At 39.0% G+C, this 72,089-nt stretch overlaps 1 long non-coding RNA gene across 1 annotated transcript; it reads left to right on the top strand.

Annotated features, from left to right (window-relative positions):
• Nucleotides 1–23,339: 23,339 nt before the first annotated feature.
• On the top strand, nt 23,340–60,971 carry LOC145538891 (uncharacterized). Its single transcript, XR_014077316.1, has 3 exons — nt 23,340–23,446; nt 31,277–31,532; nt 59,729–60,971. It is a non-coding gene; the product is annotated as an uncharacterized LOC145538891 (long non-coding RNA).
• Nucleotides 60,972–72,089: the final 11,118 nt, after the last annotated feature.

The following is a 72,089-nucleotide window of genomic DNA, read 5'->3' as shown; positions in this document are numbered from 1 at the left end:
TTTCCCAGCATCAAAGTCTTTTCCAAAGAGTCGGCTGTTCGCATCAGGTGGCCAGAGTATTGGAGCTTTAGGTTTAGCATCAGCCCTTCCAGTGAATATTCAGGGTTGATTTCCTTTAGGATTGACTGGTTTGGTTTCCTTGCTGTCCAAGAGACTCACAAATGTCTTCTCCATTACCACAATTTGAAAGCATCCGTTCTTTGGTGCTCAGACTTCTTTATGGTCTAACTCTCACATCCGTACATAACTGTTGGAAAAATCATTGCTTTGACTATATGGACCTCTGTTAACAAAGTGATATCTCTGCTTTTCAATACACTGTCTAGGTTTGTCATGGCTTTTCTGTAGTCTGTACTAAACCCTAAACCAGTGATTCTTAACCTATAACAGGATTCATATGGTTTCCCATCTCAAAAAGGATCATCTTATATTCTAAGTGTTTTTATTTCCCCCTTGAGGAATTTTTTGGGTTCCTGAACTCAGTGCCAGTGTGTGTGAGGGAGGCTTGCCCACACCCACAAGCAGTTCTCTGACCAAGCTGAGTGTCCTACAATCCAACTCTATTCTGACACTATCTACCCATTGACAGCATCAGATTCTGCAAGATTAAAGTTCAGTCCTCCAAAATTTCCCACCTCCCTCTTCAGATGCTGGTTATCATCTGTGCTTCTGACCAACCAGTTATGGATTAGAGGTTCCAACAATCCCCTCCTTGGACTTCAGACCCTAGGCTGTTACCTGTGCACATGTGCTCACTTGTGTCCAAATCTTTTCGACCCCCTGGACTGTAGCCTACCGGGCTCCTCTGTCCATGGAATTTTCCAGTCACAGATACTGGTGTGGGTTGCCATTTCCTAATCCAGTGGATTGAACGACATCTCCCCAACCCAGGGACTGAACCCACATGTCTGGCATCTCTGGCATTGGCAGGCAGATTGTTTACCACTAGCACCATCTGGGAAGCCCCTTGTTACCTATACTTCTGACCTAATGGTTGTAAACCAGATATTTCCACAACTTCCTTATTAGGCTTTATTAATTTACTAGAGTGGCTCACATAATTCAGAGAAGCATTTTATTTACTAAATCCTTGGTTGGTTTTACAAGATACAGATCAGAAGCGGTCAGGTAGAAGAGATGCATAGGGCATCTTTTACAGGAGGGAGCACGAGCTCCTGTGCCCTCCCCAGGGTCTTCACTCTCCTCAAATCCCCCTGTGCTTACCAATTCAAAAACTCCCTGAAACCCACTCTTTTGAGTTTTGTGGAGGCTCCATTACATAGACATAGTTGATCAAATCATCAACCATTGGCAGTTGATTTAACTTACAACCCCTCCCCTCTTCTCAGAGTTTGGCAGTGGTGAGACTGAAAGTTTCAGTCCCTGTGGTTGGCTCCATGGGCAACCAACCTCCGCGGGTAGGTCCTTTACGAAAGTAACTCATTAACATAAGAAGCGTCTTTAAATGTTATCACCTAGGAAATTCCACTGAAAGTTGCATACCATGAAATATGAAGGAAAACCAAATATATATGAGAAATAAGTATTTGATCATCTGAATAACCCAATTCGCCATTTTATCTCCAGTTCCCAAGTAAGTATCTGTCACCTAATAGATTCTCAGTAATATCTGTTGAAATGTCAAGTAGGGTCCTCAAGTACTCCCATTTGGATCTCTTATCCCAAGCCAAAGCCAAAACCAATACCAAAAAAAAAAAAAAAGGAAGAACCACCGTATTCTTCCAATGAAGAAGCATAATTGCAATGGACTGAATGCATTTCCCCCAAATTCATAGGTTGAAATCCTGGGCCCCAGTGAGATGGTCCTTTGGAGATTGGTCCTTTGGAAGGTGATTAGGTCATGGGGGGTGGAGCCTTCATTAGTGAGATCAGTGCCCTTGTAAAAGACACCTCGGAAAACTCTCTCATCCTCCTCCTGCCATGTGAAGGGACAGCAAGAACCAGGAATCATGACACCAAATAGGTCACACACAGAAGACACCAAATCTACCAGCACCTTGAGCTTAGACATGCCATCCTCAGAACTGTAGAGAAATAAACATTTGTTATTGAAGTCATGCAGTCTATTGCATTTTGTTATAGCAGTATGAACTGATTAAGACCATAATTGAAAACTAAGGCTATAATTCCCCAGTACTCTTTCCCCAGGGTCTGGAATGGAACATAAAAGAGGCTTAATAAATATGTGTTCCATGAATCAATTAAGTAACAATGTTTCGTAGGAACAACAACAAAAATATACCATTAAAATGTCATCACTAAAATAACTCAGTTCAACATTTCTTGCAGAGAAGCACTTGTTCCTCTCTCATTCTTACTTATCTGCTTCTAGTGAGGTTCCTCTCACAAGACCCAGAATATACAAAATCTGACATACCACCCTCTGCTTTTCTGATACTACATTTTATCTCAATTTCAACTATATTTTTATTTTCTAATTGCCACAGGTATTAGTCACTTGTAAATTCCCATCTCAAACTCATCCTCTTCGTAACATTTATCTTTCAATATTCATTGAGCTGGAGCACTCTCCCAGAAAAGCCTGCCTGCAAATGACTTAAATAAGGATAGTCATCAACATTTACCCAGTGGACATCCTGAGTCCTCCTCCACCTGTCTACACCCTGTTGGGTCTCCTGTTCATGCTCTCCTTACATTTTTTTCTCCTTCAGCATTAAATGTATTTGCAGTTTAAGTATCCATGGCTTGCTCCCTTTTTTCGTCTTCCTGCACAAATCTATGCATAAAACCTCTCTGAGAAGCAGTGTGATATAAAGTTCACAGGACTCAAATTTACCTTTAAAAGATTTAAAAATACCTATGACCTTGAATAACAATAAATGCGAAAGAGCTGCCAAATGCACCGAAGGGCAAAGACACTTGTTGAAGAAGGCAAATCTATAAACCAAAGTCAGCAAAAATAGCTCCCCAAAGGAGGTGTAATACACAAAGGGCAAATCCAACACTCATTTTTTTTGAACAACTAGAACAGGGTATGCAGACTAGCAGGTTTCCCTGGTAGCTCAGATGGTAAAGAATCTACCTGCAATGCCAGAGACCCAAGTTTGGTCCCTGGGTGGAAATTGAACCAAGGTCTCCCCCATTGCGTGTAGATCACCTGGAGAAGGAAATGGCTACCCATTCCAGTATTCTTGGGGCTTCCCTGGTGGCTCAGATGGTGAAGAATCTGCCTGCAATGGTGGCAGTGGGGTGGTCTGGGTTCGATTCTGGGTCAGGAAGATCTCCTGAAAAAGAGAATGGCTACCCTCTCCAGTATTCTTGCCTGGAGAATCCCCGCAGAGAGAGGGGTCTTGTGGGGGGCTATAACCCATGGGTTTGCAAACAGTTGGACCCGACCAAGCAACTAACACTTTCACTTTTTCATGCAGACCGGCATCCTTAACACCCCTTCCAAAGGACTAAGATGTGTGCAAAATAAGCGGTTTGAGGAAATATTGAAGCAGTTTCTTAGAAAAGGAAGAATCTTGACCTTGGGGCAATCTGGCTACATCAGATCTCTGCTTTCTGGAAAGAGGCAAAGACATACAAAAAATCAGTCATATAACCTTGCCAAACAAGCCACCCCATGCTGTTACATGGGAAAACTCAATGCCTAAACTCATTCTGGCTCCAATAGAACACACATTCTCCTGAAAATAGCTGTCCCGTGAGAACCCACCCGACTCGAAGATGAGAAACCGTTAAGAAAGAAGCAGCGCAGGATCTCCACAAAGATACCATAAGAAATAAGAATAAAAAGAAGAGCAAAATGCAAAAGATGACTAAGCCTCATCAGAAAAAACATTGCCATAGAACATGTAATATATGAGCAAACACACAGTCATAAATAAAATTTTAAAAATACATTTAAAGAAGTGCACTAGTAAGATATACCAAGTTAACCAAAAGTGATGAAGCATGAGCTGGCAGAATTGGGAAATGAGTGAAAAGGGAAATGGAAAAATATAATCTACAAAACAAGTCTGCATTAGAAGGAGCGTAAAGAAAAATAGAAACATTTCAAAGCAGAGTAAGGCCATGAAAGACAGGTAAAAAGTAAGAGAAAAATGAACAGAGGGTTTTAAAAGTTTGTTGATGGCAGATATAAAGCAAAGGAAAGGAAAATGACCTCACACACACACGTAATATGAAAGGTAACTTCAAAGCCTAATAAATATGCTTTTACTAAAAATAGAACTACCATATAACACATTAATCCCCCACTCCTGGGAATATACTTGGAGAAAACTGTAGTTTAAAAAGATATATGCACCCCAGTGTTGATTGCAGCACTATTTACAACAGCTGGGGCATGAAAACAACCTAAATGTCCATTAACAGAGGAGTAGATAAAGATGGTGTAGTACATGTATACAGCGAAATATTACTCATCCACATAAAGGGACAAAATAGTACCATATGCAGAGTCGTGGATGGACCTAAAGACTGCCATACAGAGTAAAGCAAGTCAGAAAGAGAAAAACAAGCATCATATAATATCATTTATATATGGAATCTAGAAAAATAGTACAGATGAACTTATTTGCAGGGCAGAAATAGAGAACAAACTTATGGTTACCAAGAGGGGGATGAAGTGGGAGATTGGGATTGACAAATATACACTACAGTGTATCAAATCCTTCCCTGGTGGCTCAGACTGTGAAGAACCCACCTGCAATGTGGGATACTCAGATTCGATCCCTGCATCAGGAAGACCCTCTAGAGAAGGGAATGGCAAACCACTCTAGTATTCTTGCCTGGAAAATTCTATGGACAGAGGAGCCTAGCAGACTACAGTCCATGGGGTCCCAAAAGATTTGGGCATGACTTAGTGACTAAACAACAGCAGCAGCATGGCTGATTCACTTTTCTGTACAGCAGAAACTGACACAGCGTTGCAAAGCAGCTATACTCCAATATAAATGAAAAAGAAAAAAAAATTGAATACATAGGCATTTAAAGCTATGGCTTAGTAAATCTTTTAAGATGTACAAAAAAGAGCTAACTATATATGTTGAAAGGGTAATCTGTAACCCAAGACTTTTTGAAAAGAGAGAAGTTAAAGTTACTGCTCTTCTAAGATAAAGAAAGAACACTTTGGGGATCTAGGTATATGATTAGATTATCTATGTGAGAAACTAACTGGGCTGGATTTAAAATGATTCACAGCAACCTTTGCTGTTAAAAGACTGAAGAGCATGTGTTTCCAACATCTCAAGGAAACATGAATTTTAGCCAGAAGAAATTTTGGTCTATTTATGAAGTCAGCATTCATTCATTTGTCCTGAAATACTTATTGAGCATCTAGTATTGTCAAGCATTCTAGATGCAGGGGATACAGTGTCAGCAACAATAATAACAACTAACAGACAAAAACTGACTCATAGAGCTTGCATTCTAATTGGAGGTAAAAAAAAAAATAGACCATTGAATGAAATAAAGTCATATATAGGTGTAATGGGAGGAGGTGAAACTTGTGGTTACTGGGAGGTAAAGGAGGGGAAGGATAAACTGGAAGATTGGGATTCATATATACATACTACTATACATAAAACAGATAACTAAAAAGGACCTACTGTATAGCATAGAGAATTCTACTCAATACTCTGTATATGGCCTAAATGGGAAAAGAATCTATAAAGAGAGCAAGTATATGTACTTTAACGGTATAACTGTATAACTGCTTTACTTTGCTGTACAGCTGGTACTAACAGAATATTGTAAATCAACTGTACTTTAAGAAATTTTTTAAAAACTGAGTTATATAAAAGAAGCATTTAAAGAAAATAAAGATTGACGAAAGCATTGCTATTTTAGACAGGACACCCAGGAAAGTGTTAATGAGATGTGACGTGAATAAAAATAAGAAGGAGTACAGGAGCAAGCCTTGCATATATCCAGGGAAGGAACATTCTAAAAAAAGAGAACAGATAGTGCTAAAGCCCTGAAGCATGGCTGAAATGTTTGGGAAACAAGAAGGTCAGTGTGGCTGGAACAGAGTGAGTCTGAAGCAATAGGAAGATGAGATCAGGAAGTTAATGTGGAAAAGTTATTTTTAAATTAGTTATTTTAAGGATTTGAGGTTTTACTCTGAAATGGGACGTCGTTGGAGGATTTTAAGATGAGTGACATGATCTCTCGCAAATTTTAAGTCACTTGCTCTGTCTTCTGCATTATACAATGACTAAAGATAGCAGGCAAACATAGGGAGTCTATTTAGAAATCTATTAAATAATGTGAGTTAAAGCTGATGGTAGCTTGAACCTAAGTGGGTTTAAGTGAGAAGCAGAAGGATTTGTTTATGAAGTGAATGTAGGATTCAAAAATAAGCGAGAAACTCTAATTCGTTGCTGGTGGAATACGAAATGGCAAGCTACTTGGGAGGACTCATTGGCACTTTCTTACAAAGCTAAACATTCTCTTATCGTAAGATGCAAAGATGCAGCAATTATGCTCTGATACTTGCCTAAAGGTATTAAAAATTTATGTCTATATAAAAACTGGCAGATGTATGCTTAGGACAGTTCTATTTATAATTGCCAAAACCTGGAAGCAATTGAGATGTCCTTAAGTAGACAGGTGAATAAATAATTTGTGGTATGGGATGTTAGAGCCAAAAACCAATGAGCTTCGAAACCATGAAAAGATATGGAGAAAACTAAAGTGTATATTACAAAGTGAAGAGAGTCAATCTGAACAGGCTAAATACTGAGTAATTTCAACTATATGACATTCTGGAAAAGGCAAAACTATTGAATAGTAAAAAATAAATAAATAAGTAAAAGTGATTGGCAAGGATTAAGGGAGAGAGAGGGATGAATAGGCAGAGCACAGAGGATTTTAGAGCAGAAGAACTATTCTGAATGACGATATAGTGGTAGATACATGGCAATATACATTTGCCCAAACTCACTGAATATACAGCACCAACAGTGAACCTTAATGTAAACTACAGGCTTTGAGTAACAATGACGTGTCAATGTAGGTTCATCAGTTATAACACATACATCATTCTGATGGGGGACGATGATGATACTGGGGGAGGCTTTGAATGCCTAGAGGCAGGAGCATCTTTGTACATTCTGCTCAATTATGCTGTGAGTCTAAAACTGCTCCAAAAATAAAATTTATATGGAAAGTAAATAAAAAAGAGAAGAGTAAAAAAAACAACTCCAGGTCTGTTGATAATCCAATGTTTTCTTTTTGTTCTAAACCACTGGAGGAAAAATGAAATTATCATTTACTAGGAAAATGCTGGAAGGAACAGTTTTAAGATCTGATAGGGGGAAGGTAAGAAGCCCACTTTGAAAAACGTAACACTGGCATTCCAGGTAGGGAAGCTGAATAAATGGTTTCATTTATAATAAAATATTTGGAGCATACAAGAAATCACATATTGTGAACAAGACTTTTAAGTATTATAAGACAAACTTTAGCAAAACTTAAGATGAATAGAAAATCATTGAGAAAGGAGCCCACAGTGGACTTTGAACTCATACATCTATAGGGCTAAGATTAAGAACACTGTGATACTAAATATTTAATGAAAAGAATAAAGATGTTATAAACCTAGAAAGAGAAAAATGGCAAATAGCAAAGGAAAAAAGTGTTTAAGAATATTAATGTCCTTGTATCTTGCAACCAAGCTCTCAAAATTATATAATTTAAAATGGGTAGATTGAGTTAAAAGGATACCAATACGTTTAAATTTGTAAAGTTAAATAGGGTAATAAGAAAAAAATCATTTTATTATTAAGAAAAAATAATTACAGCAGACACTTTAACATCACACCTGCTTCCTTTCACTCTTACTACTTCAATGCACGTCAGCACAAACTGGAACTGCCAGACTCTGTTTCTTGTTGCTGCTTTTTTTTTTTAACTTCTATTTCTTTGTTTTTTGTTTTGTTTTTGCTTGAGGGTTTGGCTTTCTGCTGCAAAAAAACATTTCACCCACCTAAGTGGCATCAAGAAGTGCCATGAAACTAATATCCCTTCAGATCAGCCCTCAGCCCATACTCTCCATCAGTGGAATAACTCTGATATACAAACACATATTCTACCCTTGCTGCCCAAATATTTTCAGTCACTCACAGCAACAGTAGGCCCTTTTACTGTCTGTCTTCCCTTCCCATCTATATCCCTACCTTTTGTCTCAGAAAAACCTTGCATCTGGGCCTGATTCTGATGGAGAACAAGCTAAAACAGTTGGTATGAGAAGTGGTCCTAGGAAAAAGATACTCATCATGGATTCTGAAAACTGGAAGACAGTAACAATGTTATTTTTGGAGTAATAGGTGCCTGGTGTACTTTAGCTATCATGGGTCTCACAATGTCACTCACCTGTGATGCATTAGAACGTGATAAAAACCGAGGGGGAGGCCCCAACTAATGCACCATTTCTATCATTTGAAAGTTAACAGACAAGAAGTATTGTGGAACTGGTTATTGTTTAGTGCAATTGAAACACTGAAGGAAGAAATGACAGCTCACATCAGCTAATCACCAAAAGAGGGCATCTCTGAAAATCCCTCTTTTCAGTCAAATGTATTTGTTGAAACGTCAAAACCTCCTCGAGGTCACCTACTTTCCCTTTTAGTCAATGGTTTATTCTCTGGATATTCCAGAACATCATGTTGATCCATTATATTTTGAAATCATGGTGAATAGATCTGGAGAGCAGGAAGTGTCGAGGGCGCTGTACTCTGGTTGGATATATGGAGACTAGAGGATATGCGATAGTGTGTGATAAATCCTGTCATGAATGATTTATGCATCAGCTACACTGGTAAAATTTGTCCATTGATCTGAGGAATGCTAGAACATCATTTTAAAAGCAAAATAACAAGTGGTTATATACTTTCCACCATTAAAGGAGAAACAAATACTTGATACGCTCTTCAGATTTTGAAGACAGGATATCACACTTGGGAATCCTGATGTGGCTTATGTATTGGGTGACTCAGAAAGCTGTCAGCTTGTGATACAAAAGTCTTTCCAAGGAGCCTATATGACCTGGCAAATACAAGCATCTGTGTTATATATAGACACTGTGTGAAGTCTCTGGCAGACCTTAAGAGAGTCAGAGCACAAATCTCTAAGGTCAGGAAACAAAGGCATACTTCCTGCAACACAGAACTTAACTGTTTTAAAAGCAATGCCTGACATGCTGTTGGATCCTGGTAAAATTGAGAGCATGATTACAGGACACCAAGAGTTTATGCAAAACTGGGAAGGCTACTGTTGTCGGCCTCACTCGGTCACAAAAACAGGTGGGAACAGCAGTAATTCACTGTGACCCATTTATGTTCAGAGGACACAGGTCACTTATATAAACAGGTGGCATAGATGTCTATGACACCCATTTTTATCATAATTACCTCTTCCTCTCAGCTCACTTCAATGGCCTTGTGGGGGTCATCAAAGAGGAAAACCTCTTTGTTATTGAATGAGCTATCTGGATATGTACACATGAGCTCAGAATGGACCTCTGGTACACTACGTGCGTGCATACTTAGTTGCTTCAGTCGTGTCTGACTCTTTGCGACACTATGGACTGTAGCCCACCAGACTCCTCGTCCATGGGATTCTGCAGGCAAGAATACTGGAGTGGGTTGTCATGCCCTTTTCCAGGGGATTTTCCCAACCCAGGGATCGAACCCATGTCTCCTGTGCCTCCTGCATTGAAAGCAGATTCTTTGCCACTAAGCCACCAGGGAAGCCCCCCGTTATACTATAGCTTCATTCAAAAGTGGTTTTGCAAGATACCAATGAGTAAAATCCTCCCACTGGGCAGAGTCATTAGTATTAAACCTCTAGGTATCAACTTGATGCATAGAGATAATTGGTCTGAGTGAAGAATATATATGGGCTTATAGACAGTGATGAATGCCTTGGTTTTTTTGGCCAGGGAACTCAATGGAGGAAAATTAAAAGATGGAAGAAAAAAATTTTAGAGCAAGAGGCACATGGATGGTCCTTCAAGGTTGTATGCAAAGTGTGCAGATCTTTATCCTCTCTAACCTGAGAAGTCACTGAATAACCAAGGAGACTGCCAACCTTTTTCAGTGAGGATTAGCCAACCTCTCTTCTCAGCTACCCCATGCTATGGTGGCATGAGTGGAGAGAGTGTGTGATTTCACACCTGATTTAGTTACTGTGGCTACTAAGTGCCCAGCCCTTCAGCAGCAGAGACAAACACTGAGCATATGATATGATGCCATCTTTTCTAAAAGGCAAACTAACTAGCCACTTGATGGCAAGTTTATTTCCCTGGACACTCTCTGCCTGTAGGGGGTCTATTTCATAATTGCTGGGATTGGCAATTATTCTGGAAATGGATTCGTACTCCTTTATTCTGAGTGCTTTGACCAGAACCACTATATGATAGGTCCCTAGGTTATTGTCATGGGATTTTGCACAATACTATCTCAGATCAAGGTTTCCCAGATGGTGCTATTGGTAAAGAATTTTTCTCTGCCAATGCAGGAGACATAGGAGACATAGGTTCAGTCTCTGCATCAGGAAGATCCCCTGGAGTAGGAAATAGCGATCCACTGAAGTATTCTTGCCTGGAAAATTTTACGAGCAGAAGATTCTAGTAAGCTGCAGTCCTTGGGGCTGCAAAGAGTTGAACATGACTGAGTGACTGAACGTATTTCAGACCAAGGGATTGACTTAAAGCAACAAGGAAGAGTAACACTTGGCATGTGACCACAGGATCCACTGGTTCTTTCATGCACTTCATCTCTTGCCTCCTGCCATCCATCAGGAACACTAGGATAGATTCTTCAAGATACAGTTAAGATGCCAGCTCAGGTATGATACCCTATGGATCTGAAGGGTATTGATGCCCTTTGATATTTAATGTATGTTTAACCAATAGCTATGATCTGATGTTTATGCTGTGGTAGGTGAATTAGGTCCAGAATCCAAGAAGTAGGAGGTGGGAGTGACCCCCTCATCATTGCTCTCAGTGATCCTCTTGGGGGATGTGTGCTTTCTGCACCTACCTGTTTCCATCTTTAGGTTTTGCTGGACTCTAGAGGTCCAGTCAAGTGGGCAATAGGATGATCTTTCCAGAGATACAGTGAAAATTCTACTGTGTCTCCCATCATGTGACTCTTCATGCAAGTAATCTAACAGGCAAAGAAAACAATGACTATCATTGGTAACATCAATTGACCTCAATAATCACAAGAAGGTAATGTTTCTATTATAAAGATCTATAAGCATGAAACTCAAGGAATTTCTAGGGACACCTCTTGACGCTTCCAAGTTCTGTCTTATAATCTTAGTAAAGAAGCGGTTATAGCAACCATAACCTAATAAAGTGATCAAAACCAATGAGGAGCAGAAATGGTGGTAGAGGCAGGCTTTATAGATAAAGCTTATAGTTTTAATAGAGATCAAGAAATTTTAAATATTTATTTAATAAATAGTTTAGGATATATCGTCAACATTACTGTAGGAAAACTATAGTAAATGACAGGAAAGTAAACAGAAACATATTGTTCATTTAATTTACTTTCCTCAGTGTTTGACATAGAAACATATAAGGAACAACATACAAAACTTGACAGCTATGTAGTTATTTTGATGTTTTAAGTTCTAATCCCTGAAAGGGTGGACTATCCATTCCTTTTTCAAGTTTATAGTATAAAGTTAAATGCATAAGATGCCTTTCAATGAAAATAAAATGCACTCTATACATAAGTAAAAATGAAAAATATCCAGGAGTTAGGAAATTAAATGATCTTAAAAAGATAAAAACTAAAGATTATTTTCATAAATATTTTTTGAAAATACGTGTTTAGTAATGATGAAAGCTTTAAACATTTTAAAATAACAATATACATAGTATAAAACAGGCTGCAAGGCAAAAATGCAAGCACAACTTGGATAAAAGCTTTACAGCACATATTACAAGTGAAGGCCTTGTTTTCTCAATGTAAAGTTAATAAAAAATTCTAAGAAAATACCAAAACTTCATGAGAATAATTATCAAAATATACAATAGGAAAAGGAGTATGCCAAGGCTGTATATTGTCACCCTGCTTATTTAACTTATATGCAGAGTACATTATGAGAAACGCTAGGCTGGAGGAAGCACAAGCTGAAATCAAGATTGCTGGGAGAAATATCAATAACCTCAGACATACAGATGACACCACCCTTATGGCAGAAAGTGAAGAGGAACTAAAAAGCTTCTTGATGAAAGTGAAAGAGGAGAGCAAAAAAGTTGGCTTAAAGCTCAACATTCAGAAAACTAAGATCATGGCATCTGGTCCCATCACTTCATGGCAAATAAATGGGGAAACAGTGGAAACAGTGTCAGACTTTATTTTTTGGAGCTCCAAAATCACTGAAGATGGTGATTGCAGTCATGAAAATAAAAGATGCTTACTCCTTGGAAGGAAAGTTATGACCAACCTAGATAGCATATTGAAAAGCAGAGACATTACTATGCCAACAAAGGTCCGTCTAGTCAAGGCTATGGTTTTTCCAGGAGTCATGTATGGATGTGAGAGTTGGACGGTGAAGAAATCTGAGCGCCAAAGAATTGATGCTTTTGAACTGTGGTGTTGGAGAAGACTCCTGAGATTCCCTGGGCTACAAGGAGATCCAATCAGTCCATCCTAAAGGAGATCAGTCCTGGGTGTTCATTGGAAGGACTGATGTTGAAGCTGAAACTCCGATACTTTGGCCACCTCATGCGAAGAGTTGACTCACTGGAAAAGACCCTGATGTTTGGAAGGATTGGGGGCAGGAGGAGAAGGGGACGACAGAGGATGAGATGGCTGGATGGCATCACCGACTCGATGGACATGAGTTTGGGTAAACTCCGGGAGTTGGTGATGGACAGGAAGGCCTGGCGTGCTGTGGTTCATGGGGTTGCAAAGAGTCGGACACGACTGAGTGACTGAACTGAACTGAACTGAATTTCACAGAAGAGTAAACATAGTTTAAAAAAATAAATAAAAATAAAGCTAAAATGATACATCATTTTTCATCTTTCAGATTTCTAAGGAGAAAAACACTTAATAACACAGAATCATGGCAATGAGTTGAACACATTCCCATTATTGCTGGTTACAGTATAAACTGCTACAATCTCCACTGAAGGCTAAAATGACAGCTATCAAATACCCATACTTTCTGACCCAGAAATTAATTTTCAAGCAGTTGTTTTATATATAGAGTCACATAATTACAAAATTTTAAATATGAGGTTCAGCTTTTTTTTTCCCTCTAAAAAATAGATTAAAAGATCTACCTAAAGAAAAATTATTAAATATATTATGCCACACTTATGGAATGGAATACTCTTTCTTACAATGAATGAGAAATTTCTATCAAAGTTCATAATAAGAAATTTCCAATTATTATTAACTGAATAAAACATGAGTAGCAGATAAGGACAAAATACTCTACCATTTAAAATTAATGTTTATTCATCCAGTCACTCAAAAATATATATTGACATATACTTCATTTTAGGTTCTGGGTGTCGTGCTCAGTTGCTCAGTCTTGTCTGACTCTCTGTGGCCCCATGGACTAGCCTGCCAGTCTTCTCTGTCCCTGGAATTTTCCTGGCAAGAGTACTGGAGCAGATTACATTTACAAATCCAAGGCATCTTCCTGACCCAGGGATTGAACCCATGTCTCTTGTGTCTCCTGCATTGCAGATGAATTCTTTACCACTAGTGCCACTGTTAAGTAAGACTGAGTTCTTATTTGAGGTGTAGGGATTTTGACAGATGGTTGAAGGAAAGTAACAGATTGTTGGCATTATTAAGTTCAAACAGTGGTAAGTGTTCTGAAGAATAATACCAAAGATAAACAAAAAGGAAATCACAGACATAGGGATTAGAGAAGGCTATTTTTTCCTCTTCCCAGGCCATTGTTTTATTATAACTGTTATTAATGTATGGTTCATTTACTGTATTATATTCATTTAGGCACACAACATAGTGATTCAATTTTTATAGATTGTGTTCCATTTAAAGTTATAAAATAATGATCATCAGCCCCTGTGCTGTAATATGTATCCTTGGTGCTTATTTATTTTACACATAGTAGTTTGTGTCTCAATCACATACTCCTTTTCTGCATCCCACTTTCCCCTGGCAACTACTAGTTTGTTTTCTATAACTGTGAGTCTGTTTCTGTTTTGTTACATACATTTCTTTGGGTGCTGTTTTAAATACAGATGATCAGCTCTAAAGAGCTCTAAAGAGCTAATATTTCACTAGGTTTTTTTGAAAAGGTGGAGGAGTTGACCTTGGGAGTAACTGAAGTGGTACCTAAAAACACAGACAATGAAAAACAGGTATGAACGTCCATGCAATACCACTTATAAATGAAGGGATTTGTAGTAAGTGAGACCTGTCTTAGGACTTCCCTGGTGGTCCAGTGGTTAGGAATTCACTTTATAAAGCAAGGGGAGTGAGTTTGATCTCTGGTCAGGGAGGTAAAATCTCACATGTCTCATGGCCAAAAACCAAAGCTTGAAACATAAGCCATATTGTAACAACAGCAAAAATAAATACTTTAAAAATGGTCCACACGAAAATTCTAATAAGTAAAAGTAAGACATGTTTGATGTGTTTACATGTGACTACATATTCCTCCGCCCTTCCCTGGTGGCTCAGATGGTAAAGAATTCCTGCAACGCGGGAGACCTAGGTTCAATCCCTGGGTAGGGAAGATCCCCTGAGGAGGGCATGACAACGCACTCCAGTATTCTTGCCTGGAGAATCCCATGGACAGAGGAGCCTGGCGAGCTACAGTCCATGGGGTCTCAGAGTCGAACACAGCTGAAGCGACTAAGGACAGGCACAGCGCAACATATATTCCTCCTCTTTGTCCCTTTACATGTTTAGTTACTTGTTTATTTTTTGAGGCATGGGCTGGATAATATGATGCTTCTTAAGGATTAGACATCCTGGAAAATACTAGTAGATGGAAAACACTCAGTAATATGCTTTTGGCTTCCCTGATAGCTCAGTCGGTAAAGAATCCACCTGCAATGCAGGAGACCCAGGTTCGATCCCTGGGTTGGGAAGATCCTCTGGAGAAGGAAATGGCAACCCACTCTAGCATTCTTGCCTGGGAAATACCATGGGACAGAGGAGCCTGGCCGGTTTCAGTCCATGGGGTCACAAGAGTTGAACACAACCTTGCAACTAAACAATCACCGCCAATATGCTTTTATTAACAAGCTTTACTTTTCTCTCCAACATCTTACCTCTTTTCCCTGTGGTTCCCACTCTGAAACTGTCATGAACTCATCAGCTAAGGCTAAGAGTCATCCACAGTCTTCTCTCCCTAGTTATGTCATTTTGCATCATTTCTTCTTTAAGAAGCACTATTAAACAGAATTTACCCCTCATTGGCTTTCTTAATAAAACCTCAAATTCCCATGAAACCCACTATCCTCAGCTATTTACCTAAACGATTATAGTCTCCTCCACCTTCTTAACACTAATGCAGAGAAGATATGAATTCCGCTTTAATTGGCCTTTTGTCCTAATTAAAATTTCTAGAGTTTCTTCTTAAATGCTATTCAAGCACTCTTTCCTCAATACTTCTAATGTTGAACTCTGTTTTTTAATTTGTTTTCATTTGTTTGTTTTCTCATCAGTATCATGTTGGATTGAAAGGATTTTAAAACTTGGAGGCAGAATTGAAAACCAAGGACATTTTCTCTTTTGCTGATTAAACACTTCTTCTCTGAGCCTGGATGTGTTCCTTCGCTGAGGTGAAGTTGCTTCACAAGAGGATCAGAATTATAATTATAAAACTATCATCCAACGGCAGACTCTTCAAAAGTTAGGTTTTCATCTCTTTAATTCTGCTATTTTCCCCCACAGGAGACTAGGGAAAGAGTGTGGTCCCAAGACAAACTTGATTTCATGCATTAGTTTTAGATGTTTGGGTATGTATTCATTCACTGAAAAATAAGTCTCATTATTTTCATCCGTGTAAGTTCAGTGATGTTATTACCTACTGGCTCAGCTATCACCCTCACATAAAATCTGACTTGAACTTTGTTGTTGAGCAGTCATACAGTCGTGTTTGACTCTGTGACCCCATGGACTGCAGCACACCAGGCCTCCCTGTCCTTCACCATCTCCTGGAGCTTGCTCAAACTCATGTCCTTTGAGTCGGGGATGCCATCCAACCCTCTCGTCCTCTGTCATCGCCTTCTCCTCATGCCTTCAACCTTTCCCAGCATCAGCGTCTTTTCCAAAGAGTTGGCTCTTCGTATCAGGTGGCCAAAGTATCGGAGAGCCAGCTTCAGAATCAGTCCCTCCAATGAATATTTCGGATTGATTTCATTTAAGGTTGACTGGTTTGATCCCCTTGCAACCCAAGGGACTCTCAAGAGTCTTCTCCAACAACACAGTTCAAAAGCATCAATCCTTCAGTTCTCAGCCTTCTTTATGGTCCAACTCTCACATCTATACATGACTACTGGAAAAACTATAGCTTTGACTACATGGATTTTTGTCAGCAAAGTAATGTCTGTGCTTTTTAATACACTAAGTTTGTCATAGCTTTTCTTCCAAGAATTCAGCTTCTTTTAATTTTATGACTGCAGTTACCATCTGCAGTGATTTTGGAGCCCCCAAAAATAAAATCTGTCATTGTTTCCCCATCTATTTGCCATGAAGTGATGAGACTGGATGCCATGATCTTAGTTTTTTGAATTCTGAGTTTCAAGCCAAATTTTTCACTCTCCTTTGTCACCTTCAGCAAGAGGTTCTTTAGCTTCTCTTTGCTTTTTGCCATAAGGGTGGTGTCATCTGTACATCTGAGGGTATTGGTATATCTCCCGGCAATCTTGATTCTAGCTTGTGCTTCACCCAGCTAGGTATTTCACATGATTTACTCTGCAAATAAGTTAAATAAGCAGAGTAACAATATGCAGCCTTAATGTACTCATTTCCCAATTTGAACCAGTTCTATGGTTCCATGTCTGGTTTTAACTGTTGCTTCTTGACCTGCATACAGATTTCTCAGGAGGCAGATTCCCATCTCTTTAAGAATTTTCCAGTTTGTTGTGATCCACATAGTCAAAGGCTTTAGCATAGTTAGTGAAATAGATGTAGATTTTTTTTTTTTCTGGAATTCTCTTGCTTTTTCAATGGGTGCTGGCGATTTGATCTCTGGTTCCTCTGCCTTTTCTAAATCCAGCTTAAATATCTGGAAGTTCTTGGTTCAAATACTGTTGAAGCAACTGGCTTATGCCAGGAAGGGGAATTTATTAGCTTAATAAATGAAATGGCCAGAGTTAGGGGAGCCTGCAAGCACGGCTAGATTCAAGTTTTAATGACAAGAAAGCTCAGTCTTTCTTCACCTCCTGGTTCTATGGCATATCCACTTGGTGGCCTCTGTTAGCTGCAGGCTCTATGCAGACAAGCATAACTAGACATCATCACAAAATCTCAAAGCCAGCAATAAGAGAGCATTTCTCCTCCAGTTACTAAGCCAAAAATAAGAATTTAACTCACATTAGTTTGTTCTCCAAACATTGGAGTGGAGGAGTGCAATATATTATTAGTTTAACCACTGATCTCCGGACCTCCTGGTAATTCTGATCCTGTGTGCATCTCCACCCATAAAAGACAAAAGAGAACCAAGGAGTTTCAAGTGTAAATCTAGTTTCAAGTGTAAATCTAGATAAGACCATCCTGCTTTACTCTCTAGGTAAAGCTGCTCCTTCTCCAAGGGCATGTCATCTTTGGGAATAGCTTTGAATGTATAGTATCAGACTCTGAATACACCTGGAAAAGTCCCACATCTCTCTCCACAAATCACAGGTTCACTCATGTTACTTCTCTATTATCTTTCTAGGACCCACTAAGAAGCTTTCTCACCCTCCATCCATTGCAATGATTCTTGTAAATATTCACAATAACTGCCACATTGCCAGATCCATTCGTCAGTTCTTAGACCTCATGTTCCCTGAACTCTGAGCTCCATTTTAAATAATTGGCCTCCTCTTGGGCTTCCCTGATAGCTCAGTTGGTAAAGAATACGCCTGCAATGCAGGAGACCCTGGTTCGATTCTTGGGTCAGGAAGATCCCCTGGAGACGGGATACGCTACCCACTCCAGTGTTTGTGGGCTTCCCTCGTGGCTCAGCTGGTAAAGAATTCGCCTGCAATGCGGGAGACTTGGGATCAATCCCTGGATTGGGAAGAGCCCCTGGAGAAGGGAAAGGCTACCCACTCCAGTATTCTAGCCTGGAGAATCCCATGGACAGTCCATTGACTCGCAAAGAGTCAGACACGACTGAGCAACTTTTACTTTCACTTTCCACTTTGAGAGTCTTGACTTCCAGGACTTCACACTTCCTAGGTTTAATCCTACCTCACTGGTCACTCTTTCCCAGGCTTTTGTGCAGAATCCTCTGCTTCACTCTGACTTCTAAATGCTGTAGTGCTCTAAGAGACACTCTCTGGCCCTCTTTTCCACCCATACTTACTCACTTGGCAATCCTCCCCAGATACATGGTTTTTGAATCATCTATGTATTGAAGACTCGAAATATTTAACTTTATCTCAGACCTCTCTTTCAAACTGCAGACCCCTATGTCTGACTTCTTTCTCTATATCCACCCTGGGAGCTGAAAACATCTCAAACTCTGCATCTAAATTTGATGTACTGGTCCTGCCCCATCGCCCATACCCACACCTTGCCATCATAAAATTCTCCCTAATCCATTGGATGACAATCACATACTTCTCTTTACTTAGACCAAAAATCTTAGAATCATTATTAAACTCATTATTTTTCCTGCACAGGATACCTCTAACCTATAGGGAAATCTTATTGACCCTGCTGTCTACATGCATTCTGAATCTAGCTACTACTTATTACCACCTCCACAGTTAACATCCTGGTCTGAACCACTTGAATGAATCCTAGCTGATTTATCTGTCTTTATTTTATTCTTATCCCAGCAATGAGAATGATACTTTAAAAGAAGAGACATGCTAGACCATGACTTTTGAGTACTCTCTGTGCTCGAAACTCTAAAATGACTGACTCCCTGTTCAACGGGGAATAAAACCTAACGTCCTTCTTAATGGTCTAAAAGACTACATACGGTTCTGGAAGGGGAAAACATGTACACCCATGGTGGATTCATGTCAATGTATGGCAAAACAAATACAATATTGTAAAGTTAAAAAATAGAAAATAAACTAATTTAAGAGTTAAAAAAAAAAAAAAAAAAGACTACATACGATCTGAGTCTCTGCTTTATCTATTTCTCCCTCCTTCATTCATTCTATTCCAGGCATAATGGCCTCAACACAAGCCTAATGTGCTCCCATCTTAGAACCTGTAGTCTAGATTTCTTCATTCCTGGAAGACTCTTGCCCCTTGCCTCTGATTGTCCATGTCTCTAATGTTTTAAAAAATTTTTGCTAAAATGGCATCTTCTGCTTACGTGTCTGCTAAATCGCTTCAGTCATGTCCAACTCCTTGCGACCCTATGGACTGTAGCCTGTTAGGCTCCTCTCTCCATGGTGATTCTCGAGGCAAGAATATTGGAGTGGGTTGCCAAGCCCTCCTCCTGGGGATCTTCCTGACCCAGGGACTGGACCCTCGTCTCTTACATCCCCTGCATCAGCAGATAGGTTCTTTACCAATAATGCCACCTGGGATGCCTTGGCATCTTCTGTGAGGTCAATTTCAACCTTCTTATTTAACACTGTTATTTAATATTCTTATTTAATTTCCTTCAGCATTATGATTCCCTCTTAAGCTCCCATGCTTTCCTTTATTTACCAGCACCTGTCACAGTCTAATAAATGTGGTAACTTACCATTTAGTACATTTCTATTGGCATAATCAAATGTAAGACACATGCAGTGGTATGCTTGAGTCTGCTCTCACTTTCATTCAAGATCTGATTGTGTACAGTTTTTTTCTACTCTGTATGTAAGTCACTCACTTACTGGCTTAGTCCCTCAATCATGTCCTACTCTGTGACCCCACGGACTAACAATAGCCCACCAGGCTCCTCTGTCTATGGGACTTTCCAGGCAAGAACATTGGGTTGGGTTGCCATTTCTTTCTTCGGGGGATCTTCCTGACCCAGGGATCAAATCCATGTCTCTTGCGTCTCCTGCATTGGCAAGTGGATTCTTTTACCACTGAACCACCAGAGAAGCTCCTGTATGTAAGTGGTAGTTTCTAGATGATCGTGGTAGTTTCTAGATGGTCATGGTAGGTTATATAAATCACAAAAATCCATAAAGCTCAAAATTAGGACTCCCTTTGACGTTTTTGAAGATCGTGTTCTCAAACATTTTCCAGCATAGCACTCTATTCATGAAATCAGAGATCTTTGCTTTATTAATTACCATATCTGCAATATCTAAACCGTGCCTGGCATTTGGTGGTCACTCAATAAACATTTACTGGATGGATACCTCAGAACCAAATTCATTATTTTGACTCTATTTATTTCAGGCACTACAAGAAGTTCAGAACTCTGAGGTTACCCTTTTCTTCCATAAAAGCTATAGGCAATGAAACACCATGGCAACCTTCTACCGTTTAACCCCCCCCCACTTTATTTCTCCTCCATATAATTTGTCACCATTTGATCTTGTGTATATTTCACTTATACATTTATCTGTGCATTCTATCACTGTAATATTTTTGTCTATGTTGTTTGAAGCCATATCTCAAGTATCTGCAAAAATGCCTGGCAAACATTTTACTGAATGAATGAACAAACAAATAAATACATGAATGAGTTGCTATTCAATCACATAGAGCTTGCCTCTGAAGTTAATGTTGGCAGTAGGACAGAGTGGTTTCTTTTTTTCCTCCCAAAGAAAATATTTCTCCAGTAAAAAGTTCTGCTTATCAAAAATAACAGATATCTCCTACAATAACCCATGGATGTGTTGTAAGAGTAAATGAGAAATTTTATGCTCATTTAAAGTGTTTAATTTCACACTTCTAAAAGTAGCAACAATAGAATGCTCCTTCTGCAGGAAACTAAAGTGGTTATGCATGACAATGGAGAATAGCTTTGAGTCAAAAAATTTAGAAAAACTCCCACTCCAGATTAAATAACACTAAAATAATTTCTTTACTGCAGGATACCTCAGAGCATTTAATACATCAATATAAAAATAAATGTCCCTAGGAGTTGTAAAGCAGGAAACAATTTTCAAATACATATATATACACATACCTCTGTAGTGGGTTGCCATTTCCTTCTCCAGGGGATCTTCCCGACCCAGGGATCGAACCTGGGTCTCTTGCCTTGCAGGCAGACGCTTTACCATCTGAGCCACAGGGAAGCCTCTACATAAATATTAATATATTACAAATGTATTATATATGCATATATAATATAAGATACATATATACAGATACACATATGCACCTAATATATAATATACACCTTTATGTGTTAACACATATGGGTTTCCCTGGTGGCTCAGGTGGTAAAGAATCTGCCTGTAATGCAGGAGACCGTGGTTCAATCCCTGGGCCAGGAAGATCCCCAGAAAGGAATGGCTACCCACTCCACTATTTTTGCCTGGAGAATTCCACGAACCAGGAGCTTGGCAGGCTACAGTCCATGGGTTTGCAAAGAGTTGGACATGAACGAATAACTAACACTTTCACTTTTTCACTTTATATACATACATGCACTATATGTATCTTACAAGTGTGTATGTGTATATATATATATACACATATGTACATTATATATGCATTTGCATGTGTGTGTATATATATACATATGTATATATATATATATTTATATACCCTACTTGTAATTTTACTTTACTAAGAATACTTTGAGATTGGTTAACCCTGCATTTCCTTATATCTTTGAACTTGTAAATTCTATCAAATTTGGTGATAATTAGATGTAAAATGCAAAGAAGCCAAATTTTCAAGTTAGGAGTCTTCAGTTCAGTCACTCAGTCATGTCCAACTCTTTGTGACCCCATGGACTGCAGCACACCAGGCTTCCCTGTCCATCACCAACTCCCGGAGCTCACTCAAACTCATGTCACTTGAGTCGGTGATGCCATCCAAACATCTCATTCTGTGTCACCCCCTTCTTCTCCTGCCTTCAATCTTTCCCAGCATCAGGGTCTTTTCAAATGAGTCAGTTCTTCGCATCAGGTGGCCAAAGTATTGGAGGTTCAGCTTCAGCATCAGTCCTTTCAATGAATATTCAGGACTGATTTCCTTTGGATCTCCTCGTTGTTCAAGGGACTTTCAAGAGTCTTCTCCAGCACCACAGCTCAAAAGCATCAATTCTATGGCACTCAACTTTCTTTATTGTCCAACTCTCACATCCGTACATGACTATGGGAAAAACCAAAGCTTTGACTAGATGGACCTTTGCTGGCAAAGTAATGTCTCTGCTTTTTAATATGCTGTCTAGGTTGGTCATAACTTTTCTCCCAAGGAGCAAGCATCTTTTAATTTCATGCCTGCAGTCACCATTTGCAGTGATCTTTGGGTCCCAAAATATAAAGTTTGTCACTGTTTCCATTGTTTCCCCATTTATTTGCCATGAAGTAATGGGACCAGATACCATGATCTTAGTTTTCCTTTGAGTTCTTAGATAAATTATATTCTTCCTAAGAACTTTATGCATAAATATATAAAAGTACACACATATATATGGATAAAAGATAATATCATTAATACATACATAGGGAGAATATTGAAATATTAAATAATGATTGCTGCTGCTGGTGCTAAGTCGCTTCAGTTGTGTCCACTCTGTGCGACCCCATAGACAGCAGCCCACCAGGCTCCGCCGTCCCTGGGATTCTCCAGGCAAGAACACTGGAGTGGGTTGCCATTTCCTTCTCCAATGCATGAAAGTGAAAAGTGAAAGTGAAGTCGCTCAGTTGTGTCCAACTCCGAGTGACCCCAGGGACTGCAGCCTACCAGGCTCCTCCATCCATGGGATTCTCCAGACAAGAGTACTGGAGTGGATTGCTATTGTCTTCTCCAAATAATGATTGAAGTAAGTAAATTTTCATAATTTTGTTTCTCAAAATACACTTGAGAATTATTTCATTTAACAGATTATTTTGAAAGAAATTACACTTTTATTTGGGGATGATGTTATTTATTTACAGTCCTTGAATCAGTTTAATGTCAGAGTTCTTTATATATTTTTGCATTTAACTTTTAGTCTCAAAGAGCCTATCAAAATCTCACTAACATAAGGTGATTTCTAGTTGATTGTGACATAAACACTGTCGTAGGAGAACTCTAAGCTGCCTCATTTAGGGCCTGAAAGCTGATGTTCCTGGCTGCTTTATGAATGACCAATGTTCCTCTGCACAGTCCCCAGGGTAAGGATTGGTCAGTGTATTGAGAGGCGGCATGTGAACAGAAGACATGATACGGTAGGCATTCTCGGTGGGTACACTGTTTTATTAGAAGTCACTTAAGAGTAAGGAATCCCATGTGATAAAGTTCTTTGAGATGGTTAATTTAGAATGAAAGTAGCAGTCTGATTCCTGAACCATAGACTGAGGTCTTCAACACAGTTCGAATAAGTTCCTTCACCAACCAAGCATGCTTTAGAGTGATGGCAATCCACCGCAGAATGACAGCTCAGAACTGTAACAGTGTAAATTGATCTTTGGCAACATATTCCATGCAAACCAACTGCGTGCTGACACGTTTTCCCTAACCACCACCATCACCTTGCCAAAAATTGTGAAGAGTCAATAAAAAATGCAAATGCTGAAAATAAATGTGTGCATGCGGGTGCACGCACACACACAGAGACATAATGAAGAGGGCACTGGGGCATCTGTGCAAAATCCTGCCAAATTGCAGATTATTTATATTCAGAGTAATTTTAGTTTAGGGAGAGTAGATCATCCATACAATTGCTAATTATATTAAAGTGTGATATATCTGAAAACGTGTACTTCTACATCAAACCGCAGTATGGAACCTTTATCTCATCAGTGAAATCTCTACACTGGTTCAAACATATAGGTCTCCCTGCCACAGTGAGGATGCTATAAAATAATTAGTTTGATGAAGCACTCAAATGAGCTCTCAATGACGATGTAAAAGTAACTACATATTGCCTTTTTGTACAACCTGCTTTTTTATCACTCTTGCCCTCTCCCAAATTTCAAAATATTCCAGTATTGCACAACGAAACTTAAAAAGTAACACTAATCAGAAGCAAAGAGCTGAAAAATGCTTCAGAGTTTGTCAAATCCCCCTGTACACACAAATGCTCCCAGGAGTTCTTGAATTTCATTTCTGGTACCAGACAAACATCACTTGAACTTGAACGGTAAGTCTGACACTGTGTTCCCATAAAGTAATTCCCATTTTATACACAAGTCTGCTGAGGCTTAAAGACATTAAGTAAAATGTAGACCATGCATTATGCAATTGTGAAATGTTTTGTATAAGATCCAGGCATAAGTTTTCTTATCACTAGAGTTACCATGAGATAGGAGAACATTTCAGAAGCTGACTGATAGAAAGGCAAGGAAGATCACATTTAGGCAAGTAACCAACATAAACTGCCAAATACATTCTTCAGCACAAGTGATTTTTCCTTTCTTTCCCTTCAAACATTTGACTGAATATTATTCTATCATGTAATATAAACTTTTTACAAAACTGACCTTCATTCATCCCCTTTATCAAAAAAAAAATCTGTAACATTTTTGAATTGTTGTTTGTATTTACCCACACCTCTCTCAAGTGTGATGTGTGCTCAGCAACTAAATCATGTCCAGTTCTTTGAGACCTCATGGATTTATAAGCCTGCCAGGTTTCTCTGTCCATGAAATTTTCCAGGCAAGAATACTGGAGTGGGTTGCCGTTCTCTTTTCCAGGGGATCTTCCCAATTCAGGGATTAAACATCATCTCTTGCAAATCTTGCATTGGCCGGCAAATTCTCTCCCAACTGTGCCGTGCTGGAAAAGCTAACATAATATAAAGAACGAGGTAATGCTTACATCACCTAAGAATCAGTGCCTACTTGTTAATTAGGTCAAATCATTAATACTTCCAAAGGCCCTTCACACCAGTTTAAGCATTTCCAGTTAAAGTGAAAGTTGCTCAGTTGTGTCCAGCTCTTTGCAACCCCATGGACTGTACAGTCCATAGAATTCTCCAAGCCAGAATACTGGAGTGGGTAGTCTTTCCCTTCTCCAGGGGATCTTCCCAACCAAGGGATCGAACCCAGGTCTCCCATATTGTATGTGGATTCTTTACCAGCTGAGCCACAAAGGAAGACCAAGAATGCTGGAGTGGGTAGCCTATCCTTTCTCCAGCGGATCTTCCTGACCCAGGAATTGAACCAGGGTCTCCTGCATTGCAGGCGGATTCTTTACCAACTGAGCTGTCAGGAAAGCCTTAAGCATTTCCAGTATCCACATCCATTATCTCAATTCTGGGTAATAGATAAACTGCATTACTTCTATTTTACAAACAAGGAAACCCAAGCACTATGAGAGCATTTGCTGTTATTGTTCAGTCACTCAGTCTTGTCTGACTCTTTCTGACCCCATGGACTGCAGCATGCCAGGCTTTCCTGTCCTTCATCTTCTCCTGCAGCTTGCTTAAACTCATGTCCATTGGGTCAGTGTTGCCATCCAACCATCTCATCCTCTACCATCCCCTTTTCCTCCTGCCTTCAATCTTTCCCAACATCAGGGTTTTTCCAATGAGTGGGCTTTTTCCATCAAGCTCATAGTCCTAGTGGGAGAAGGCAATGGCACCCCCACTCCAGTACTCTTGCCTGGAAAATCCCATGGACAGAGGAGCCTGGTAGGCTACAGTCCATGGGGTCGCTAAGAGTTGGACATGACTGAGCGACTTCACTTTCACTTTTCCCTTTCATGCACTGGAGAAGGAAATGGCAACCCACTCCAGTATTCTTGCCTGGAGAATCCTAGGGACGGCAGAGCCTGGTGGGCTGCCGTCTATGGGGTCGCACAGAGTCGGACACGACTGAAGCGACTTAGCAGCATAGTCCTAGTATAATTATCTACCTTGCCTCAGGGATGGGACCACTAATGGTAAGGTTAATATAACCCTCATAAATAAAGTCTGTAGAGCAAATTCCAGATCACTGTGACCCCTCTAGTCTCTTTGGACATATGGACAAACAGCACCATTTACTATTTTTAGGACATTTTTGTCAATCACAAACTGGATTGTGATGCTTTGGGTATTGTTAAATTACTCTTTAGTATTTCATTGCTTAATCTTAATATATGAATGCCTTGTTTCTACATCAAGAATGTTAGTCCCCAAACTTTCAACTTAGCTTAGAATCTGGAATCAGAACTGATTTCCAGGCTTTGTCATGCAATAAGATGTAGTTTGAGGCAACTTTCTTTAGGAATTCAATCATGTGCCTGCATGCAAAGTCACTTTAGTCATGTCAAACTCTGTGACACTATGGACTGTAGCCCTCCAGGCTCCTCTGTCCATGGGATTCTCCAGGCAAGAATACTGGAGTGGGTTTCCATGCCCTACTCCAGGGAATCTTCCTGACCAGGGATTAAACCTGCATCTCCTGTGGCTCCTGCATTGTAGGCAGAGTCTTTACCGATGAGCCACCGGAGAAGCAATTCAACCATAAATATCCTCATACATAAACAGTAAGAGGATAATAATATTCATCTTATGAGTCACTGCAGGGAAAAAAGTAAAGTGAAAGTGTTAGTTGCTCAATCATTTCTGACTCTTTGCGACCCCATGGACTGAAGCCTGCCAGGCTCTTCTATTCATGGAATTCTCCAGTCAAGAATAGGAAAGTGGGTTGCCATTCCCTTCTCTGGGGATCTTCCTGACCCAGGAATCGAACGCGAGTCTGCTGCATTTCTGGCAGATTCTTGACCATCTGAGCTGCTAGGGAAGCCCATCAGTCATTGTGAGGGTTCATTACAATACAGAGAGAGAAACTGATTAATATCATTTAGAATACATAGTATACGCTTGAAAATGGCACCTACCTTTAATATTATAACTAATCTCACTATACATTTGATTTATACAATGGATGGATTTCCCAGGTGGCTCAGTGGTAAAGAATCTGCCTGCCAAGGCAGGAGACTTAAGAGACACAGGTGCAATCCCTGAGTTGGGAAAATCCCCTGAAGGAGGAAATGGCACCCCACTTCAGTATTCTTGCTGGGAGAATCCCATGGACAGAGGAACCTGGTGGATTGCAGTTCATGGGATTAAAAAGAGCTGGACACAATTGAGCGTCTGAGCACATCCAAAGGACAAGGGGATGCCTGTTTGCTTTTAGACTCTTCTCAGAGACTAGCCAGTGTATGCGCAGAGGAGGTATCCAACATATATGTGTTGACTGATTTAAGATAATGTCCAATAAATTATGAGATGTGGGCCACTTGTGTATATTTACAAGGTAAATTGTGAATCAAAAAGAGGAACACATTACATGTCACATAAACCATAATCAAAAATGACTTAAAATGTATATATGCATATAACTGAGTCATTTTTCTGTACATCAGAAATTAACACAACATTGTAAATCAGCTATACTTCCATAAAAATACATTATTTTTTAAAAGAGGAACATGTCACAAAGCTGTAACAGAAAACATATGGTAAAGCTTATAGTGGTTTCCTAAAAATGTGGTCATTTACGAAGAGAAAACAAAATGAAAAGTGGAAAAACCTACTCAAGCTAGCCCCCAGAAAGGTACAAATGTGGTTAATGGAAGCAGCAGACATCAGAAAAATGAAACATGGGTAGGCTGCATGAGAACATAGATCACAACTAGAGAATTTCAAAGAATGTATTCTCTCTCTCTGTCTCTCTGTCTTCTAACTCTTAGATTTTGGAAAACATACTTCATAATCTGGGGGCTTCAGCATGGTATAATACCTCATCTGTTTGAAAACAGCATACTTTCCTGATACTCATTTGAAGATGTGAAATTTGAACAACTTTTGAATTTTCTCAGCATCTTGTACCATTTGTAACCTCAAGAAAATCAACTATTTCAGAGTCTTAACCTTTGTTTGTTATTTGCTCCTCACTTTCTATGTGAGCTTCCTATTAACATATGTGAGGAGATGTACACAATTAGAAAGTAAAAATTGCAGAGTGAAACAAATGATAAAATGCCAGCTGTTATAATCAACATTATGCAGCTCTCATGATGGAACCACTGATAGGAAAATGTAGTCACAGTTGTAGGTCCTAATTAATCTGAGGGATGGGAATATGAACATGAGTTACTATTATGTGTACCAAGTGGGAAAGAAAGTTTATCGGTCTCAAGATAAAAATATAATACCACAAGCATACAAGGAACTTTGTTCTTAACATTTTTTTTTCAATCCACAAAATATTCCAAGTCCTCAGTAAATGAAATCTAATATGGAATCTCATATCCTGTTCTCCAATTTTTCAATAATTATGCTCATTATATCATTATTATATCTTATGTTTATATAATACTTTACAATTTGCAAAATCCTGATGGAACTATTTGCAGGGCAGGAATAGAAATGCAGACACAGAAAACGACATGTGGACACAGCAGGGGAAGAGGGTGGGATTAATTGAGAAAGTAGCATTGACATATACACACTACCATGTGTAAAATAGAGAGCTAGTGGGACCTGGGGCTTCACTGGTGGCTCAGATGGTAAAGAATCTGCCTGCAATGAGGGAGACCTGGGTTTGATCCCTAGGTCGGGAAGATCCCCTGGAGGAGGGCGTGGCAACCCATTCCAGTTTTCTTGCCTGGAGAATCCCCATGGACAGAGGAGCCTGATGGGCTACTGTCCATGGGGTTGCAAAGAGTCGGACACAACTGAGCAACTAAGCGCAACACAGCACAGTGGGAACGTAATGTGTAGCACACAGAGTTCAGCTCGGTGCTCAGTGATAACATTGAGGGGTGGGATATAGGGGGTGGAAGGGAGGTTAAAGAGAGAGAGGACATATATATGTATTTATATCTGATTCACGTTGTTGTACAGCAGAAACAAATGCAACATTGTAAAGCAATTTTACTCCAATTAAAAAGAAAACAATTCAAAATCTTTTTTATATGCTTATCTCCTTTGGTCCCATGAAGATGATAGAGCAGGGGTGACAACCAAGAAGTTTCCTCATAAGATTTCTCTCTCTTTCCTTCTGGGAATGAGAAGGCAATGGCACCCCACTCCAGTACTCTTGCCTGGAAAATCCCATGGACAGAAGAGCCTGGTAGGCTGCAGTCCATGGGGTCGCAAAGAGTCAGACACGACTGAGCGACTTCACTTTCACTTTCCCCTTTCATGCATTGGAGAAGGAAATGGCAACCCACTCCAGTGTTCTTGCCTGGAGAATCCCAGGGACAGCGGAGCCTGGTCGGCTTCCGTCTATGGGGTCGCACAGAGTCAGACACGACTGAAGCGACGCAGCAGCAGCAGCCTAATTGAAATGTGGTGAGGACCTAGAATTAGCTTGGTCAATAAACCAAGGAGAGAATTAACATGTGGGGCTATGTAGTGTTTCTCCATAGTCTTCTTTCCTTCTGCCAAGTGACCAGTCAGATACTGTTTCATCAGCCTGGAACTCTGAGAAACTGAAATGATCAGCTCCATGTCCTGTGATCAGTGCAAATTGAGCAAGAAATACACATTTGCCATTACAGTCACTAAGATGTTGAGGTCATTTGTTACACAGCATAACCAGTCTTTTCTGACTAATACGGCAGGTATTTTCCCCTCTTTTGAAACGGTTGCCTAATAACCTCAGATATGCAGATGACAGCACCCTTATGGCAGAAAGTGAAGAAGAACTAAAGAGCCTCTTAATGAAAATGAAAGAGGAGAGTGAAAAAGTTGGCTTAAAGCTCAACAATCAGAAAACAAAGATCATGGCATCGGGTCCCATCACTTCATGGCAAATAGAACTGGAAGCTGGAGACCTCTTCCAGCTTTTGTACAAACAAAAGAAGCAGCACAGAAGAATGCTCCACTGTATGTGACAGAGTTTGGCCTCTGGATCAAATGAACCTAAATGCCACTTCCTACATGTTACCTGAGTATGAGGCAGAGCATATACTAGATACGCTAATGAGCTACGGTGAAGAGACTGGCCAGGACTGACTCAAGTTCTGAATGTGTGTTCTTGGGCTATGATTCTGTAGACTGTCTAGTCCTCAATTGCTCAAGTCTTTGATTGTGTCATAGTCTTTGATGCACAAAATGGGTTAATGTGTCAGAAGGGAGGTTTGGCAGAGTGACCAACACTTAACAAGTGCCTAATAAATGGTGGCTCTTCATCTAGCTAAGAGAAAAATACCAAGCTCTCTATACTCATCTGAAAATTCAAAGTGTTATTACCTTGCTGAGTCCATGTGACAAATTAAAAGAAGTCATATAAGAGAATATATGGATCTTCAAATACTACAAAAGACAGCACTAGAAACATCAACTCAGGTTATATACATATATATGTGAAAAAGTGTGAAAGTGTTAGTTTCTCAGTTGTGTCCGACTCTTGGAGACCCCATGGGCTGTAGCCTGCCAACTCCTCTGTCCATGGAATTCTCCAGGCAAGAATACTGGAGTGGGTAGCCATTTCGTTCTCCAGGGGACCTTCCTGACTCAGGGATTAAACCCTGATCTCCTGAATTGCAGACAGATTCTTTACTATCTGAGCTGCTAGAGAAACCCATATACATGAGCTTATTCAGTGGCTCAGCAGTAAAATATCTGCCTGCAATGCCGGAGACTCAAAAGACATGGGAAGATGCCCTGGAGGAGGAAATGGCAACCCACTCCAACATTCTTGCCCAGAGAATCCCATGGACAGAGGAAACTGGCAGGATGTAGTCCAAAGCGTTGCAAAGAGTTGGGCATAACTGAGCATACCACAGCATATATATATATATATATATATATATATATACTTTTTTATTTTTTTACTTGAACTCCATAAGAATACCATCACTTGGATCTTTACAAGTATAATTTAGGGAGATATGTCAAAAATGTGGATAGAATTTTTAAAAAGATATTTCTTGTCTCACTATTATTTATTCTAAAATCTTTTAATTTACATTCAGCAAAACATCAGTGTAGGTATTTAGTATACTCCATGTATGTTATTCTCTGCCAAGGACAAGCCTCACAAAACCAAGAAACAGGAAGCTCTTATGTCTCTTAGATAGTTTCTCTCACCTCATTTTCCTTGACTCTATTTCAACAGATGTTTATTGAGCTTCCCTGATATCCTAGACCCCACACTGGCCGCTGGGAATTGAGAAGGGAAGAAAAACAAGGCCTTTCCCTTCCAACCCTTGCAGAGTCTTGCAGACAGCTTGTCACAAGCAATAATCAAAAGGCAGTGAGATCCTGCATGAGCTGCTGAGATGCTGGGAAATCCTTGAGAGGAGAGAACTGTCACCCTCCTGTGGAGTCATGGATGGTTTCTCAGAGATAAAATTTGACCTGGGTCTTAAATGGTAAGCTGACATTTTCTAGGTAGAAATGAGAGAAAGCTTCACAGAGAGAAATAATTGACCAAAAAAGAACTGAGGTTCTGTGTGGTCAACGAAGTAAGAGATGAAGCTAGAAAGATTTATTTTAATAAGACGATGAAGGAGTTTTGACTCATCTTTGCTTTCAACCATGTAAAAAACATTCACACGATTTCAAAAAACTTTCTGTCTTTGCTTTATTCTGGTCTCCTTAGTAATTATTCCTTTGTTGTTGTTCATTCACTCAGTAGTATCTGATTCTGTGACCCCACGGACTTTAGCACACCAGGCTCCTCTCCATGGAGTCGGTGATGCCATCCAGCCATCTCATCCTCTGTTGTCCCCTTCTCCTCTTGCCCTCAGTCTTTTCCAGCATCAGGGTCTTTTCCAGTGAGATGACTCTTAATCAAATAAATATTTTACTGTTTTTTTTTTTAATCTCACTTACTATCTTTTCTTCTCCAACGATATTAAAATTCCTTGAAAGAAGGGTTTGTTAGTTTTGCCCGTTATATTTCTAGTGTCTAGAATGGATCCTGCCTCATGGCAGTTTCTTTTCCTTTGAGTTAATTAATTTATATATTTGGCTGCATCTGGTGTTTTTTGTGGCACAGAGGATCTTCACTACAATGCAGGGACATTGGTTGATGAGAGTCACCTCACGGCTGAATTCCTGGACACACGCTTGAAGTTCTTCGCTATCTAGTTGATTAAAGATAGATCCATATGCTTCCAGTGCAGAAGTACTGGCATCAGAGCTGACATTCTGCTGCAAAGGCGCTTCTAATTTGGGACTTTACAGTACTTACCTCAAGATGCACTCTGAGTCATTGATGGTGCCAGATGTACAGCCAGGGGAACCCCAAGCACATGAGGTCAAGAAATAAACGTCTAGGAGTGGGCAGCCCAGAGTCAAGCACCTGGAACATTACATATCTTTACATTGAACCAGATCTTCTAGAAGTCCCTGATTAGTCTGTTACTGCATTTTTGGCTAAAAAAAATACTGGCAGCCTAAAACCTGAGTGCATGCTTAGTTGCTCTGTTGTGTCTAACTCTGTGACTCCATGGACTGTACCCCACCAGGCTCCTCTGTCCATGTGATTCTCCAGGCAACAATACTGGAGTGGATCACCATTCCCTTCTGCAGGGGACCTTCCCGACCCAGGGATCAAACCTGAGTCTCCTGCATTACAGGTGATTCTTTACAATCTGAGCCACCAGGGAAGCCCCAAAGTTTAGAAATAAATTTTATTCAGTGGGAATGTTAGGACTGGAGCCCAGACACAGTATCTCAGGTGACCCAGAGAGAGCCGATTCCAGGGAGCTGGGGGAGGACGTTTGCAGAAAAGGGCAAGTAATCTGAATAGGAAAAAAAAAAATTAGCGTTAATTAAGAGAAAACTAAATCTGGCACACAAAGAGATATCACAATCTTCCATGTATGGGAAGATGCTAGTGTCAGGGCTTGCTGAAATCATTTGTTTCATATGCATCTAGCTGTTTGGAAACAATCCTCTTTTTTTTCAATTCTGCTTTTTTTGTTGGTTTTTATTGCTCACATAATAATTCCTTGTTTCCCTTAAGAGATAGTAAAAGTGGTGGATGGCCTCTCATATCCCCTCCCCTGCCCCACCTCAGTGCTTACAATGGTGAAAGTAGCTAATGGCTTCCCAATAGGTGACTGTTGCACCTGGGCTCAGAAATCTGCACTTGGAAAAGGCTCGTTAACTGCCAGAGTGTAAAGCAGAAAACATTTCATTTCACAGCATGCATTGGAACAAATGGAGACCAGGGCTTCTGCTTCTAGTGTTAATAAAAATAATTATCAATTTCTTTCTATCAAACAAATTTAATTTCTTACTGTAAAGTCCAAAATAGCCATGATAGCAAAGAGAGAAAGTGATGGAATAAATACCTTTCATAACCAATGCTTACCTTACATAAATGAACTGAATGAGAAATCAATTTGGCTCTGGTCTCAGGCCCTCAACATCATTTATGCTTTGGGAATTAATTCCTTCTTTATAGTCAGGAAGGCCTCCTGACTTCAAGAATGAGAAACATATGGCCTCTTATCTTTTATCTGGGCAGGGCCCAGCCTCCTCTCTCAATTGTCCTGCTATTGATATTTTGGGGTTTCTGTCCACGGGGATTGAACACCAATTGTCTACCTCCTGCGTCAATTTTACATTTGCTCTACAATAATCCATTGTTCACAAGATCGTGACAGCAATTTTCTAAACTCTTTTTTAAAGCAACAAAATTCTCATCTCAAAAGTGTTCAACTTAATCAGTCTTCCAAAACTGAATATGTGTGTGTGTGTGTGTGTGTCTGTGTGTGTATGACACGAATGACTGAGTCAATCATCTCCGACTCTCTGCAACCCCACGGACTGTAGCCCGCCAGGCTTCTCTGTCCATGGGATTCTCCAGGCAAGAATAATGGAGTGGGTTGCCATTCCCTTCTCAAGAGGATCTTTCTGAAATATACTTCCTACTATATGTCATAGCAGGGGTATAATTTATTCAGCTTTATTCAGTATTTTCACAATGGAACTTAGAATCATTTAAGAACATCAGTGGTGGTGTTGCAGGAAGGGGCACCCCTTCCAGGGCCCGAAACTGGGCTCTTGTCTAACACTCGGAAATGAATTGTCCGAGGAGACACATGTGCTGACAAAGCAAGAGATTTTATTGGGAAAGGGCACCCGGGTGGAGAGCAGGGTAAGAGAATTCTGGAGAACAGCTCTGTCTCATGGCTTGCAGTCTCGGGTTTTATGGTGATGGGATTAGTTTCTGGGTTGTCTTTAGCCAATCATTCTGACTCAGAGTCCTTCATGGTGGCGCATGCCTTGTTCAGCCAAGATGGATGCCAGAGAGAAGGATTCGGGGAGGTGCTCGGACAGGTGGTGGCTCTTTTTGACCTTTTTCAAACTCTTCTGGTTAGTGGAGGCTTATTAGTTTCCTGTTCTTACCAGGACCGCCTGTCATAAAACAACTCATGCAAATAGTTACTATGTTGCCTGGGCAGGATGGGCAGTTTCAATCAGTGTGCTTCCTCTAACAGTGGGAAGATTTTTTAAGCTATAGCCATAAAAATCAATCGTGTTTGACTTTTTGCAACCCCATGGACTATACCCCACCAGGCTCCTCTGTCCACGGAATTCTCGAGGCAAGAATACTGGAGTGGGTTGCCAGTCCCTTCTCCAGGGGATCTTCCTGACCCAGGTATCTGGATCTGGATCTGGATCTCCTGCATTGTAGACAGATTCTTTACCATCTGAACCACTAGGAAAGCCCCCGGAATATGTATACACTGCTATAATTAATAAAGAGTTTTAATTTTAGTGTGATGCCGTGTATTCATATCATGATAAACTATAACATACTTGCACTTCTTCCTTCTCTCTGCTCACACATTCTCAAACCTTAAACCAAAAATTACTAGATCTACGAGTATGATAGGGAAGTTTAAATACCTGGGGATAAACATCTTTGTAAAAACCAAGAAACACATCAAAAATCCTTCTGTTTCTCAATGTTTGTCCATGAGAAAAATTGTACTTTAGCATTTATAGAGAAGTCTTGCAGATGTTCTTTTCTGGCATGGATATCTGTTCTCATTAACTAAGTTCATGAATAGTCTCAAATGAATGCTCTCATTGGTTCATTTGAACATTTGTACATCAATATTTCTCTATGTAAGAAAGTTACTGGTATTGAAAACCAGTAATTATCACACTTGAAACACACTCAACCCAAGTGACTCAACTATTCATCCCCTAATTGCACAGGTTTGGTAAATTCAAGCGTGCCTTGTTACAATAGAAATAATTTAGTAAAGACTCAAGGATAGAAGCCAAGAAGGCCAGCAATCTTTCCTGCACCATAAGAACTACTATGAAGATAATAGTTATTCAAGACAACTAAGAGTGTCACTCTTTATCTCCATCTCAAAAGGAAAATAATCACTGCATTTTTACACACAAATACATCTCATGACATTTAAATTGGAACTTGGAAGTCATCAAAAAATAATTCACAATTAACTTTGTTTTATATAAATAATGATTCATGCTTCTCTGTTTTTTTCTTGTCTAACTTCAATAGTCCAGAAGTATCTTTTGATATATACATTCCTTATGAGAGAATTCTTATCAGATATCAAAGTTCTTTCTTTTTCTCTCTCTGTCTCTTTCTTTCTTTTCTTTCTTTTGAAATTTTAATACTTTAAAAACTGAGATGGGCATGTGGAGTCTTATCAAACCTTATATTTATTTGGTCTTGAATTAAGGTGACCTAGAAGCTCTGGTTGTTGCAAAATTTTAAAATGCTCGTGTGCTCCTAGACAGTGTGACCCACAGCTGGGGCCAGTTTGAGAAAACACATGTTAAACAGCTCTGTGCGAGTCATTCTTGAAGTTCAGTAGGTGATCCGCTAACGGTAACAAGGGAAGCAGAAGACCTGACTCCTTTGCTCTGCTAGTGGCCTTTGTTCACGGCTCCCTGGGGTTGGGGATTTGAGTGAGCCAAGAAAGAATCCACTCTTAAGGAGATGCTAAACCGTTACTTGGCTCTCCTTACTAATGTCAGAAATTGCTGTCCCTCGGGGGTCTTACTGTGTAAGTTGTGTTGAATAAGTTTGGAATGCCTGCCTTCATTACAGGAAAAGAAAGTTACTCCAATTAGAATGCCCTCAGGACTATAGAGAGCTCACACTTTCTCTGGTTTGGCATTTATATCAGAGCGTGGACTCTAGGGAACAGGAGGAAGGCAATGAGAGTATTCAGGTGGTGACAATACTTGAAGCCAGATGGTGAAGGGTAGGAGAATTTTCCACTGGAACTCCGCTCAGCCACTGCTTAGAAATTCTGATCAACGTTCAATCCTCTGAGAAATTAGAGGTCTAGCAAACGCTAAGTGAATGAGAGGATCCCCAGAATCAAACCCAGTTTCAGACAGGCAGGCTTCCAGTCCCAGCTGAACAGTAAAGAAAAGCTATAATTCTGTGGGACAGGCAAAGAGCACCATGAGGTACATAGTGAAGATCATTCCACAGATCGATCAGGTTCTAGGTTTCAAATGCCAAGAAAGAATATTTCCAGATATCTCTTACTTGACGTCTAGGAAAACCTACTACAATTTCTGTTCCGGTCAATATTTGTTATAAAACAGAATGGGTGTTAGAAGTTTGCAGGATAACTTTTTTTCCCCCCTATGGCAACTGAGAACAAGGATCCAGCAGGAACTCCTATGGTTGAGGGCAATGTGGCTAGTTATAATTTTCCAACAGAGAATATTGGTCTTGCCAAAGTCCAAATCTGACTTAAGGAATAGCTGAAAGAATAAACTGATGCTAAGAATTGTGTGTAGTAGGAAAATTGATCCAAAGGGGGCGGACAGGAGACATTCCACTGACAGGATAAAATAGAGAATGGAAATATTATAACCAGGTGGTATCTTGGAAAAAGAGAGAAATCATGGAAGCCGTGGACATCTCATTAAACCAGAACACATCTGACTGATGATGCCCAGACATCATAGCTATTCAGGCAGGATACTCCATGACATACATCCTGCAATCTCCTGACTGCATTCTGCCCAAGCTAGGATGGGCAGCTGTCAAACAAAAACTAAATAGACCAAAAAGCAGAACATACAGCTGTGTTTCACCTGCTATGAAGGTGTCAGTTTTTCATTATAACAAACCAACTTGGAATGTATGATCTCAAACGTATTTTATGCTTTTTAGGGGTTCCCACAAGTCTGAGAGCATGAGTGATGATCTGAACTTAGGAAGTGGTTAGAAAAAGGGAATGTATACACATGGGTGAAATATAAAGTGTCTCTAATCATGTTTATACTGGGAAAATTCTAATTAAGCATGCTTTCCAAACTTTTGTTAGTAGCAAAGTTCAAAGGTATCTCATGATTCTGTCAGGTCAAAACTTGATCATATTTGCATTTTACCTCCTTAATGATCACTGAGGTGAAAATCAAAATCATCTTCTTTGCTGGGCTTTAATGAGCTGGGCATGATTTATATCACAGCTAAAATTTCAGGGTTTCATTATGTGTAGATATCATTTTTATCTTCTTCCTTTACTGCATGGCAAGCTGCTGTCATCCTTTGCTTTCTCTACCTGTCTGGCATCACTTCAAATGTCTGTCTGGAAGCAAGCTTACTCTCTCTGTTTATGAGCTAGTCTTACCCAGAGCAAAAAGCGTATTGTTATCTCTGAACTTCATTCAGATAGATCTGAAATGAATTTTGCTGCCCTATACACAATCCTCCTGTATCCAAAGGCATTCCTACATCATGACCCCCATTCCTATTCCAGATAGCAAGTGGAAATTCTGAATAAGTGACACATACTTTATTCTAGCTTTGTATTCCACATGTCTCTAAATTATTTTCTTCTATGACCTCATCTCATGTTCACCTGTTTTGTACATTACATTTTCGTTGGGATTTGAAGGTTAATATTAACTCCCTGTAAATCAAAATTCAGGGTTCTAATTTGATGATTCAACATTAGGATATGTTGGGACCTTCAATATTTACACAGTCTTCAGTTCAGTTCAGTTCAGTCGCTCAGTCGTGCCCGACTCTTTGCAACCTCATGAACCGCAGTATGCCAGGCCTCCCTGTTCATCACCAACTCCTGGAGCTTACTCAAACTCATGTCCATTGAGTCGCTGATGCCATCCAACCATCTCATCCTCTGTCGTCCCCTTCTCCACCTGCCATCAATTTTTCCCAGCATCGGGGTCTTTTCCAATGAGTCACCTCTTTGCATCAGGTGGCCAAAGTATTGGAGTTTCAGCTTCAGCATCAGTCCTTCCAATGAACACCAAGGACTGATCTCCTTTAGGATGGACTGGTTGGATCTCCTTGCAGTCCAAGGGGCTTCCAAGAGTCTTCTCCAACACCACAGTTCAAAAGCATCAATTCTTCTGCGCCCAGTTTTCTTTATAGTCCAACTCTCACATCCATACATGACTCCTGGAAAAACCATAGCCTTGACTAGATGGACCTTTGTTGACAAAGTAATGTCTCTGCTTTTTAATATGCTGTCTAGGTTGGTCATAACTTTCCTTCCAAGGAGTAAGCATCTTTTAATTTCATGGCTGCAATCACCATGTGCAGTGATTTAGGAGCCAAAATAATAATAATAATAATAATAATAATAATAAAGTCAGCCAGTTTCCCTATTTCTATGCCAGGAAGTGATAGAACCAGATGCCATGATCTAAGTTTTCTGAATATTGAGCTTTAAGCCAAATTTTTCACTCTCCTCTTTCAATTTCATCAGAGGCTCTTTAGTTCTTCTTCACTTTCTGCCATAGGGTGGTGTCATCTGCATATCTGAGGTTATTGATATTTCTCCCAACAAACTTGATTCCAGCCAGTGCTTCTTCCAGCCCAGCATTTCTCATGATGTACTCTATATATAAGTTAAATAAGCAGGGTGACAATATACAGCCTTGATGTATTCCTTTTCCTATTTAGAACCAGTCTGTTGTTCCATGTCCAGTTCTAACTGTTGCTTCCTGACCTGCATACAGATTTCTCAAGAGGCAGGTCAGGTGGTCTGGTATTCCCATCTCTTGAAGAATTTTCCACAGTTTGTTGTGATCCACACAGTCAAAGGCTTTGGCATAGTCAATGAAGCAGAAGTAGAGGTTTTTTTTCTGGTATTCTCTTGCTTTTTTCATGATTCATCAGATGTTGACAATTTGATCTCTGGTTCCTCTGCCTTTTCTAAAACCAGCTTGAACATCTAGAAGTTCACAGTTCATGTATTGCTGAAGCCTGTCTTGGAAAATTTTGAGCATTATTTTACTAGCATGTGAGATGAGTACAATTGTGCGGTAGTTTGAGCATTCTTTGGCATTGACTTTCTTTGGGATTGGAATTAAAACTGACCTTCCAGTCCTGTGGCCACTGCTGAGTTTTCTAAATTTGATGACATATTGAGTGCAACACTTTCACAGCATCATCTTTTAGGATTTGAAATAGCTCAACTGGAATTCCATCACCTCCACTAGCTTTTTTCATAGCGATGCTTCCTAAGGCCCACTTGACTTCACATTCCAGGATGTCTGGCTCTAGGTGAGTGATCACACCATTGTGGTTATCTGGGTTGTGAAGATCTTTTTTGTACCGTTCTTCTGTGCATTCTTGCCACCTCTTTTTAATATCTTCTGCTTCTGTTAGGTCCATACCATTTCTGTCCTTTATTGTGCCCACCTTTGCATGAAATGTTCCATTGATATCTCTAATTTTCTTGAAGAGATCTGTAGTCTTTCCCATTCTATTGTTTTTCTCTATTTCTTTACATTGATCACTGAGGAAGACTTTCTTATCTCTCCTTGCTATTCTTTGGAACTCTGCATTCAAATGGGTATATCTTTCCTTTTCTCCTATGCTTTTCACTTCTCTTCTTTCCACAGCTATTTGTAAGGCCTCCTCAAACAGTCATTTTGCTTTATTGCATTTCTTTATCTTGGGGATAATCTTGATTTCTGTCTACTGGACAATACAGTATTCTTGCCTTGAGAACCCCATGAAAAGTATGAAAAGGCAAAAAGATAAGACATTGAAAGATGAACTCCCCAGGTCGGTAGGTGCCCAATATGCTACTGGAGATCAGTGGAGAAATAACTCCAGGAAGAATGAAGGGATGGAGCCAAAGCAAAAACAACACCCAGTGGTGGATGTGACTGGTGATAGAAGCAAGGTCTGATGCTGTAAAGAGCAGTATTGCATAGGAACCTGGATGTTAGGTCCATAAATCAAGGCAAATTAGAAGTGATCAAACAGGAGATGGTAAGAGTGAACGTTGACATTCTAGGAATCAGCGAACTAAAATGGACTGGAATGGGTGAATTTAACTCAGATGACCATTATATCTACTACTGTGGGAAAGAATCCCTTAGAAGAAATGGAGTAGCCATCATAGTCAAAAAAGGAATCCAAAATGCAGTACTTGTATGCAATCTCAAGAACGACAGAATGATCTCTGTTCATTTCCAAAGCAAACCATTCAATATCACGGTAATCCAAGTCTATGTCCCAACCAGTAACACTGAAAAAGCTGAAGTTGAACAGTTCTATGAAGACCTACAAGACCTTCTAGAACTAACAATCAGAAAAGATGTCCTTTTCATTATAGGGGACTGGAATGCAAAAGTAGAAAGTCAAGAAACACCTGGAGTAACAGGCAAATTTGCCCTTGGAGTACAGAATGAAGTAGGACAAAGGCTCATAAGTTTTGCCAAGAGTATGCACTGGTCATAGCAAACACCCTCTTCCAACAGCACAAGAGAAGACTCTACACATGAACATCACCAATTGGTCAACACCGAAATCAGATTGATTATATTCTTTGCAGCCAAAGATGGAGGAGCTCTATACAGTCAGCAAAAACAAGACCAGGAGCTGACTGTGGCTCAGATCATGAACTCCTTATTGCAAATTCAGACTTACATTGAAGAAAGTAGGGAAAACTACTAGACCATTCAGGAATACCATCTTAAGGACTTCTATTTTGGGAAGCTTCTTGTTGGGGCTACTGTTACCCACTTCTATTTGGGGCTAAAGAGTAAATAAGATCTAAACTGCACCTTGCAGCTGAAAACTGCTGGCCACCCACATACCCACATAACAGTATTTAGTCCCTGTAGACTTGGGCAAGCTTAAGCTCTTTTTTTTTTAATCAGTGGAATCATCTTCATTTTGCAAGACTAGAACTTTAGCTGTTAAAAGTAGAGATCTACAAAATCACAGTATTACTATGCAGGATCTTATTTATGTCTTATCATCTCCAGTTAGCAGATTAGACCCTGCTACCCATTAAATGCCCTTCATGGATCCCAGCTTTGTCATGGCGATGGGGATAGCATAACTCAATGAGGCTATGAGCCATGCTGTTCAGAGCCACCCAAGACAGATCATAGTAAAGAGTTCTGACAAAATGTGATCTACTGGAGGAAGAAATGACAACCAACTCCAGTACTATTTCCAGGAGAATCCCATGAATAGTATGAAAAGACAAAAAGATATGACACCAGAAGATGAGCCCCCAGGTCAGAAGGTGTCCAATATTCTACTGGGGGAGAATGGAGAGCACTTACTAATAGCTCCAGAAAGAAAGGAAGTGACCGGACCAAAGAAGAAACAAGGTTCAGTTGTAGATGTGTCTGGTGATGAAAGTGAATACTGTGAAAAATAATATTTCATAAGAACCAGGAACATTAGGTCCATGAATCAAAGTAACTTGGGTATGATCAACTAGATCCAGATACCCTGGAGTGTTAAGTCAAGTGGGCCTTAGGAAGCATTACATTGAACAAAACTAGTGGAAGTGGATAGGTTAGACTTGAACTATTTAAATCTTAAAAGATGATCCTGTTAAAGTAAAGCACTTAATATGTCAGCAAATTTGGAAAACTCAGCAGTGGCCACAGGACTAGAAAAGGTCAGTTTTTATTCCAAATAAAATAAAGGTGATGCCAAACAATGTTCAAGTTACTGAACAACTGCACTCATTTCACAGGCTAACAAGGTAATATCCCAAATCCTTCAATCTAGGCTTCAATACTACATAACCTGAGAACAAAGGCTAACTGAGTGTTACCAAGAGAACACACTGGTCATAGCAAACACCCTCTTCCAACAACACAAGAGAAGACTCTACACATGGACATCACCAGATGGTCAATATCAAAATCAGATTGATTATATTCTTTATAGTCAAAGATGGAGAAGCTCTATACACTCAGCAAAAAAAGACCAGGAGCTGAATGTGACTCAGATCATGAACTCTTTATTGAAAATTCAGACTTAAAATGAAGAAGGAAGAGAAAACCACTACCCCATTTAGGTATGACCTAAATCAAATCCCTTATGATTGTACAGTTGAAGTCACAAATACATTCAAGGGATTAGATCTGGTAGAGTATGTAAAGAACTATGGGTGGAGGTTTGTAACACTGTACAGTAGGCAGTGACCAAAGCCATCCCCAAGAAAAAGACAAAATGGTTTTCTAAGGAGGCCTTAGAAGTAACTGAGAAAAGAAGAGAAGAGAAAGGCAAAGGAGAAAAGGAAAGATATATCCATTCTGAATGCAGAGATCCAAAGAAGAGCAGGGAGAGATAAGAAAGCCTTCCTAAGTGATCAGTGAAAGTAAATAGATAAAAACAATAGAATGGGAAAGAGTAGAGATCTCTTCAAGAAAATTAGAGATACCAAGGGAACATTTCACGCAAAGATGGGCATAATAAAGGACAGAAATGGTATGGATCTAACAGAAGCAGGAGATAAAAGAAGAGGTGGCAAGGATACACGGAAAAACTGTGCAAAAAATGATTTTAATGATACAGATGACCATTATGGTGTAATCTCTCAGCTAGAGCCAGACATCCTAGAGTGCGAAGCCAAGTGGGCCTTAGGAGGCATCACTATAGACAATGCTAGTGGTGAAGGAATTCCCGTTGAGCTATTTCAAATCCTAAAATATGATGTTGCAAAAGTGCTGCACTCAATATACTGGCAAATTTGGAAAGCTCAGCAGTAGCCACAGGGCTGGAAAAGTCTTTTTCTTTCTAATCCCAAGGAGAGGCAATGCCAAAGAATGTTCAAACTACTGCACAATTGCACTCATCTCACAGGCTAGCAAAGTAATGCTAAAAATTCTCCAAGCAAGGCTTCAACAGTACATGAACTAAGAACTTCCAGATGTTCAAGCTGGATTTTAAAAAGGGAGAGGAACCAGAGATCAAATTGCCAACATCTTTTGGATCATTGAAAAAGCAAGAGAGTTCCAGAAAAATATTTACTTCTGCTTTATTGACTATGCTAAAGCCTTTGACTGTGTGGATCAAAATAAACTGTGAAAATTCTTAAAGATATGGGAATACTAGACCACCTGACCTGCCTCCTGAGAAACCTGTAAGCAGGTCAAGAAGCCACAGTTAGAACCAAATATGGAACAACAGACTGGTTCCAAATTGGGAAATGAGTACATCGAGGCTGATACTGTCACCCTGTTTATTTAACTTATATGTAGAGTATATCATGCAAAATTCTGGGCTGGATGAAGCACAAACTGGAATCAAGATTGCAGGGAGTGATATGGTAAAAAGAAAAGAGGAACTAAAGAGTCTCTTGATGAAGGTGAAAGAAGTGAGTGAAAAAGCTGGCTTAAAATTCAGCATTCAAAAAACTAAGATCATGGCATCTGGCCCCGTCACTTCATGGCAAATAGATGGGAAACAATGAAAAGAGTGACAGACTTTATTTTCCTGGGCTGCAAAATCACTGCAGATGGTGACCACAGCCATGAAATTAAAAGATGTTTGCTTCTTGGAAGAAAAACTATGACAAACCCAGACAGCATATTAAAAAGCAGAGACATTACTTTGCCAACAAAGGTCCATCTAGTCAAAGCTATGGTTTTTCCACTGGTCATGTATCGATGTGAGAGTTGGACCATAAAGAAAGCTGAGTGCCAAAGAATTGATGCTTTTGAACTTTGGTGTTGAAGAAGATTCTTGAGAGTCCCTTGGACTGCAGGGAGATCCAACCAGTCCATCCTAAAGGAAATCAGTCCTGAATATTCATTCTAAGGACTGATGCTGAAGCTGAAGCTCCAATACTTTCCCATACCTGATGGGAAGAGCTAACTCATTAGAAACGTCCCTGATGTTTGGAAAGATTGAAGGCAGGAGGAGAAGGGGATGACAGAGGATGAAATGGTTGGATGGCATCACCAACTCATTGGACATGAGCTTGAGTAAGCTCTGGGAGTTGGTGATGGACAGGGAAGCCTGGCATGCTGCAGTCCATGGGGTTGTAAAGCGTCAGACACGACTGAACAACTCAACTGCACTGAACAAGCTAGACTTAGAAAAGGCAGGGTAACCAGAGATCAAATTGCCAACATTTGTAGGATCATAAAAAAGCAAGGCAATTCCAGAAAAAGCATCTATTCTGCTTCATTGAGTATGCTAAAGCCTTTGACTGTATGGATAGAAGTAAACTGTGGAAAATTCTTACAGAGATGAGAATACCAGACCACCTTACCTGTATCCTTAGAAACCTGTATGTGGGTCGAGAAAAAGCTGTTAGACGTGACATGGAACAACGGATTGGTTCAAAATTGGAAAAGGAATATGTCAAGGCTGTATATTGTCACCCTACTTATTTAACTTCTATGTGGAGTACATCATGTGAAATACCATGCTGGACAAAGCATAAGCTGAGAGCTAGATTGCTCGGAGAAATATCAACAACCTCATAGATGCAGATGATACCACCCTAATGGCAGAAAACGAAGAGGAACTAAAAAGCCTCTTGATGAGAGTGAAAAAACAGAGTGAAAACACTGACTTAAAACTTTACATTAAAAAACCTATGATCATGGCATTCTTTCCCATGGCTTCATGGAAAATGGATGGGGGGGAAATGGAAGCAGCGACAGGTTTTATTTTCTTGGCTCCAAAATCATTGTAGACTGTGACTGCTTTGCCTTTTGAAGAAAGGCCATGACAAAACTAGTGTATTAAAAAGCAGAGGCATCACTTCGCCAACAAAGATCCGTATAATCAAAGTTATAATTTTTCCAATAGTCATATACAGATATCAGAGTTGGAGCATAAAGAATACTGAGTGTGGAAAATTGATGCTTTTGAATTTTGGTGCTGGAGAAGACTCTTGAGAGTCCCTTGGACAGCAAGGAGTTCAAACTGGTCAATTTTACAGGAAATAAACACTGAATTTTCATTGGAAGCACTGATTCAGTTTCAGTTGAAGTGAAACTCCAATATTTTGGGCACCTGATGTAAAGATGCAATTCATTGGAAAAACCCTGATGCTGGGAAAGATTAAAGGCAAAAGAAGAAGGCGGTGGCAGAGGATGAGATGGTTAGATAACATCACCAGCTCAATAGAGATGAATCTGAGCAACCTTCAGGAGATAGTGGAAGACAGAGAAGCCTGAGATGCTGCAATCCATAGGGTCCCAAAGAGTCGGACGGGGTATAGGGATTGAACAACAGCAACAATAAATCCATTAAAATGAGTCATTGACTTCCAGAATATTACAAGACCCCAAGATGGTTCCTTAGTGGGCATGCCTTCATAAAATCCACTTTACGCAAATATATGCCACAAGTCCATCTAAAAGTAGCATTGCTTTTGTGTTCTCTTTTTGAGTGAAAAACGGACAGCAGTTTAGCACAAAACTGAAGCAAAACAAGGTGCTTGAAAGTAAAATCAAGTCTCATCTCTCATATCTACTCTGTATCTGTGCCCTTGATTTCACATGAAACAGTTCAGTGTGCTCATGTGAACACTGCCTAGGACAAATGAGGGATTGGTGAGTCCATCTTGAAGAAAGCAAGTTTTCCAGAACCTCTCACTCAACCTGCCTTGTTCTCTTTCTCTTTTTCTCTAATATATAGCAGAATCATTAGTAAGAATCCTTGAAAATGGCATCACTATTTCCTTATACTAGAGGTTATCTCATTTAAGCAGGAACATTTTCCTCAAGTGTTAAGCAATAGCATTATGTCCTTATGATAGGAGAAAAGAAGACACAGTCTAAGAGAGTGTTCTACCTGCAAAAGGGGGAAGTTGGCATATGTGGGTTGAAGCTTTCCTTTTCTACTTTCAAGCACTGTTACGTTGTGTCAGAAATTCAACTATCTCTGAAATTAGCTTATTCAACACTAAAGTACAGAAATGTACCAAAGGAATAAAGGATTGAAGTGCTTTTATAATTACATAACACTAGATAAATAGGAAATTATTACTGTCACATCATCATTGTACAAGTTCCCATGATAGATTCAGATGTTAAGATATATCCCTTAACAGAGTACTTTATATCTAATAAGAAAATATGTAAGTTAAGGGCACATAGAGAACTGGGTTAAAAATCTGGCTTTAGTCCTTGGGACTAATGCCACCTACTTCCAAATTTTCTGTGAAAACGAAATAACTTATGTTACAAAATTATTTCAGGGACATGGAGCACATCAGTGTGGCTCAATAGGTTGTAAATAAGGGATATAAAATATGTGATGTTTACCATCAAATGTTTTAAAAAATCAAATACTAAATAGGTGCATTTTAACCTCTCCCAAAATCTATGGCATGATCTTGTTGTATGTATTTACAATTCTTAACTGATGATTAAAATAAGAAAAGTCAATCAATAATGTATTTATAATATAATTTGTCTATCATAGGTAATGGGTCTTTAGTTCTTACAGTGTATACACACTTCTAAAGATATTTCATGTATTGATCCATTTAATCTTCACAGTAACTCTATGATGGGAATGCTATTATCCCCATTAACAGATGAGGAAACTTAGACAACTGTGAGAAGTAAATTGCCTGAGACTGGAAAGTAATTAAAAGTAGAGGTGATATTCAAACGCTGGCAAAGTTAGCCCCCAGAGCTCTCTCTACTGGGGGGCAGTAGTTATCTAGGTGTTTCTGCAAGTAAGGCGTCCACTGTCCTGCTTTTTCCAGACTGTTTTTTTTAAGGATGCTAGTAGAGTGAACATCTTGGAAGATAGACATAGTGTTTCTTTCCAGAGCAAAGGACTTGTTTGCCTGCAGTTTTGACAAGCAGGCGTGGTATCTCCACTGTGACAACGGGAAAGCATGCCTTCTCTAAGCTCAGCATTTCCCTCCTGTAATGTAATTCACTGTATGCGCGGGTATCATTGGGCCCCTTCTCATCAGCTCATAGAAACTGGGTCTCAGGGAAGAGGTTCAAAATTACTGAGTATGGCAATGGCCATCGGTAATAAATCTTCCTTTTTTTAGTTACAAATTTTAAAAGCTAATTATTGACTTTTCGATAGATGGGCCTTTTCTTTCTTTAGTGTGTCTCCAGAAAATCCTGAGCTTGCATTGAGAAACAAAGCTTCAGGCATATCCCAGCTATTCCAAGTTTCCTGTGTGTAAAGCTGACATGGCTTGGAGCTCAGGGCTGGAACTAGAGTTGGCTGGAAATTTTCCATCTTTCATATGTGGCATGATTTTAGTTAACTTTGGAGCTAAGGTGGTTCACGTGACTTGTTACTAAAAGGATATGCTTGAATTTGTGAACTGATGTGAACACTCAATGGTTGTAAACCTGAAAACTCCAGAAAGTGCAATATCATTGAAAAAAATCTATCTACAGAGTGAAGTAAGTCAGAAAGAGAAAAATAGATACCGTGTATTAGCACATATATATGGAATCTAGAAAAAATGGTATTGATGAACCTCCTTCACTTTTGAAGCATGTGTCTTATGTCTTCTGTTGGAATCTGTGAAAAGCTGGAAGGTGATTTACATGCTTCACAGTTCTTAACATTCTTGTGGTGATAATAGTTACAATATTACTGCTATTAAATATCTTTATTTTACATGTTTTATTTTGTAATATATGTTGGTATATAGATTTTAAAGGGGGTTTTAAATGTTAGGCAATTATTTGAAACATCATCTAGTAATTGTGGGATAAGTTATCTTCAAAATATCTATATATATTAACTTGGCTAGGACACTTTTAAGATTACTTTGCAATTATTTTGTCACAGGCTACTGTAGTTCTGGTGCATTGTCTTAATTAATCATCTACTAGTATTTAATTGAAGGTCACTACATGTTATTTTAGACTGGAAGAGATGTCAAAAATTCCGTACAAAGGATATGAAAGAGGCATATTTTAACACTGTGTCAGAAAATAACATCAAGAACACTTTATTGTAAGGTCTGTCCTTCTCCTGGAACTATTTAAAGAATATCCCATGCCCTCGACTCAATCTTGCAAGGGATGGGTACAGGGTAAGGTTTAACTCGATTTGACAAGGCCATTGACTTTGCTAGTCTGAGTCTGAGAGACTATAAATAGCCAAATAACATGAAGAAGTGACACTAGTTATTTGATTTTTTACTGAAATGTTAAAGGATACAGCAATATAGATGGACCTAAAGATTGTCATACTAAATCAGAAACAGAAAGACAAATATCATATGATATCACTTATACGTGGAATTAAAAAAAAGATACAAATAAACTTATCTACAAAACAGAGTTACAGATATAGAAAGCAAATTTATGGTTATCCAGTGATATGAATAAGGGCTTCCTTGGTAGCTCAGCTGGTAAAGAATCTGTCTGCAACGCAGGAGACCCCAGTTCAATTCCTAGGTCAGGAAGATCCCCTGGAGAAGGGATAGACTACCCACTCCAGTATTCTTGGGCTTCCCTGGGGGCTCAGTTGGTAAAGAATCCACCTCCAATGTGGGAGACTTTGGTTTGATCCCTGGTTTGGGAAAATCTCCTGGAGGAGGATATAGCAACTCACTCCAGTATTCTTGACTGGAAAAGACCTATGGACAGAGCAGCTTGGCAGGCTATACTCCATGGGGTCGCAAAGAGATGGACACAACTGAGTGACTAAGCACGGGGATGGGAATGGGAGGGAGGGCTAAATTGGGAGATTGGAATTGACATACACACACTACTATATATAAAATAGATAACTGATAAGGACCTACTATATAGCATGGTCAATTCTAAAGGAAATCATCCCTGAATAGTTTTTGGAAGAACTGATGCTGAAGCTGAAGCCCCAATACTTTGGCCACCTGATGCAAAGAACCGACACATTGGAAAAAACCCTTATGCTGGGAAAGATTGAGGGCAGGAGAAGAAGGTGACAGAAATGAGATGGTTGGATGGCATCACTGACTCAACAGACATGAGTTTGAGCAAACTCCAGGAGATAGTAAAGGACAAGAAAGCCTGGTGTGCTGGCCCTAGTCCACGGGGTTGCAAAGAGTCAGACACGACTTAGTGACTGAACAACAACCATATATAGCATGGAACTCTACTTTATACTCTGTAAAGGTCTGTATGGGAAAAAATATGAAAAAGAATTGATAAATGTATATCCTATTCCTTTTTCTGTACAGCTGAAACTAATGCAACATTGTAAATCAACTATAATCCAATAAAAATTAAAGGAAATATATATCACCTTCACAAAAAAAGGTAAATATACTTCTTTCAAATGCATTCATATTCTCTGTGTATGTTCAATAAAAAAGCACTTTATAACAAATCAAGTTACTAAGTTTTGCAAATACTGTTGAAGTTTGAGTAACATCCTTGAAACCTCAACAAGATTAAATAAATGCAATCTCCATATAAGTAGTACATTACCTAGAAGCAAGACAAAATTAAACTCATTATGTAGAAACCTGTTACAACACTCTGGTAATACGAAAAGTGATACCTCTCATTTGTAGGGCTTCTTATAATTTTCAAAATGGATATGCACGTGTTCATCATTTGCATCTTATGATAGCAATTATACAAACTCATATGGTGGTTAGGAGACCAAAAATCACACAGCTCATAAACATCCACATTAGGGCAGTCAGCCAGGAACTCTGCCTTACCTCCTTTTCAATAGCTTAGGCTACATTTTATATATTGATTTACACTTTTAAAGTTATCATTGCAATTATGCCATTCACACACAGTTAAAATATTTTGCAAATATTGCTGTTATTGTTGTTTTGTTGCCAGTTCAGTTCAGTTCAGTCGCTCAGTCCGTCCGACACTTGGCGACCCCATGGACTGCAGCATGCCAGGCTTCCCTGTCCATCACCAACTCCCGGAGTTTACTCAAACTCGTGTCCGTTGAGTCAGTGATGCCATCCAACCATCTCATCCTCTGTCGTCCCCTGCTCCTCCAACCTTCAATCTTTCCCAGCATCAGTGTCTTTTCAAATGAGTCAGCTCTTCACATCAGGTGGCCAAAGTATTGGAGTTTCAGTTTCAACATCAGTTCTTCCAATGAACACCCAGGACTGATCTCCTTTATGATGGACTAGTTTGATCTCCTTACAGTCCAAGGGACTCTCAAAAGTCTTCTCCAGCACCACAGTTCAAAAGCATCAATTCTTTGTTGCTCAGCTTTCTTTATAGTCCAACTCTCACATCCATACATGACTTCTGGAAAAACCATAGACTTGACTAGACTGACCTTTTTTGGCAAAGTAATGTCTCTGTTTTTCTATATGCTGTCTAGGGTGGTCATAACCTTCCTTCCAAGGAGTAAGTGTTTTTCCTTTTATTTCATGGCTGCAGTCACCATCTGCAGTGATTTTGGGGCCCCCCAAAATAAAGTCTCTCACTGTTTCCATTGTTTCTCCATTTATTTGCCATGATGTCATGGGACCGGATTCCGTGATCTTAGTTTTCTGAATGTTGAGCTTTAATCCAACTTCTTCACTCTCCTCTTTCACTTTCATCAAGAGGCTCTTTAGTTCTTCTTCACTTTTTGTCTTAAGGGTGGTGTCATCTGCGTACCTGAGGTAATCGATACTTCTCCTGGCCATCTTGATTCCAGCCTGTGCTTCATCCATTCTGGCATTTTGCATGATGTACTGTGCATATAAGTTAAATAAGCAGGGTGACAGTACACAACCTTGATGTATTCTTTTTCCGATTTGCCACCAGTCTGTTGTTCTATGTCCGGTTATAACTATTGCTTGTTAACCTGCATACAGATTTCTGAGGAAGCAGGTCAGGTGGTTTGGTATTCCCATATCTTTAAGAATTTTCCATATTTTGTTGTGATCCACACAATCAAAGGCTTTGGCATAGTCAATAAAGCAGAAATAGATGTTTTTCTGTAACTCGCTTGCCTTTTCGATGATCCAGCGGATATTAGTAATTTGATCTCCGGTTCCTCTGCCTTTTCTAAAACCAGCTTGAACATCTGGAAATTAACAGTTCACATATTGCTGAAGCCTGGCTTGGAGAATTTTGAGCATTACTTTATTAGCGTGTGAGATGAGTGCAATTGTGTGGTAGTTTGAACATTCTTTGGCAATGCCTTTCTTTGGGATTGGAATGAAAACTGACCTTCTCCAGTCCTGTGGCCACTGCTGAGTTTTCCAAATTTGCTGGCATATTGTGTGCAGTACTTTTACAGTATCATCTTTTAGGACTTGAAATTGCTCAACTGGAATTCCATCACCTCCACTAGCTTTGTTTGTAGTGATGCTTCCTAAGGCCCACTTGACTTCACATTCCAGGATGTCTGGCTCTAGGTGAGTGATCCCACCATCATGATAGTCTGGGTCATGAAGTTCTTTTTTTCATAGTTCTTCTGTGTATTCTTGTCACCTCTTCTTAATATCTTCTGCTTCTGTTAGGTCCACACCATTCCTGTCCTTATTGAGCCCATCTTTGCATGAAATGTTCCGTTGATATCTCTAATTTTCTTGAAGAGATCTCTAGTCTTTCCCATTCTATTGTTTTCCTCTATTTCTTTGCACTGATCACTGAAGAAGGCTTTCTTATTGCTCCTTGTTATTCTTTGGAACTCTGCATTGAGATGGGAATATCTTTCCTTTTCTCCTTTGCTTTTCACTTCTCCTCTTTTCATAGCTATTTTTAAGGCCTCCTCAGACAGCCATTTTGCTTTTTTGCATTTCTTTTCCAAGGGGATGGTCTTGATTCATGTCTTCTGTACAATGTCACAAACCCCTCTCCATAGTTCATCATGCACTCTGCCTATCAGATCTAGTCCCTTTAATCTATTTCCCCCTTCCACTGTGTAATCATAAGAGATTTGATTTAGGTCATACCTGAATGGTCTAGTGGTTTTCCCTACTTTCTTCAATTTAAGTCTGAATTTGGCAAGAAGGAGTTCATGATCTGAACCACAGTCTGTTCCCGGTCTTGTTTTTGCTGACTGTATAGAGCTTCTCCATCTTTGGCTGCAAAGAACATAATCAATCTGATTTCGGTGTTGACCATCTGGTGATGTCCATGTGTCGAGTCTTCTCTTGTGTTGTTGGAAGAGGGTGTTTGCTATGACCAGTGCGTTCTCTTGGCAAAACTCTATGAGCCTTTGTCCTGCTTCATTCTGTACTCCAAGGCCAAATTTGCCTGTTACGCCAGGTGTTTCTTGACTTCCTACTTTTGCATTCCAATCCTCTTTAATGCAAAGGATATCTTTTTTGATTGTTAGTTCTAAAAGGTCTTGTGGATCTTCATAGAACAGTTCAACTTCAGCTTCTTCAGCATTACTGGTTGGGGCATAGACTTGGATTATCATTATACTGAATGGTTTGCCTTGGAAATGAATAGAGATCATTCTGTTGTTTTTGAGATTGCATCCAAGTACTGCATTTTGGGCTCTTGTTGACTATGATGGCTACTCCATTTCTTCTAAGAGATTCTTGCCCTCAGTAGTAGATATAATGGCCATCTGAGTTAAATTCACCCATTCCAGTCCATTTTAGTTCGCTGATTCCTAAAATGTTGACGTTCACTCGTGCCATCTCCTGTGTGACCACTTCCAATTGGCCTTGATTGACGGACTTAACATTCCAGGTTCCTATGCAGTATTGCTCTTTACAGCATCAGACCTTGCTTCCATCACCAGTCACATCCACAATTGGGTGTTGTTTTTGCTTTGGCTCCATCTATTCATTCTTTCTGGAGTTATTTCTCCACTGATATCCAGCAGCGTATTGGGCACCTACATGTCCAATTCTTTGTGACCTCTTGAACTGTAGCCTGCCAACTTCCTCTGTCCATGAGATTTTCCATGCAAAAATACCAGAGAGGGTTGCCATTTCCTTCTCCAGGGGGTCTTCCCAGACCAAAGATCTGTTTCATTACCATTGTCTTCATTACTTTATTAGCTATTGTATGATTAAACTCCTCATCAGTTACCCTGAGTCTAGCGTTTCCTTCTCCATTCTTACATTTCTCCTCCTGCCAGAGTTACCTATTTATTTATTTTTTATCATTCATGTTCTCATCACTCTTCTCTCACTCAGATCCATGCTTGCTGCTGAGAAACAAGGCAGAATAAAACCTAAGTTCAGTTGTGGAGGGAGCTTGGTGTGATTTGCTGATACTTAACTGAGGTTTACACTGCAGTGTTATAAATAGTGTGATCAGTCTCAAAAAACTGCTCTGGGGAGACTTGAGAAGGAAATTATTAATCTTGTCTAGGAATAACAAGGAAGTCATCAGGGTATAAAGGATATTGGCACTGAGTTACTAAAAGAAATAAGAGTTTGCCAGAAAGGAAAGGATAAAGACATGTCAGGAACAAGGATTTTATGCCTGGACTCAGCAACCTAAAATAACATGCTACATCCCAAGCAAATAGCTTTATGCCTAGCATAAAATAATACGACAGCAAACACTTAGTCATAATTGCTGACACAAATCTAAGCATTTTTCATGTATTAACTTATTTATTCCATACTATTCTATTGGGTATATACCATTATCAGGACTTTCCAAATAGGTCTCATTGTAAAGAACAGACATGTCAATGCAGGAGACGTAAAAGACGAAGGCTCGATCCCAGGTTCGGGAAGATCCCCTGGAGAAGGAAATGGCAACCCACTCTAGTAAGTATGCCAGTAAGTATACTTACTGGAGAATCCCATGGACAAAGAAGCCTGGTAAGTTTCAGTCCATGGGATTGCAAAGAATCAGACACGACTGAAGCAACGTAGCACACACGCACGTATACAATTATCATTGTTTCAGAGGTGAGAGAATAGACACTGAGAGATTAAATGAATTCTCCAAGGTTACACAGCTAGTGTCCAAGCTACAATGGGGGCATCTGCAACCCGATTCTGAAGTCCAGCCCTTCATTGTCAAGTTATAAGGTAACCAGGGAACTTTTAGTAAAGGATTTTGCATGATGTAATTAACACAAATTCAAGGATTTAACTACAAAGGTGAGAACTGGGTTTCCTTTGGCAGGACAGCACTGGCAGGGGTGTAGCTGACACGTGAGAGGAAGAAATACAAAGGGACAGACACCTTATTATTAGGAGTTTGTAGACAAATAATGATACAGGCTTGATTTGGCGCAAGTTGGTGGGAATGACACACAGGTGATTTCATACATACTTAAACAATAAAATCAATAACTAGTTGGGCAGAAAAAATGGACATGAGTAATGAGTTAAAGAAAAAAATCAAGCATGCCTTCCAGGTTTTGATGTGTGTGGCAACACAGACAGTGGCACCATGTAAGTGTCATAAGAAAGGATTCAGACAGTTAAGTTTGATGAATATAAATGTTGAATGATTAGCAAGACATTCATGTAGAAATCCCCAGTGCAAAGCAAGATCTCTTTGCTTTTCTCCCTCCCCCTCTCCTCCCCTTCCTCCTTCCTCCGTCTCTCTCTCTCTTTCTTGTAGGTTGGAGATTTTGAAAATTATTCCTATGGAGATATTGTCCTGCCTTATTTTCCAGCTAAAATCTGTATCTTTCCATATCTTACCAACAACATGGCATCCTAATGCAAGGAAGAAAGATCAAATTTTTTGCAAGAAAACTCTCCTTGCATGGGAATCTCCTGTCTGTCGCTTACTCATTTCTATGGTAGAGTTAGTCTCAGGAGAACATAGCCTTCAAATCAGCACCAGATATGTGACTTTAAGTTGCCATTTAATATTTTTGAGCCTCAGTTTTTTCTTTTGCAAAATGCAATAATAACATATATCTGGTAGTGTTCATTTGGAGATGAAGAAAACTAAGATATATAGAATTCTTAGTTGATGCCATGTAGTAAGCATTCGGTAAATATTAGTCAGTAACCACAGGCACACTAATAAGTAGTGTATGCAAAATGCATGGTGCAATGTGGTTATTAAATTGCTCTTGTTAATAACTAATCAGAATGTAGGATTAAAATGCTATAAAATATTTGAATAGAGCATCTCTCTGTCTAGAAAGCGCTCTTCTCCTCTACCACTCTAATATTACATATCCTTCAAAGAGAATTTCCAATGGAACCATAGCAAGTCATTTTCCAATCTTCCTAGTTAGAATAACTTGCTTTCCCTTCTGTAGTCCCAGAGCAATTTTATAACACTTCTGTTACCATAATAGGCTAATTTATAATTATGCATGTTCTTAAAATAGTCTTCTGATCAATTTTGAGCTCGAAGAATATAAGGGTTATACTTTATTCATTTTTTAATTCTCCATCAACAGCGAGGCTAGGGTTCAGTAAATGTTAAATTGGACTAGGTTGAATTCCTTGGACATAACCAGCTGCTCTAACTTGATCTTACTGAGAAAACTGCTCACAATATATTAAAAAACAATAGGAATATTGCAGTGGCTTCATTTAGATTACCATAACAGATGTGTGAGTGAGTCTCATGATCTGTTAGATATGCACTTAGGAGAGGGGTTTTATTTTTCTCAATGCATGCATTTGCATAGAGAAAAATTAAGAGTTCCTTTTGTTTACATTCATCTGAGAGAAACAAATGCCTTTTGTTTTGCTCAACTGGCAATATGTTGATGTTTTTCAAGTCTGCATTTATCATTAAACTATCCCAAGGAAATTAAAGGTCAATGTAAGCTCTTGGATATAAACACTTACAAAATCTAGAATGTTAATTTGTATTGGGAATTTGTGTGATACACCTATGGGATGGAAAACGATGTTATGTATTATATCTTATACTTTTACTTATATTAATAGCTTGTGTGTTTAAGAGTAACAATTACACTTATTATTTATTATTTAAAGAAGTATATCAGGCATATTTTTTAGTGTTAGCCATCCAGAATTTATATTCCACTGTATTTTCTTTCTTTTTATTTTTTGAAAGATCAACTAAAACATCAGAGTTTGCATTACAGTCTCTTAAGAAAACACGTTCCAGTCTAATTTTCCTCTTCCTTATCCAAAGTTTTTCATTAAAAATTTGTGATTTAAATGTGCATCTGCACACATACACAAACACACACACTTATGACCAATTTGATGTTGTTTGTATCATATGGGAAGAGTGCACAATGGGACTCATTTTTGTTACATCTGCTGGAACTTGGAAATATTTCTTATCCTTTGAACTTGTTTTTCTTATCTGTGAAAGGGGAAATCATGCTACCTACTTGAAGGATATAAGGATATCATCAGAATTATGGACATTTGAAGTCCTGTGAAGAGTTCATATATTAAGTACTCAGTAAATACTAGTTCTCCTTATTACATCTTTAGGTATATTTAAATTCACAAATGCATCATTCATCAATCTTGGCTTTTTTTTTTAAATTCAACTTTAGTCTTGGAGTTCTTTCAATATTAACAGCAAGGGAATAAAATAATTAATGTGTTCTTTTTAACTTTTATATATACATGTATATATGTGTGTGTGTGTGTGTGTGTGTGTGTGTGTCATTCTCTCACATCAATAATTGCTTTTTATTTACTCATATTCTTTAATGGATACTTAGGATTTTTAAAAATTATTTTAGAAACACTGTTGCAAGGAGCATACTTTCATAGATTTCCTTCAGCAAATATGTAGGGATTTCTCTTAGATATTTATAAAGATCATCAGGATGGGTGTAATATACACTTACAAATAAGTAGGGCCAAATTGCTCCTCAAAGTGCTCTAGACTTTCATCAAGCTTGGATGAAAGTTTATATTTCCTTACATATTGTCATTGTATGATATCAGACTTCTTAATTTTTGTCAGTCTGAAGTTTTAACACCAGTATATCGCAAGTATTTAATTGTTTTAATGTGACTGCCCTGGTGGCTTAGTTGGTAAAGAATTTGCCTGCAATGCAGGAGACCCAGGCTCAATCCCTGGGTTGGGAAAATCCCCTAGAGAAGGCAACGGCAACCCACTCCAGTATTCTTGCCTGGAGATTTCCATGGACAGAGGAGCCTAGTGGGCTACAGTTCATGGGGTCGCAAAGAATTGGACATGACTGAGTGACTTTCACTTTCACTTTTATCCTTTAGTTTGAGCATGTTTTCATATATTTATTGGCTTCTTAGATTCCCCTTCTGTGAATTTCCTGCATGCATTATAGATTTTCTTCTATTGTATAGTAATGATGATGGTTCTGGTGGCAAAATATGAGTTTTCTTCCATGTACGAGCTGCTCACAACTGTATTGTGAGGTTTGTCTTTGTAATCCTATCTATGCTGTGCTGAGCTAAGTTGCTTCAGTCTCTTCATGAACCTTTGGATTTTAGCCTGCAAGGCTCCTCTGTTCATGGGATTCTCCAGGCAAGAATACTGGCATAGGTTTTCGTGCCCTCCTCCATGGGATCTTTCCAACTCAGGGATTGAACCCATATCTCCTGCAGCTACCACAGTATAGGCAGATCCTTTACCGATGAGCCACCAGGGAAGCCCTATATACACATATATGTCAGTGTGTGTGTCTGTGCTCACACCATGAACTTCCAGATGTTCAAGCAGGATTTAGGAAAGGCAGAGGAACAAGAGATCAAATTGCCAACATCCTTTAGATCATCAAAAAAGCAAGAGAGTTCCAGAGAAGCATTTACTTCTGTTTCATTGACTATGCCAAAGCCTTTGACTGTGTGGATCACAACAAACTGTGGAAAATTCTTCAAGAGATGGGAATACCAGACCACCTGACTTGCCTCCTGAGAAATCTGTATGCAGGTCAGGAAGCAACAGTTAGAACTGGACATGGGACAAAAGACTGGTTCCAAATTGGAAAAGGAGTACATCAAGGCTGTATATTGTCACACTGCTTATTTAACTTACATGCAGAATACATCATGCGAAATGCCGGACTGGATGAAGTGCAAGCTAGAATCAGGATTGCCAGGAGAAATATGAAGAACCTCAGATATGCAGATGACACAACCATTATGACAGAAAGAGAAGAGGAACTAAAGAGTCTCTTGATGAAAGTGGAAGAAGAGAGTGAAAAAGTTAGCTTAAAATTCAACATTGCAAAAACCAAGATCATGGCATCTGGTCCCATCACTTCATGGCAAATAGATGGGGAAACAATGGAAACAGTGAGAGACTTTATCTGGGGGGCTCCAAAATTACTGCAAATGGTGACTGCAGCCTTGAAATTAAAAGATGCTTGCTCCTTGGAAGAAAATCTATCACCAGCCTAGGTCAGTTCACTTCAGTCGCTCAGTCATGTCCAACTCTTTGTGATCCCATGGACAGCAGTGCGCCAGGCTTCCCTGTCCTTGACAAACTTCCAGTGCTTACTCAAACTCATGTCCATTGAGTCGGTGATGCCATCCAACCATCTCATCCTCTGTTGTCCCCTTCTCCCACCTTCAATTATTCATAGCATCAGGGTTTTTTCAAATGAGTCAGTTCTTTGAATCAGGTGGCCAAAGTATTGGAGTTTCAGCTTCAGCATCAGTCCTTCCAATGAATATTCAGGACTGATCTCCTTTAGAATGGACTGGTTGGATCTCCTTGCAGTCCAAGGGACTCTCAAGAGTCTTCTCCAACACCACAGCTCAAAAGCACCAGTTCTTCATCACTCAGCTTTCTTTATAGACCAACCCTCACATCCATACTTGACTACTGGAGAAACCATAGTTTTAACTAGACAGACCTTTTTTGGTAAAGTAATGTCTCTGCTTTTTAATATGCTTTCTAGTTTGGTCATAACTTTTCTTCCACGGAGCAAACGTCTTTTAATTTCATGGCTGCTGTCACCATCTGCAGTGATTTTGGAGCCCAAGAAAATAAAGTCTCTCACTGTTTCCATTGTTTCCCCATCTATTTGCCATGAAATGATGGGACCAGATGCTATGATCTTATTTTTCTGAATGTTGAGTTTTTAGCCAACTTTTTCACTCTCCTCTTTCACTTTCATCAAGAGGCTCTTTAGTTCTTTAGAACTAAAGATAATGCGTATCTTTAGATATGCATCTGGGGTTATTGATATTTCTCCTGGCAATCTTGATTTCAGCTTGTGCTTAATCCAGCCTGGCACTTTGCATGAGGTACTCTGCATATAAATTAAATAAGCAGGGTGACAATATGTAGCCTTGACATATTCCTTTCCCAATTTGGAATCAGTCTGTTGCCCCATGTCCAGTTCTAACTATTGCTTCTTGACCTGAATACAAATTTCTCAGGAGGCAGGTCAGGTGGTCCGGTATTCCCATCTCTTGAAGAATTTTCCACAGTTTGTTGTGATCCACACAGTCAAAGGCTTTGGCACAGTCAATAAAGCAGAAGTTGATGTTTTTCTGGAATTCTCTTGCTTTTTCGATGATCCAGTAGATGCTGGCAATTGAATTTCTGGTTCTTCTGCCTTTTCTAAATTCAGGTTGAACATATGCAAGTTCACGGTTCACGTACTATTGAAGCCTGCCCTGGGGAATTTTGAGCATTACTTTGCTAGCGTGTGAGATGAGTGCAATTGTGCAGCAGTTTGAGCATTCTTTGGCATTGCCTTTTATGGAATTGGAATGAAAACTGACCTTTTCCATCCTGTGGCCACTGCTGAGTTTTCCAGATTTACTGGCATATTGAATGCAGCACTTTCACATCATCATCTTTTAGGATTTGAAATCGCTTAACTGAAATTTGAAATAGCAGGTCAAAGGCTAACAGATTTTTGCCAAGAGAACACATTGGTCACAGCAAACACCCTCTTCCAAAAACACAAGAGACGACTCTACACATGGCCATCACCAGATGGTAAATACCAAAATCATATTGATTATATTCTTTTCAGCCAAAGATGGAGAAGCTCTATACAGTCAGCAAAAACAAGACCGGGAACTGACTGTGGGTCAGATCATGAACTCCTTCTTGCCAAATTCAGACTTACATTGAAGAAAGTAGGGAAAACCACTAGATCATTCAGGTATGACCTAAATCAAATCCCTTACAATTATACAGTGGAAGTGACAAATAGATTTAAGGGATTAGATCTGATAGACAGAGTGCCTGAAGAACTATGGACAGAAGTTTGTGACATTGTATAGAAGGCAGTGATCAAGAACATCCCCAGGAAAAAAGAAATTCATAAGACAAAATTGTTGTCTGAGTAGGCCTTACAAATAGCTGAGAAAATAAGAGAAGCTAAAGGCAAAGGAGAAAACGAAAGACATACCCATTTTAATGCAGAGTTCCAAAGAATAGCAAGGAGAAATAAGAAATCCTTCCTCAGTGATCAATGCAAAGAAATAGAGGGAAAAAATACAATGGGAAAGACTAGAGATCTTCTCAAGAAAATCGGAGATACCAAGGGAACATTTCATGCAAAGATGAGCACAATAAAAGACACAAATGTATGGGCCTAACAGAAGCAGAAGGTATTAAGAAGAGGTGGCAAGAATACACAGAAGAACTATTCAAAAAAATATCTTCATGACCCAGATAACCGCAATGGTTTGATTACTCACCTATAGCCAGACATCCTGAATGGGAAGTCAAGTGGGCCTTAGCAAGCATTGGTACTAACAAAGCTAGTGGAGGTGATGGAATTACAGTTGAGATATGATACATGAGGGAAATATTTCTCTAATTTAGTAAAATTCAATAAAAATATCAAATATCAGTAATCACAGTAGCATACTTGTATCATTTTGAAACATGCACTGGAGATGTGATAGTTGGAAGAAGGAATCTTGCTTTTCATTATTTGCTTCCAGTATATTGTTGAATATATATGTGCTTGCTTTACTTTTTACCTCTTTAAAATACAGCCTAAAATAGAAGATAGCAGAGTCATCTCATATCATTGTATTTCATGGGATAAGTTTATTTTAACACAAGTAAATATAGAGAAGGCTAAAATGGGCATCAGAGATAAGTCAGTTTGTGAAATGATCTGTCTTCTATTGAGTTTTAGCTAACAAGGGGTCATCTTGTTACAATGATCAAATTTTGAAATACTGCTCCTGTGGGGTTTTTAGATGACCCCTACAACAGGCCTGGGTGAAGAGAAATCTGCAGGCATTTCTGAGACAACGTTGAGGCTGGATGCTGTATAAGACAATGAAAGGACTGTTTAGAAAGATCGTCACCAATAGAGTCTTTGGGAACCACTACCCCAGAATGTGAGTTACTCTCATACTTGTGTACCATAATTGCTATAGATCCAATAACTCTGCATGGTTTTCCAAAAACTAGGAAGCTAGGGTGGGAACACCTGATGAACTAAAAACAGTAAATATTATGACCATTCTGATATTTCCTTATATTCTCTGAGCCTTATTATCCTCATCCCCATTTATTCTTCTAAGAAATGAAGGAAATAATTTTCATGAAGATTAAATGAAGTAAAGTGAAAGAGTTTTGGAGCAGTAACATTCAATATACATTCAGGGTGGCTTGTCAGATTCTCTTGAATTTCTCTGTATGATCAAGTCATCAGAGCAGTTTTGATATTTTGATATTCCAGACGTCTTGAAAGAACATATTCTTTGAGATAAATTAATATGATTTTGTAGCCTACGTGATATCCCACAAAAGGCTTACGGAGTTAGTTGGTTTTATTGTCCATCAAACTTTCAGTACAATTAGATTCCAGAGGGAAAGCTCATATTTTGTATAAAAATGTATGACAAAGTTAAAGGAGACTTGAATAAAAAAAAAAAGGAGATGGTAACTGAGCAACATTTCCTGCTGTTTCTATTAAAGTCTGATTTAGTTTTAGTTCATTTTTTAAGTGAAAACAAACCCTTTGCAACAACATTTAAAGCTATAATTTCCTAAGCCTCTGGCTTATTTGGGGCTGTCTGGTTTATGAGCCTAACTAATATTGAGACTGTTCATATCCAGCCAACAGACCACCCAACCAGTCTTTAATAGGCCCAGTCAGGGCATTAATATGGCCTCTAATTGCTCTGTTACCTGGGAATTCAGTTCATTCAAACAGATGGAATGGTTATCAGGTCAATCTGTCCTGCTCCATGGCCCAAAAGAGCCATCAGAAGAAGCTGGACTGAGTCTCGGGGTAGGTCAAGGCTTCTTGAACCCCTGAGCTTAAAGCTCTTGGAGGCTGTCTAAATTCCCATACACAATAGGGAAAATGCATTTAAAACGATGCAGAATTCAGCTTAAAATAGTAGTCATTCTCAAGCGGATTTTAAGATTTTAGATTATGTATGCTTTAGCAATAATAAGAAGAGATATAAAGGAGAGAATGTTTCTAAACTGGTGAGTTTAACTTTGAGAAGATTGTTACTTTAGCATTTTTGGCTTACAAACAGTCTTCACGGAGTCACTTGTTTATGTCATCTCTATGTACTTCTACATCTACTCTGATACAAGTTCTCTCTGGTTTGACCCAGTAGCCAGACTACTTAGTTAAGAAATCAGGAGACCGAGTCCAGCCCTGTCTAAGTGAGCTATGAAATCATTCAGGTCAGTTACTCAAAGACTACATTTCTTGAGAGGCAGTTGGTACATTAACTCTAGGCAATGATTTTCTTTCACTTTATTTGGTAATTATAAAAAATGATACAACACCTTCAAAACACATTCATGATATAATAATTTAAACCATTTGTATAATAAATGATGAAAGGCAAAATACAAAATTGGTTATGCTTTAGTTTCAAATGAGAAAAACTATTTATCCCCCTTGCTAATAAAACTATTTACATAAAATGTTAACCATTATATATATAATCAATCAATTTCAGGTAGATTCTGGAACTAGAGATAGTACTCCAGGTAAGCAACGATATTGTTTAAAAAACTACAAGTATTTTCAGTGGCAGAAGAAGTAATCCAAAATCCCTCTCTAAGGATATTACAAAAGCATATTTATAAATGTGTGAACTAAATAACAAAGATGAGCTATGATTAGTAATATTTAGAGTGAAAAATATATAATTTTCATGCATAATTTTCAGGAAGGAAAAAAGGAAAAGCAAATCCACTGGACTGATATACTTATCACTTTAATTCTTTGCCAATCAAATTAGACTGATTATATTACAACCTTGATGATTTCACTTCATGGAATAAAATACGTTATTGTATCCATCATTTCTCTCCCTGAAAATAACAATCTAAAACATAGACACAACATTAATCACACTTGATATTGAAGGCAATTTGTATTCAGATATGCCAAGTACACCACAAATAATTTACCTTTCATCCAGTGGCACGGATCACACCGCAGCCCTGGTCTACAACCTTGAAGGTCCAAGTGTCCCCATTCAAATACTCACTAGGATATGCAGAACTCAGAGAAGCATATTATTGTATTTAGTAAGAAATCACTTCTCACCACAGTACCCCTTTGTCCAGATTTTTGCCTGGATTATTTTAAAAAGTATGACTGTCTGTCTGCTCTCACCTTTGTCTCCACTCATCCTCAGGAGCTTTCAAAAATAATCTCATAAAAACATATTCCAAAGGGCCGTGGATGAGGCGGTTCACATAACTCCATTGACTCTTTCAATAAATACAATCAAACACATCAGGTAAAACATTTGCTAACCACCATAAAGGTTTGGAAGAGCTTAAAAAGTAGTGAAAAAAGTGCCAGGCAGAATTATGTAGAATTGATTTGACCCAGGGAGCTAACCAGACTATTGCAACATCAAACATATGTAATGTGTATTTATGCATACCACATGCTTGAACAGAGGGTTGTATGACTTACTGGAGTGATGAGGACAAAATTTCAGGCACAATGACTATTCAACAAGGACAATCTCAAAGCTACTCTTTGGGTATTAAACTGAGAATAAGTCCATCAGGTACAACTGCACAGGTTGTATACTGAAAAACTCTAAGATGGGAGGGAGTATTTCAATACATTACTGTGTAAAGTATGTCTCCTGAAATTGTGCAGTATACAATATGCAAGGAACATAAGAAAATCTATTGGAATTCCAAAAGGCTCCACTCACAAGATAAAGATAAACCTGAAATGAACAAGCCTATTGTAAATTCAGGCTACTATGGATATGGCTGTTATAATGCTGAACAAAGTAAGTGGAAAAAAGGAAGTGGGTATTTCCCCTTGTCATATGCCAATTTTAGCCTGTCAATAATCAATACTGAGGTTGGACTAACCCTTGTGGTTCTTGCTATGACTGCAAGATACCCTTCAGCAATAGCTATCAGGAAACCTTGAAAAAATAAAGGTTTACTACTTATAAGACCTGGAACTTCCCTAGCACACTGAGACCGCACACCGAGATCACAGATAGAGAGAGAGAGCTTAGGAGTTTGGGGGTTGGAGTTCTGCTTTTATTAATGTTGAGCCTGGGGGGCTCGGGATTTTGAAGACTTACTCTTTTTCGGTAAATTTAAAACATAGAAGCAGGAATTTAAAGCAAGGAAAGAGAAAAAAAAAAGCACCTCAAATGGTTAGTTATTAAAATTAACCAAGATCTCTGAAACAAAGAAGCCTCAGTATGGGGAGGCTGGCCATGTGTTTATTTGAGATAGCTTGCTCTTTGAAATGGATGCCTCTTTGAAATAGAGGCCTAGAAGATCCAAGTTTAAATCAGGAAATTGCACTGTTCAAAAGACAAACAAACAAACAGACAAAAGAACCTAATATAAGAACAATAATCCTATCTGGGCTTATCCTACACTTTATTTTACTAGTGAGAAAATTCAAGCTTAGAAAGGTAAATGGTACACAGAGTCATGTAACTTTTAGTTGTCAGGATTCAACCCAACTCCGTTGCCAGTCTCACTGTCTTTTGCGGGGGTGGTGGGGTGGACCTCTCTTCCCTCACCTCAGGCCACAAACAACACAGAAAGAGCTTAGAATATTGGTTCCAGAGTTTCAAGCATGTCTTCCTTAGACCCTCCAGTTTTCGATATGTTTAGATACAGACATAAAACGTAATAAACAGTCGAAATATTTATAAATTTCAGCAGCTTTCAAATCCATGTTTACTGATGTTCTTTAACTCTATAAATCATTTTGCCCAACCTAGGGAAAACAGAATTCATCAGCTCTGTGCCAAAATTTCTTTATGTTGCCATATTTTCTCCCCTGAATGAAATATATCACCTTTAAAGTCAAGGCTGGTGACACGGAGATGAGGCAGCAAGCTCTGCCACAGCATCTCAGAATATCACTGTTGAATAAAACCAAATTTTTGTTAAATAAAAAAAATGAAAAAAGCACAACACTTAAAAATGCTTGATGCAATTATTCCTGGTTATATTTTACTCCTCCTGCTGCTGCTGCTGCTAAGTCGCTTCAGTCGTGTCCGACTCTGTGAGACCCCATAGACAACAGCCCACCAGGCTCCCCAGGCCCTGGGATTCTCCAGGCAAGAATACTGGAGTGGGTTGCCATTTCCTTCTCCAATTTTACTCCTATGCGTGCTTAAAAAGCTTTTCTCTTATCTCATAAGCACAAAAAATGGTTATAGTAGGATAGTTTATGTTCAAGTCCCAATGTCCTGTATTTCTATCAATCATTCTGTATCAATTTTGGTAAAAGACCCTACGTGTGACATTTGGAAGCTGAAGTTGGTATCAGTCCCTATCATATGAAGGTAATTGGTCTATCGTGAAAGGAAATAGAGACACGTGTAGAGAGAAACTGATATTTTTTGATAGCAGTTGTGTTCTATGCTCAAATGTATCACTAAGTCCTAGGAAAGTCTTTGTCCTTATCAAAGTTTGCTAATGAAAACCCTATCTAGATTCCATGAACTAATATTATGACTTTTACAATGGAAGGCACTGAGGCCAGAAGAGAATAAATGAGCATAGAAGTAATAGAAGATAGATCCAGAGAGATAAAGAGCCATTACATTTGGAGAAGACTTGGGGTCATGGTAATCCAAAAATATAAACTTAAACATATCCCTATTTTATCATTATAAACAGTACATTATATTACTGGCAAAGAGAAGACATGGTGTGTGCCAATACAAATTGGTACTTTTAATTTAGAAAGCAACTAATAAAATATACATATTAATGTAATATTTAGAGATACATGTTTATACACTTTGAAACTGTATTTGCTGTTTCTAGATAAAGCTGTTCCATTTGTTGTATTGTTTTCTTAGGTGAGTGAGTCAGTGAAATTCATTCAGTCATATCCAACTCTTTGCAACCCCATGGACTATACAGTCCATGGACTTCTCCAGACCAGAATACTGGAATGGGTAGCCTTTCCCTTCTCCAGGGGATCTTCCCAACCCCAGAATCTAACCAGGGTCTCCTGAATTGCAGGCAGATTCTTTACCAACTGAGCTATCAGGGAAGTCTTTCTTAGGTAATATATCTTAAGTAGAAAATTGCAACAATCCAATTCAGAAAGGAAAGCAGTTCTGATGAAAAGGGGCAATACAAGAGTGAGAAATTGTTTAATCATGGATTCAATATGGGCTTCTCAGGTGGCGCTATTGATAAAGAACCTACATGCCAATGCAGGAGACATAAGAGATATGTGTTGGATTCCTAGGTTGGGAAGATCTCCTGGAGGATGACATGGCAACCCATGCCAGAATTCTTGCCTGGAGAATCCCATGGACAGAGGAGCCTGGCAAGCTACAGTCCATAGGGTTGCAGAGTCAGACATGACTGAAGCGACTTAGCACGCACACATACATGGTGGATACAGCTTCCAGAATGTATTGAGAGGTTGAATGTGGTCCATAAGATAAAGACAAAAGTCAGAAAGGACACCAAGGTGTTCGATCTTAAAAACTGGAAGAATGGAGTTACCCTTGACTGAAATGGAGAGATAGTAGAAGAGCCAATTTGGGTGAAAATACAAGTAGATCAGTTTTATACATGTTAGTTTCAGATGCCAACAAGCCTATACATCTGTCCTTGTCCATATTCATCCATTTATTTCCCTCCTGTCATAAAAAAGAGATGACTTAAATCTTCCACTTAGCCCCCACATTTGTATCCTTAACCAAGTCAACTTTACAGTTTTGAGGAGGAAATTGAAAGTGAATGGGAACCCAGAAGAAGAAGTTGATTCTTTTCAGGTAGAAGTGCCACCCCCACCCAAAGGAAGGGTGGGAGTACATTTTCCTATTAATATAGTAAAGAGATGAATCATATCTTCTATACTTATCTAATCTGAACATACATTATATACACTTGATGTTGGGCATCATGAATCACTCTGTGAAATTATATTCATAAACTTTAAGTCACAGCTGTAGTCAGACTGCATATGAACAGCATTTTCAGGAATAAAAGGAAAGTAAAATCACTTGAGTACTTACTGCATTTGGCAGTAGGTGATTGTATCTCATGTCAGTGATATGAAATGAGAACCAGCATTCATTTTTTTTACAAATGTGAGGAAATAGAGGTGCAAAATTAAGCAAATTGCCCCAAATCATCACACATTAAGAAAGTTATAAAACTAGGTTAAAATGTAATTTCTCTGAAATTTTTTAATTTCTGCTATGTATTTTGATATATGTATATTTTTGTTTTGAATCACTTTTTATTTCAAAATGGTAATGAATCAGTTAATTTGTAGAGAAAAGTTAAAGGGAGCTGGCAGCTGGTAAGCATTAGGTAGTATACTCTGTGCTACATATGAAGTATTTTATCAGTTTATTCATTCATCATGATAATTTATTATTATCATCACATTTTACAAACTATATTAGACACTGAGATTGTATGGAATATTTGTTTACCAAGTGTCAGAAAAAACTGGAAATAATTTAAATAAAAAGTTAATTCCCTGGCTTATGTAATTATGTAAAAAAAATACATGACCTAGGTAGAAGAAGCAACAAATAATGTAAGGACCAAGCATTTAGCTAGGCTGAAGGAACCACTGCACCTACTAGAACTAATTCTCTCTCACAACTTTATGTTATTATATATGGGCTTTATTCTTTTAAATAAAGCATCCATTCCTTAACCTAAGGAAAAAAAGTAGCTTTGTCATCAGACACATCATTTTTTCCCCTCTAACTCTATTTTAAAATGTTTGGGAAAAAATTCTAATTGCCATGTCTTCAGCACACGCTTACTGCTCATTGATCATTTGTAGGCAAGAGAAAGGTATGCACAAAGAGGTTCATACCTATTTCAGCTTTATAATTAGAGTGGAAAGTAAGGAGAGGAGAGGTAAAACAAGACCATTTCTTAGTGGCTGTTCAGTCACTAAGTCGTATTTGACTCTGCAACCCCATGGGCTGCAGCATGCCAGGATCCTCTGTCCTCCACTATCTCAAGTTTGCTTAAATTCATTTCCATTGAGTTGGTGATGCTAACTAACAAACTCATCCTCTGATGCCCCCTTCTCCTTTTATTTTCAACCTTTCCCAGCATCAGGGTCTTTTCCAATGAGTTGACTCTTGGTCTCAAGTGGCCAAAGTATTGGGCTTCAGTTTTAGCATCAGACTGTCTAATGTATATTCAGGGTTAATTTCCATTAGGATTGACTAGTTTGGTCTCCTTGTAGGCCAAGGGACTCTCAAGAGTCTTCCCCAGCAGCATAATTCAAAAATGTTAATTCTTTGGCAATCAATCTTTTTATGGTCCAACTCTCACATCTGTACATGATTCCTGGAAAAATCATAGCTTTCACTATATGAACCTTTGTCAGCAAAGTCATGTCTCTGGTTTTTATCAAGCTGTCTAGGTTTATCATAGCTTTCCTTCCAAAAAACAAATGTCTTTTAATTTAATGGCTACAGCTACCATCTGCAGTGATTTTGGAGTCAGAGAAAATAAAATAGGTCACTGTTTCCACTTTTTCCCCTTCTATTTGTCATGAAGTGATGGGACTGGATACCATGATCTTAGTTTTTTAAATGTTGAATTTCAAGCCAATTTTTCCCTTTCCTCTGTTGCCCTCATCAACTAAAGAGGCTCTTTAGTTATCTTTTGCTTTCTGCCATTAGAGTGGTATTATCTGCATATCTGAGGTTGTTGATATTTCAACTGACAATCTTGATTCCATCTTGTAACTCATCCAGTGTGGCATTTCACATGATGTACTCTGCACAGAAGCTAAATAAGCAGTGTGACAATATACAGCATTGTTGAACTCTGTTCCCAATTTTCAACCAGTCCATTGTTACAGGTCCACCTTTAACTGTTGCTTCTTTGCTTCTTGACCTGAAAGCAAGTTTCTCAGGACACAGGTAAAGTGATATAGTACTCTCATTTCTTTAAGAATTTTCCATAGTTTGTTGTGATCCACAGTCAAAGACTTTAGCACAGTAAATGCAAAGCAGTAGAAATTTTCCTCATTGTCGTTGCTGTTGTTCAGTCGCTCAGTCATGTTCGAATCTTTGTGACCCCATGGACTGCGGCACACCAGGCTTCCCTGTCCATCACCAACTCCTGGAGCTTGCTCAAATTCAGGACCTTTGAGTCGGTGATGCCATCCAACCATCTCATCCTCTGTCATCTCCTTCTCCTCCCACCTTCAATCTTTCCCAGCATCAGGGTCTTTTCCAATGAGTCAGATCTTTGCATCAGGTGGCCAAAGTATTTGGAGTTTCAACTTCAGCATCAGTCCTTCCAATGAATATTCAGGATTGATTTCCTTTAGGATGGACTGGTTGGATCTCCTTGCAGTCCAAGGGACTTTCAAGAGGCTTCTCCAACACCACAGTTCAAAAGCATCAATTATTTGGTCCTCAGCTTTCTTTATAGTCCAACTCTCACATCCATACATGACCACTGGGAAAACCATAGCTTTGACTATATGGACCTTTGTCACCAAAGTAATGTCTCTGCTTTTTAATATGCTATCTAGGTTGGTCATAGCTTTTCTTTCAAGGAGCAAACATTTTTAATTTCAAGGCTGCAGTCACCATTTGCAGTAATTTTTGAGCCTCCAAAAATAAAGTCTCTCACTGTTCCCATTGTTTCCCCATCTATTTGCCATGAAGTGATGGGAACAGATGTCATGATCTTAGTTTTTTCAATGCTGAGTTTTAAGCCAACTTTTTCACTCTCCTCTTTCACTTTCATCAAGTGGCTCTTTAGTTCCTTTTCTCTTTCTGCCACCAGGGTGGTGTAATCTGTGTATCTAAGGGTGTTTTTATTTCTCCTGGCAATCTTGATTCCAGTTTTTCTTATAATCCCTTGCTTTCTCCAAGATGCAATGAATGCTGGCAATTTTGTCTCTGGTCCCTCTGCCCTTTGAAACAACGGTTAACATCTGGAAGTTCTTTGTTCACACACTGCTAAAGCCTAGTTTGAAGGATTTTGAGCATAACATTGATAGCATGTACAACTGAGTGCCATTGTATGATAGCTTGAACATTCTTTGGCATTGCCCTTCTTTGGAATTAGAATGAAAACTGACCTTTTCCAGTCCTGTGGCCACTACTGAGTTTTCCAAATTTGCTGGCATATTGAGTGCAGCACTTTCACAGCATCATCTTTGAGGATTTGAAATAGGTCAGCTGGAATTCCATCACCTCCACTATTTTTGTTTGTAGCGATGTTTCCTAAGGCCCACTTGACTTTGCAGTCCATGATGTCTGGGTCTAGGTGAGTGACCACACCATCGTGGTTATCCTAATCATTAAGACCTTTTTTGTATAGTTCTTCTGTGTATTCTTGCCACTTCTTCTTAATATCTTCTGCTTCTGTTAGGTCCATACCGTTTCTGTCCTTTATCGTGCCTATCCTAGCATGAAATGTTCTTTACATATCTCCAATTTTCTTGAAAATATCTTTAATCTTTCCCATTTTGCTGTTTTATTCTATTTCTTTGCATTATTCATTTAAGAAAGCCTTCTTATCTCTCCTTGCTAGTCTCTGAAACTCTACACTCAATTGAGTATGGCTTTCCCTTTCTTCTTTGCCTTTCACTTCTATTCTTTCCTCAGCTATGTGTAAAGCTTCCTCTTTGCCTTCTCGCATTTCTTTTTCTTGGGGATGGTTTTGGTCACTGCCTCCTATACAGTGTTACAAACCTCCATTCATAGATCTCCAGGCACTGTGTGTACCAGATCTAATCTCTTGATCTATTGGTCACTTCCAGTGTATAATCATAAGGAATTTGATTTAGGTCATACCTGGATGGTCTAGTGGTTTTCCCTATTTTCTTCAACTTAAGCCTGAATTTTGCAATAAGGAGCTCTTGGTCTGAGCAACAGTCAACTCCAACTTGTTGTTGCTAACTGTATAGAGTTTCTCCGTCTTCAACTGCAAAGGACATAATCAATCTGATTTTGACATTAACCATCTAATAATTTATACTAGTTAAGTGGTAGAGCTGAAATCTCAGATCTTTCTTTCTTAAATCGTTTCTCTTTAAACTCTAGCTTACTGACTTTTAATGATTTCTTGTTGGGAAAAAATATGAGAAGGAAAAGTCCCTCAATTTTTCCACATTTCAAATAAATTTATCTTTTTAAATTTTTTATTTAAAAAGAAAAATTTTTTGTAACTTTTTATGTCAACTCCCAAAGCAGAAAATAAAAGAAAGAAAGAAAGAAAGAAAGAAAACATAGATAACCACTTGGTGAAAAATTTAGATCATTATGAATATCTTTGATCAAAGGAATAGTTAGAAACTGGATTTTATAAACACTATACCTTCACAATATATTTTAATAAGAACATTTCCTTACTGTAGGTTTTCTAATACACTTAAGAACTGAACTATTTATTTGATCAATTGAGAAAGCAGATCTAACCAAAAAAAAAAAAAATCATGGTTAAATAATATCTGCTCACATATGCCCTAAAATAAGCCTAGCATGTATCCTGTGATATAAGACATGTCA

Source organism: Giraffa tippelskirchi, chromosome 1 (genome assembly GCF_054371585.1).
Source record: "Giraffa tippelskirchi isolate mGirTip1 chromosome 1, T2T-mGirTip1v1.2.pri, whole genome shotgun sequence".
Taxonomy (NCBI): Eukaryota; Metazoa; Chordata; class Mammalia; order Artiodactyla; family Giraffidae; genus Giraffa; species Giraffa tippelskirchi.
This window is presented reverse-complemented; position numbering and strand designations above follow the sequence as displayed.